This window comes from Mastigoproctus giganteus, chromosome 10 (genome assembly GCF_048544385.1).
Source record: "Mastigoproctus giganteus isolate SK-2022 chromosome 10, ASM4854438v1, whole genome shotgun sequence".
NCBI lineage: Eukaryota > Metazoa > Arthropoda > Arachnida > Uropygi > Thelyphonidae > Mastigoproctus > Mastigoproctus giganteus.
Genome location: NC_143584.1, coordinates 20,732,706 through 20,793,653, shown reverse-complemented (window position 1 = coordinate 20,793,653; position 60,948 = coordinate 20,732,706). Strand labels below are relative to the sequence as shown.

The 60,948-nt window shown below is 37.5% G+C and overlaps 2 protein-coding genes across 2 annotated transcripts; both read left to right on the top strand.

The window, feature by feature from the left end:
- Positions 1-3,887: 3,887 nt before the first annotated feature.
- Positions 3,888-25,151, top strand: LOC150078838 (chromosome transmission fidelity protein 8 homolog). The gene is made up of 3 exons (XM_090383508.1): positions 3,888-3,910; positions 16,946-17,063; positions 24,755-25,151. The coding sequence occupies exons 1-3, from the start codon at positions 3,888-3,890 to the stop codon at positions 25,061-25,063; spliced, it is 450 nt and encodes a 149-aa protein (XP_090239634.1). The 3' UTR covers positions 25,064-25,151.
- Positions 25,152-46,670: 21,519 nt separating this feature from the next.
- On the top strand, positions 46,671-47,317 carry mRpS18B (mitochondrial ribosomal protein S18B). The gene has a single exon (XM_090382791.1). The coding sequence runs from the start codon at positions 46,690-46,692 to the stop codon at positions 47,308-47,310; it is 621 nt and encodes a 206-aa protein (XP_090238917.1). The 5' UTR covers positions 46,671-46,689; the 3' UTR covers positions 47,311-47,317.
- The last annotated feature ends 13,631 nt before the right edge of the window (positions 47,318-60,948 follow it).

Here is a 60,948-nt window from a genome sequence, read left to right as displayed (position 1 = left end):
GTATTGTCCTGAAAGAGTCCATTGCCCTGTGGGTGCGCGATGACCATGCAGGGATGGACGCATAACTTGGACTGTTCAGAGATTCGTCTAGACGTACGAGAGGTCCCAATGTGTGCCAGATGACTAGGCCCCAGACCATTACCGACTGTATATCTGTCAGAACAGTTCCTTGTTGACATGACCGGTGCATAGCTTCGTGCAGTTTCCGCCAGACACGCACCCTCCCGTCCGCTCAAAATTACTGTAAACGGTACTTATCACGCCAGGAGACCAGTCTCCAATCATCCAAGGTCCAGTGCAAATGTTCTTTCGGCCAACTGAGTCTTAGAGTCCTCTGTCGTGGTGCTAGAAATGGGACTCTGGTGGCTCGACCGCTCCCATAAACTATTCAGGCTAATGATCTCCTGATGGTCTTGGTGGAGACGTTTCTGGCTCATCCTTAGTTGGTGGCGATTTGTGCTACTATCGATCCCCGGTTGTCGGAAATAATGCGCGACAGACGTAGACGGCCATGTTCATCCATGACCTTTCTCTACGATGTCCAGCGCTGAGATGTTATTCCGGAAATGGCGTATTCCCGATACACTCTTGATACTGTCGAATGGGGATAGGGCAATTTCTCTACCACCTGCGCGATAGAGTGACCCATGCGTTGGGCACCTGCTATCGTCCCTCTTTCAAAATCAGTTAACTCACGACGTTTATCCATACTAATATTGAATTACCGGCTACATGAATGCAGTGTATCTACTGCCAAGCGGTGAGTTCGTCCACTAGCGAGAGGGGTGGCAGCGTCGCGCTGCCCGCAGACCAGGTACCCCATTTATTCTGTCCTTTCAGTGTACTGCCGTATGATTAATTTAGATTGACTAGATAAACGTGAATAGATATTCTTGCTTAGGCACTTTTACTTTCTCTCAGGTCCCCCATTCTTTTTGAGGGCATCCCACCTACTATAGGTTTTCGTAGCTCCTACTCGCCTCGGGGTTTCTTTGTTGGTGTCCACTTTTGCCTTCACCTTTGATTCCTCCTTCTTCCACCTCCATTTTTCTCTTCATTTGTGGCTTCTGCTGGCTCTTCCAGGGGTCAACCCCATAACACCTCCCTATCTATCTGCTCATGGCCCAGCTCTTTGTGCCGTGGATGGATGCTGGGAGGTACCTTCCTTGGTGATCACACATCACAGCAACAAAGTGGCCAGATGAACAATACACCCCTAGTTACGGTATCGAAAATAACTCACCGTCATCTAGCTTTGCAGTGTTGTACATCTTCACAGTGCCACTAAGTGTGGTAGTGTGTGAAACTACTGTCACCGCCTGATAATCACACTATTCCACTATGTTCTGATTGATGATTGTCATACTACCATTCTGATTACCCTCTGGTCATGTCGAGTGTGATTCTATAAACTTCTGTTTGCTGGATGACAATGGTGTCATCACTTCATATTGGTAACATCACCAATAGTAAATTTTGGATGGAGTAAGGCAGCAATGTAACATCCTGTAATAACAGCTCTCTCGAAATCAGTAAATTGGGATCTACGACGAGAACTTACTTATGTGGCTTATACTGGTCTGAGTCACTTGTTTACTCGAAATGATTCAATGGACTATGAAAACAGGATTGTCTGGATACTTCATTATTAGCAAATGCAAGAAAGCAAGCTTATAAATCATCGGTAAAAAAAAAAAAAAAAAAAAAAAAAATCCCACTCAACCAGTACATCCATTTCAATAATTTGTCTAGTTCCTCCATAAAATTACCCACTTAGCATTAGCATTAGCATTAGTAGAGGCATTTGATGCAAGAAAGCAAGCTTATGCAGCATCAGCCAAAAAAAAAAAAAAAAAAAAAACCCACTTCCACTTCACCCCTCTGTTCGTTCAAAATACCTGTCCAGCTGAGCCTTAAACTTATTTAGGCTATCAACCTCCACCACAAGGGATGGAAGTCTGTTACACCAACCAACCACCCGCTGGCTAAAGGCAAATTTCCGCACGTCTATCCTACATCTGTCTTTCCTCAATTTGAATTTATGCCCTCTCAGGTGATTTTTCTGAGCTAGAGGAAGAATCCCATCAGCATTGAGCATGCTTAAACCATTCAAGGCTTTATACACCTCTATCAGATCACCTCGCTGGTGCCTAGTCTCCAGACACTGTAATTTGCAAAACTTAAGCCTTTCTTCGTAAGAGCACCCCTTTGTTCCATTCACTAATCTTGTTGCCCTTCTCTGTACTCGTTCCAGCAGCTCTACATCCTTCTTGAAATGAGGTCTCCAGACCTGTGTACAGTACTCTAGGTGTGGCCTGACCATCGCCTTATACAATGGAATAATCACCTCCTTATCCCTGCTGGAAAAATTCCTGTATATCATTGACAATACTCCATGAGCTACTCTTGCAGCCCGTCTGCACTGCTCAGAGAACTTCATATCTGCCTGCACAACTACCCCCAAGTCCCTTTCATTCTCTACCACTGTCAGTGTAGTACCACAGAGTTGATACGTTGCTCTGGGGTTGCTGTTTCCCATGTGTAGTACTTTACATTTATCAACGTTAAACTTCATTTGCCTTTCTCAATTTGAATTTATGTCCCTTCATATGTATAGGCTGAGCATCAGCATTGAACTTGCTCAATCCATTCAAGCCGTTAAACATCTCAATCAATTCTTCTTGCAAATGACCAGTCTCCAGACGCTGCAATTTGTAGAAACGGAGCCTGTCTAGGTAAGAGCATCCCTTTGTTCCCCTCACTAATCTTCTTGCCCTTCTCTGTACTTATTCCAGGAGCTCTACATCTTTCCTAAAATGAGGTCTCCAGACCCATGCGCAGTAGTCACTACGTGGTCTAACCATTGCCTTATACAGTGGGGTAATCACCTCTTTATCACTGCTAGAAAACTTCCTGTATATCATTTACAAAACCCCATGAGCTGGGCAGCCTGTCTGCAATTCTCAGCGAACTTCACTGACCGCACAATTACCCCAAGGTCTTTTTTATTTTCCACTATGCTGGGTGTGGTACTACACAGCTGGTACATTAATCTTGGATTCTTTTTTTTTTTTTTTTTTTTTGAAGAGTAGTGTATTTTGAAGAGTAGTGTATTGGAAATACCCGACTCCCAAATTTAGCCATATGGAAAGGAAGCCTGAGGCTTATGTTGCACCAGCCAAAAAAATTTTCTGAGAGAGAGAACAAGAGTCAGAAGTAGAAGGGAATCACCCACAAAGAGAAGAATGGTGATATCCAGCTCAGGACCCCGGGTGTGCCAAGCCGATACTCATCAGATGTGAGCCCCTGGGGTAAATTTTCAACAGTAACTGATTTCAAAAAGAAAGGGAAAAAAAAAATTAAAAATTATTGTATTGATGTTCAATAAACTAGGACTTCTAAAAACAATCTTACGTAGAAATCGCGTAGAGAACTATGCTGAAGCTGTTGCTTTTTATCTTTCATAGTTTCTGTTTTGTGATAGGTATTGCTCCAGTCATTTCTCGATGTGAACACAGTCACATATTACAGAATAGTAAGATATCTTACTATCCTGTGATACCGTGTTCACACGGCGGGACCTGTGGCGTAAGGTTACGTGTTCACCACAGGTCCCGCCGTGTGAGATTACGTGTTCACCACAGATCCCGCCACCGTGTGAACACGGTGTCAAGAGTTGTGGCGGGAAAGTGAAAACTCGGAAGTTACATGGTTAATTAAGCGGATCATTTGTAAAATGTTAGTGTTTAGAACTTTCTGTTAGAAATATAGAGTATAATACTTTAAAGCTACGTAAAAGTGCCTGCTTGCAGTGTTTCGCATTTTTAGCGAAGTATTCATCGTTACCAAGCTTTGTACATAATTTATTTTTTGGACGTACTAGTACAATGGTGCAGTTTTTCATTCAAGTGTATGTAAATTTTATTATTTTTAAATTATCGCTTTCTTTTGATACTAGTATAAACCATTTATAAATGAGTTATACAGTATTGTGTAATGAATAAGTATTTGTGAAAGGTCCGGGCTTATAATGGTTCTAAGCGTTTTTCATTTTTGTGTTGGCCATAGTTTATAATTTCGTTGTTACGACAGTGAGTACCACTTATTATTATTATTATTATTATTACTAGCCACAGTGCGAGAAAGCCTGAGGCTTATGCTGCACCAGCCAAAAAAAAAATTCCAAGTTACCCTGAGAGTTTTTGGACTGTGAATTTTGTGGCAGTGTTACTGATTCAAACTCAGAATGGTACAGTTGTGTCTATTTACAGTGCACTCGATTATCTGGGGGCGGATTAACCGGGGTATTTATGACCCATGGAAGGTTTAGTGCTTTAGGCATATTCGGGACTTGGCCATATTGACACATGGAAGTTTAAGGTGGATAACAAAAATAAATGTAATTCGTTACATACATTGTTTACGTCTTCTAATGTTCATTAAGATTACGATTACAATTAATTTTAATACATTATTCTCAGAGTTTTTTTTTTAATTGCTCTCGAGTTTTTAATTACTTTAAAACGGTAAAGGATTCTTTCAATTGAACAAAAACTTCAGTCCATCAATAAACATGAAAATTGTGGTAAAGTGCCAACGTTCATGAGTTGGCATTTCAGAACCAGAGCGTAGCTAGGTTTTTTGCGCTCTTGGCAAATTCGTGGCTATGCGCCTTTTTTCGATTATTGGTAAAATCATAATAAATAATAATAAGTACAGTCGCGCCTCTGTTTAACGAACGTGGAAATTTAGATTTTGGGTACCACTCCATACTTAGACTAAAAGTCTCAGGAAGAAGGCAGTGATTGGCAAGTGCCACTCACTGTTTTCTCCCGTTCCCTGTACTCCAGGTTGACATGCCTAGGGTGTTTACCCCCCCCCCAAACACTTTCCTCTGTTTTAAAATCGGGAACTCGTTTCCCGATTTTAAAACAGCGAGATGTGGGGATAGGTAGGGATAAACACCCTCCCCCAAAGACATACAACACTCAGAAACAAAAAGCATTCACAATAATCACCAATCACAGAACCCGACCATACAATCACTCCTTTCTACCACGCCCACTGTGCGGAGACAGGTGGTACCCAAATAATAGATTTTAGCCCCGAATTTCTTTATAGAGAATTTTTCTATTTAGCGAATTTTTTGAATTCCCATATTTAAAATAGTTTTGGTAGATGGAAGAAAAATTTCCATATAACAAATGGGAATGGATTGCGTTGGTGGCTCGTCTAAATTTAATTGGGCTTTTGTTGTTTTATTTTATATCACTATATTCACGATTACACGTTTATATAGCAAGCACAAAAACACTATACACACATTATTATTATTAGCCATATGGTGCAAGGAACCATATGGCTAATAATAATACTCACATCTGGTGAGTTAATACCCATAACTCACCAGATGTGAGCCCCTGGGGTTATTTATAACTTCTAACTTATTCAATATCGTTAACATGCATTTAGCATGTGCTAATGAAGCGGTCACCTGATTGGTCCCTTCAAAGTTACATTTTGAACAGCAAATATATCTATGCAGTATGTGTTATTCAGATTTAAGGATGCATGCAGGCTTGGCTTGTCCTCTGAAAACATACCATTTGGAGAAAATTAATTTTTACCCTGCTCTCATCCGATCTAGGGGCACCATTTCATCAGTTAGCCTCAGGTGTCGAAATGGCTTGGCACGGAACTGATTTGGCCTGTCGGTGGAGCCCTTCTGATACGCCGCCTCCATAGCCAGGTGGGCAGGAGCAGCAGTGTGTAGCACATGCTTCTTGGTTAGACCGGGGTTCGAGCCCGTGACCACCAAATACGGAGGATGCGTAAAGGTCAGGGAATGATCACTGCATATCCCCGGAGCAATATGGCCTTAGTTGCTAATGCTCCTAAAAACCAATAACAAACCCTTCTGATACTGGCACCAGCCCCAATGCCAAGCCGTTCCTATGCTACTGTTCAGAACCTCTACTCAGTGTCAGAATGGCTGGCTTCGACCAAGATAATGACAATTGCCGTCGACTACCAGCCCGTCCCTGTCTGTCCTTGTCTCTACTCAACTGCATGGAACAGCAAGGAAACACTGCTCTTGCTGACATGATTGTGTTTTGAAATTTACGTTGTACCCTCTGCGGGATGGTAAATCAAGAGAAAAAGCTAACTTCATTGCTTTTTTTTTTTTTTTTTTTTTTTTTTAAAATTATATAACTACGCCGCAATATAGACCTCCCCCTGGATCTGGAGATAGTTCACTGTGATCTCCTTTACAACCTCTTCAAAGGCAAAACTGCCACTTGCCAAAATTTTACAAAAGACAACCAATGACCCAAAAATAGAGAAGAAGAGACTACCCCTACATCTGCAACAAACCTGGCAGACATGCTGGGAGAATTCATCAAAAGGCCAAATAACACAAATTCGTTCCAAAAGTACAAGCTGTATACCCAGATTATCCACACTGGTTCTCACCTGGACTACTAATTACTTACCTGCTTACTGGTCACTGTGCCATCAGACAAAAACTGCTGAACTTTGGACTCAGCGACACCCCGCTCTGCCATTGTGGAATGGTAGAGAAGTGGGTCCATCTTGTGCATCACTGACTGCCTCTTATATGATGACCTGTGGTGCCACCTAATCACGGAAATCCAATATGTATTACTGAACCAAGAGGACCACGTACTGGAAGAGGAGAACAGTTACAAGGCCCTTGCAAAATATGCACAGGACCACTTTAAAAGAAGATGGACCTTTCCCATGCTACAACTACAGCAACCACAACCAACGTAAGCCTTCGTGGCTTCCTTCCTCCCAAGGAAACCACACAACCCAACACCATCAGGGATCACTGAAATTTACCAAGCCCAATCCTGAACAACCTGACCATGTACATGGATGGATGGACACACTGCTGACCAAACCAAAGATTGGCCCAAGGTTTGTAACCAAACAGCAGACACAGCTACCAAATGACAACCACTGGATCAAATACCTGGATGTGACAGTTTTTGGACTGACCCACTGGCTTGACCCTAGATCCAGACCTAGCAGCAGCCACTTTGCTGCTATGTGACTATCACTGGACCAAACATCTGGATGTGACAACCATGGACTCAACCCAAAAATTAGACCAAATTGAGGTTTTGCTGCAAAACCATATTGGTGATCTGCGCCAGCTCCCTTTTATCTTTGCTCATATTTTTAGCCTTTTCTAATTCAAGTGACATTACCCCCTATGGAATCCATATTAAAACCTTTTTTTTTTTTTTTTAGGTCCTAGCCACTGAAATCTCAGGAAATTAGGTGGCAGGACCTGCCAGATTACAAAACTAAACTATTGGGTACCTGGTCTGCCTCCACAGGGCAGCAGGCAACTCAGCAGAGGTATGGTGGCTAAATGGCCAGAGGAACAACAGTACATGACACCACACACTTTTAAATCTCTGGCCTTTACAGTGTAAATGAGAATGTAAACTACGTGGAGATGGTTGAAACCCCTGGTGCCATTTGACCCCAAATACACTTTATAGCCAATAAAGAACCGTACTACCTATAACTTCAAATTAAATCTTTCCATGTTTATTTTAGTTTTTATAGAATACAGTATTTATGAAAATAAATATGCATTTTTGCCACAAAGGGTTTTTTTTTTATTTTATGGATTATGTGGCTCAATTTATTTATAGTCCAACCCAGATAATCAGGAGCCTACTGTACATAATCCAGAATAGCCATGCTATAAGATGAGTGAAACTTCATTTTCATTGTGCAATGTTTGGAACACTATAGCAGGCATGTCAGAAAAATAAATAAATAAATAATAATAAATAAACAAAAGGTCGTTAATTAATGGAACTTGTATTTTTTGTAATAATACAAGATTATAAGCAAACAATCTGCTTACTTTCAAACAGGTAAGCAGAATTGACCCGTTAAATTTTCAGTTATAAAATTTTTATTAATGCATTTAAATTTTATTCTTGTGTACCCCCAAGAATACTCTTAATTGGGAAGCTTCCCCAGGCTTGGAAACTGAAGGGAGCATGGAATTGGGGTTACTGCCCTCTACTGAGGAACGGCAATATGGCCCATTGAGGTTTTTTCCCCAGAGCCTGTGCTGGCACTTGATGCCCTTGCCTCTTTTACAAGTGTGTGTGTGAACTCTGTAAGTATATATGTGTTTTTTTAAGTATGGACTCCACAAAGGCCCACATGAAAAACAAAATATATATATTATTAGCTATATGGTACAAGGAACTTTAGGCTTATGCTGCACCAGCCAAAAAAAAAAAAAAAATAGGTATTGCAATACACACACACACACACACACACACACACACACACACACACACACACACACACACACACACACACACAGGATGTTTCAGTTAAAATGCACCAGGAATTATCTTGCTTATTTTTAGATTTGGGTGGTATGTTGTCTTTTTTTTTTTTTTCCCCATATTTGGGCTGAAAACTTTGATGTTAAAATTGGACTAAGTATTATTGTTTGGTTTTACAACTTCTAAATTAAAATTTGCTTCAGCTGCATTTTTCTGAGTGGGAAAATTGTTTCTTATCTTTGGTTTAGTTTAAAAACATCAGTTCTCTACTTCAAATGAGCATAAATCAATTTTATTTGAAGAAAAAACTAAAGAAACACATTGGTTGCGATATTGTCTCTTCAGTATGCACATTCAGCTGTGAATTCATGACTATAAGGGCATTTATTATTGCCTTGTAGTAGTAGATGATGCAAGGGAAGCAAGCTTATACAGTAATTGCCAAAAAGAAAATGCTACCTACTTCATCTGTCCAGCCACTCTAATAATATGTCTGATTGTTGCTAAAATTTATTCAAATTACTCACTTCCACAACAGAGGATAGTTTATTTTAACAGCCAATTGCTCTCTGGCTGAGAGCAAATGCTCACACCTAACTTTCAGCCATCCTGTTTAAGTTTGTCCCTTTTTGTATGTGTTGTCCAAGAGAGAGTAAGAATACCATCATTACGTTTACTTAATCCATTTAAAGCTAAACACTTCAATCGGGTCTTCTCAAAACTGCTACAGTTTGCAGAACTGGTCTTTTATGGTAGGAGCACCCCTTTGTTTATTGACTAATCTGGTTGCTTTTCTCTGCACCCATTCCAAGAGATCCACATCATTTTTTAAAATGTCATTTCCAAACATGTAAACGGTACTCAAGATGCCCTAACCATTGATTTATACAATAGGATAATCATCTTGTCCCTGCTGGCAGAATACCTGTATATCATTGACAGAACATGAGCACTTCTAGCAACCTGTCTGCACTGTCAGAGAACTTCATGTTGGACTCTAAATTGCACCAAAGTCTTTTTCATTTGACACCTTTGCATACCTAAATGGTATTTTATTCTAAGATTAGTATTTGCGTTAGTAGTAGGCATATAGAAAGCAAACTTATATAGCGTCAGCCAAAAAAATAAAAATAAATAAAAAAATTCCCGTTTCACCCATCCATTCACTCCAAAACTTTGTCTAGTTCTTTCTTGAATTTATTTAAGCTATCAACTTCCATGACAGGTAGAAGTTCGTTCCAGCAATCAACTACCTGCTGGCTAAAGACAAATTTCTGCACATCTATTCTACAAGTGTCTTTTCTCAATTTCAATTTATGCCCCCTCAGGTGCATAATCTGAGCAAGGAAAGAATCCCATCAGCATTAAGCTTGCTAAAACCATTCAAGCCCGTAAAAACCTCAATTAGATCACCTTGCTAATGCCTAGTCTCCAGATGCTGCAATTTGCACAACTTAAGCTCTCTTTGAAATAGCAACTTGTTCTAGCAGCTCTGCATCCTTCCTAAAATGATGCTTCCAAACCTCTATGCAGTACTCAACGTATGGCCTTACCATAGCCGTATACAATGATATAATCACCTCCTTATTCCTGCTAACAAAGTTCTTGTATATCATTGACATGACCCCATGTGCTGCTCTGGCAGCATGTCTGCACTGCTCTGAAAACTTCACATTGGATGGCACAATTATCCCTAGGTCCTTTTCATTCTCCACTACCCTGAGTGTACCACACAGTTGGTACATTACTCTGTGGTTACTGCTATCCATATGCAGTACTTTGCATTTGTCAATGTGCAGTTGCCACCTCTCAGCCCATCTGCCCAACTTTTCTAGATACTGTTGCAGTAGCGTACTATCATTAACAAACCTGCCAACCTTCGTATTGTATCGTCTGTAAACTTAAACATTAAGCCTGATAAATATAGAAAACAACAATTGGCCCACACCACACCAAACCCTGGGGGCTCCACTAATAACATTAGTCCACAAAGTGAAGTGTCCATTGATTATCACTCTGTCTTCTCCCACTAAACCATCCCTTTTTCCATAGCAGCAACTTGCCTTAAATGCTACACTGCTCCAATTTGTACAGCAGTCTTACATGTGCAACAGTATCAAAAACTTTCAAAAAGTATCAAAAGATTTCCTGAAATCCAAGTATATGATATACAAAAATTATTTTTTGCATCCAATTCCTTTGTGATCACATAGTATTATCCAATCAAATTGGTCAGACAAGACTTCCCCTTAACAAACCATGCTGTATCCAAACTATAACTGCAGTCTTGTCTAGATGATCCTGCAATTGCTTCTTCAACCAGTGACTCCATGTTTTCTCCGGAACAGAAGTTAAACTAGCAGGTCAGTAATTACTCATCTCACCCTTTGATCCTCCTTTCATCTCCAGTCCATGGGACCTCCCATGAATCCATGGATGCTCTCATAAATATTGCTAAGTGTTTGTGTACTTCCTTTGCTGCCACCTTTAATATAACTGGATAGATCCCATCCACCCCAGGTGCCTTTCTTATGTTTAACTTCAAAAATTTCTCTTCCACTTTGCTCTCAGTTAATGCAAAGTCGTTTAGTTCTCTGTTAGAGTTTTGATAAACTTCTGGCATCTACTTTCCTACAGAATTCCTTATGTGAATGTAGATGCAAAATACACATTCAGTTTGTCCGCTACCTGACCAGGATCACCAGCAGCCAGACCATCTATATCAAGTGGACCAATCTGATTCAGCCTCTTCCTTCTAGAGGCTACAAAAGTAAAGAAGTCTTTGCTGTGTTTCTTTGCATCCTTTGCCAAAGATTTCTCGTAACGTGCCTTTGCTTGCTTAATGTGCTTTGCGACTTGATTAAAAACTAGCTTGTATCTACCATAGGCTTCTGTGTCACCTGATAATTTATAAGAATCCCATGCAATTTTCTTCTCTGCCACAAGTCCCATTAGTTCATCTGACGTTGATTTCGGCCTAAACCTTGAACGGTATTTTTTTGTTTGTTTGAAAAGCCTAGTAGCTTCCAAGATTAATTTCTTGAATGCTTCCCATTTAGAATTTGCATTTGGTAACATTATCAGTTTATCCAAATGTATTGAATTTAAAACCTGTCTGAGACCACTGTAGTCACCTTTACAAAAGCAAAAACCCTTTCTTTTACCCCTGATGGTAGTTACATCTTTAAGTAAATCCACATCAGTACACTATGATTACTGCCACCATTATTGCTACTCATATGCAGTACCTTCTATTTACAGTGATAAACCTCAGTTTCCACTCCTCAGCAGATTGGCTTAATTTTTCTAAGTCATGCTACAATAGTGTGCTTTCATTTTTAACATTAAAAAACCCTGAAATCTTTGTATAATCTGCAAACTTATACAATAAATTTAATATGCCTCCATCATTATGATTAATAAAAATTTATTAAATATTAATGTAAGATAATATAATAATATAAACAGCATTTGAATGGTTATTAATTTTCTTTTTTTCATGGTCAGTAATTTTTATAAACACTATGCAATAAGGGGAAAAAATGATACACTCTAGATCTGCTGCCTTGTTATAATTTTCAAAAAAATTGGGTGCATTGATTGCTGAAAGTGACCATTTAGGTTGAAAAAAATTAAATCAAAGTGATTTCTATAAACAAGATACTTATTTTACTGAAGTAGATTGGGAATGATAACAATAAAAACATACTATTTGGAACCATGTTATAATTTTCTAAAAATGGAATGCAGCATTGAACCAAAAACTACAAGTTAAAAAAAATTTTTTAAAAAATTCAAGTAGTTTCTAATAAGATATTTTATTTTTAAGTGCAGCAATTATCAAAATAACCAGTTGAAATTTTTTTTAAGTAAGTAATGTTTTTTAAAAGACATCTTATTTTAGCAGCACATAGAGAAGACTTGAGTGGAAAAAATAAATTTAAAGTAAAAACTGTTTTATTGCTGTTTTTTTTTTTTTAAATGGGCTTCTGCAATTACCATAAGCAACAAATAAAAAGAAATAACTGTTTGTCAATTTTAAATTATGTATTATATTTTTACCTTGCATATAGTGTTCTTAACCAGAGAGAAGAAAGGGAGAAAAAACAGTGCAAGCTTCCATGTAATTGTTACGTTATAAACTACTAAAATTGGACATGTAGAGAAGTGGGTATAATTTAAGGCTTGCTTAAGTTTTTTTTTTTTTTTTTGAAATCTATTATTATTTATTGTTATCATAATTTAGATTAATAGTGTATATAATATATTGAGGAGAAAAATCAATTCATTGATAAATATTTATGTGCACCTGCAGTATAAACTCGGCTACGGAAGCTAACAGGCCTGTAATCACTCGTGTCACCGTTGATCCCCTTTTTGAATTAGGAATACATTTGCACATCTCTAGTCCATGGGGACTTCCCCCAGAATCAAAAGATGCTCTCATAATTATGGCTAAGTGTTTGCTTACCTTCTTTGCTGCCTCTCTTAATATAATTGGATAGATCCCATCCATCCTGGATGCTTCTCTTATGTTTAACTTCAGTTTCTCTTCCACTTTCCTCTCACTTATTACAAAATCATTTAGCTCGCTCCCTGTTATAGAGTTTGATAAACCTCTGACGTCCACATCCCTAATGAATTCCCCATGTGTGAATGTAGATGCAAAATACTTATTCAGTTTGTCAGCAATCTGAGCAGTATCATCAAGAGTCGAACCATCGATATCAAGTGGACCAATTTGATTCATCCTATTTCTTCTAATGCTTACTTAAGTAAAGAAGTTTACTATTTTTGTTTGCATTCTTTACCAAAGATTTCTCTTTGTCTGTTTTGGGTTGCCTACCTCCTCTGTGACCTGATTACGGACCAGTTTATATCTATCATTGGCTTCTGTGTTGCCCAATAATTTATATGCATTTTTCTTCTCTGCCACACGTTCATCTGACATCCATAATTACTGTATTTGATGGCGTATAAGATGCATGTGCACATAGGATGCACCCCCATTTTAGAAAGGAAAATTAAAGAAAAAAAGGTTTTAATGTATTTAGACATTTAATATTTATTCTAATGTGTATAGTAGAAAAAAGCTTATCCTAAACATGTGATCAGAACAGAAAGAAAAATACCAATACTGTATATGATACATTAATAATTATTATTATTAATTTACCAGTACAGCAATTTAAAAGGGAAATAAAAGAATCTTAGCTACATTAGAAAATATTTTATACAAAGCAGACTACCACTAGAATTAAAAATGAACAAAAAGACAGCGAGGGAATGGTAAAAAACATTAGTGTTCCGCAAAAGAAAAGTTCAGTCATTTTGAAAACCAAAAAAATCATCACCTTCAAATCCCAAAAATTCTTCCTCGCTAATGTTGGTATCACTGTCTTCAAATAACACAGTGACTTCTGTGCCATCAAGGACATTACTAATTTCAGTCTTCTTGAAAGACTTTATAATTATTTTACCACCTATATTTCTCCAAGATTCCTCAACCCATTCACACACTTGTTCAATGGTGGGCCTCTTCATTCTTACTGTGGGTGTGAGGTCATGATCGGGTTCTCCCTTCCATTTGTTCCACTGTTCTCTCACATTTTGCTTAAATGGCCTGAATATGGACACATCCAAAGGCTGCAATTGGCTTGTTAGTCCACAAGGAATGACAACTACCTGTGTATTCAATTCCCTCACCCTCTTTTTAATGACTTCAGTTCTGTGGGTGCTGAACTTGTCTGAAATGAGAAGAGATGGTTTCCCTAAGAGACCACCAGGATGCCTTGCCCATATTTTTTGGAGCCATAAATTTATTCCAGATCCATCCATCCATCCTTTTGGATGAACATGGACAAATGCACCTTCTGGAATTTTTTTCTTAGGTGGAGTTTTTCTTTTAAATATTACAAATGGTGGTAGTTTTATGCCATCAGCACAGCAGGCCAAAAGTACTGTGTCATGTGTTTTCTCATGCCCAGCAGTTTTTATTGACACCATTTTAGACTGTCTGATATTCACTGTTGGATAGTGCATCAAAAGTTAGTGGGACCTCGTCCATATTTCCTAGCCCGCACAGAACTAACTGGCCTGCCAATCATGCCACCTTTTAAAGGATCGGTGAACTATTGAGAAACCTGGAAAAGAATCTTGAAACCTAAGACTTTTCCTGTGTTCTCTGGCTTTCAAAACTTCTTGGAACTGATTCCAAACAACTCTGCAAATCTAAAAGTACCTTAAGGTGTCCCTTTATCCTTCAGAAACAAAAATATTGACCAAAAAGCGAAATACAACCTGCCCAACGTTGATGACAGAGGGCTCACTTCTGCATAAAGGATGCAGGGTGATTTTTCAAGCCTTTTTTTGGTAAAAAAGTGTCTTATATGCCATCAAATATGGTGTGTCAAAAATAACTTAGAATTTTAAATACTTAAGTGTAGTGATTTTTGAATATTCTAGAGATTCTTGAAGTTTGGAGCAGCCACCTCCCTATCCTGGAAGCATTTTTTTTTTTTTTTTTTTTTTAAGCACACTTTTAACAAAATATGGACAAATCATCCATATGAAGTATATTTATTTTAATGTTTGAAATTAAATGTTTTGAATTTAGGAAGGCCTGGGCAAATTATTTAATGGAATTAGAAAATTAAGCGGATTTTTTTTCTTTTTTATGGCTGATGCTGTTATAAGCTTTCTTCTTTGCATAATTTTGCCACTGTTAATATTAATAGTAGCATTTTCACTGCTCATAGGTTATTTTCATTGGAATTACTGTGGTAAATGTTACAAAGTGATTTTCATCAACCTCAGAGTTTATAATAATAGGTGGGTATTTTTTCTTAGGTCTCTGATGAGCCTGGTATTTTGATTTGCTCTATATTATAAAAATAGCAAGGAGCAACCTAACCCATTATAAATGGATACTTCCACAGATGATTCATTGAACTCTTGCTTGATTAACACATGAATGATTGCATTGTTTTTTAATTAGATAGTATGAATCAGAGCTGTAATACTCAATATGTTCTACGTTGATAATAATATTAGTAAATTGAGGTAAATAGTAATATTGAGGTAAACTCCTCTTATTAATTTACTAATATTATTATCAACGTAGAACATATTGAGTATTACAGCTCTGATTCATACTATCTAAAGGAAGGAAAATCGTTTTGAATATTTTCGTTAGATTCTTTTAATTGCGTTAATTTGAATTTTAATTGTTTTGAATTGATTTTGAATTGTGTTAAATTGATTATTTAATTATTTATATTTTACTTTAATTATTTAATTATTTATATTTTACTTTAATGTACCGGTAAGTTGTCGATTTTTTCGTTTTTTCCGTTCTAATTTCTGGAGGGTATCATACGGAAGTGTTCCACGTACTATATTGAGGTAAACTCCTCTTATTAATTTACTAATATTGTTTTTTAATATAGTTCGGAGCAATATGGCCTTAGTTGCTAATGCTCTTAAAAAAAAAAAAAAAACCAAATAACTAACTAATAGTAACTTTTAATATAGTTGGTCAAGCTGGCTGTGGTCCTGGTGTATCATGCAAAGATGCAAATTGGACATTTCGAGAGTGTGCCATAAAAAGTGCACAGCCCATTGTTAGCTGTTATATCAGCTGCAGTAAAGCAGTTACAATGAAGTTGTAAACACTTCTCGCTTTTGGCTGTCCAGAGCATAAATGGACATTTTTCTGTGATCAGCATTACTGTATACCAGAAGTTCAGAGCAACCCCTCTTCCCAGGGAGCACTTGGTTTTTTTTTGGGGGGGGGGTGCTTTTTATTTTTTTAGCCACTTTTTTAACAAAATATGGATAATTTATCCATATGAAGTATATTAAAAGATAAAAAAAAATTTAATTTACTTCATATGGATGAATTTTAAGGGTGGTACAAGGCATAAAAGTTTGGGAACCTCTGCTTTATACACTTTAAAAATAAAATGTAATTTTTTGGTTGCAAATAGTTAAAACAACAAAAAAATTGCTAACCCAAGTGATTATGTGGATTATTTTTACATCATATTACCACCACTGTTCTACTGTACAGTAAAAAGTGAATAAATAACACTGATTATATTTTTTGCCCTATTGGTCTTCAACGAAAACAATATGGCAAGTTCTTTTAAACTTCTGCATATGAGAATTATAAAGAAAGCCTTGCTTTAAGATGGAACATTTTATGAAAGTTTTTTGACAGTTTCTTACATGATTAGCTACAATTTAAAAAAAAAATAATGGCTTCTTTAGAAAGCCATAAATGGTGTTATTATGACTTTTTTACAGAGTTTTTCTCAATACTCACTGTAAACTGATTCTGTTGCTGCCAATGAAAATTTTAGAATGTCTTGGAAGAGTAAAGGTTCAGTGAGCTCAGATAGAAAACTCTGCTAGAATAGGTGTTAAAAACCTTTTAATTTTCTAATGTATAAATACCTCACACACCTGTTGAGTTAATGCACAATTTAGCTTCATATTAAACTTACAATCATCTACAATTTAACTTTGGTTAAAGTTCTGGTTAAGCATTCCATTATTCTCGAAATTTTAATGTCTTTTATTTAATATTTTTGAAGTCCTGAAAACTCGGATGTTAAAGAATGGGTCATTGTAGAACTTCAGGGGGAACTGGAATCAAGGAGTGAACAGTCCTTATTAGGTACTTTTATTGGTGACCTTCACTATACAAAAAAAGTAAGTACATTTTTTATACATTACTTTCTTCAATACATTATTATCATAACTTTTTTCACATATGTCCTCCGTGACATTATAATGCTTTCACCACTGGTCACTCATTTGTGGAGAGGTCTGGGAACTTAAATTCAGATTATTTGCACAACAAAATTTCTTCAGGACACCTAATTTACAATCTAAAGCAGAAACTGTAGCATCATCTTGCAAAAAATGCAAACCATTTTCTGATGGTCAATTCATCAAAGATGCATTTTTAGAAATAACAGATTCTTTTTTGAAAATTAAGAACAAAAATGAAAATAAAAGTGCTCTTCAAGATCTGCAATTAACTCAAAATACTGTGATGCAACGCATTGAAAAAAATGAGTAAAAATGCGAGCGAACAATTGTGTGCTCATATTGCTAATTGTATTTCCTTTTCTTTACAGCTGGATGAATCTACAGACATCAGTGATACAGCTCAGTTGGTCTTTTTATTCGTATGGTTTTCAATGATTGTCAATTTTTCTTCATATTATTATTTTATTTTTATTATTATTTTTTCTTATTTATTTTATTTTATTATTTATTTTATTTCATTTTATTTTCTTATTATTTTTTTATTTATTTTATTTAATTATTATTTTTTATTTAATTATTATTTTTTTATTTATTTATTTTATTTATCATTTTTTTTGGCTGGTACAGCATAAGCTATAGGCTTCCTTTCACCATGTGGCCATTGCTAATACTAATAACATAAAACCAGATAGTGTAATACATATCACTGCATTTAGGAATTTGTGGCTTGGGGAGAACCGAAGGTGATTCTCCAATGCATCACAGTCTAGAAAAATGTGCAACTTGTGAAATGTTTGCAGACTTTCTGGAACAGGACATGATCTAGCCAAGGAGAATGTCTTTGTGTGTGCTACATGCAGAGTGTGTAGAGAAATTAGGCACTTAACTCAGCGTTCTGATGGATGTTTATGAGAGTTTGAAGAATATGGTAGATGCCCTCGAAGCAATTAAAATGGGGCCCATCAAGCTCTCAACTGCAAATCTGAATGCCAGAGGTCTTGTGCATCTGGAAACACAGCAGCAATCTTCAAGGCAGAATGTGCTGGTTCCACAGAAGCTAGTTACTGTTGGTGACTTGTTGGGGAAACAAACAGCAGATGTATTGTGCAAAAAGAATACGTGGAATAGGACCATGGTATGTCTGCCAGGGACAAAAGTTGATGATGTTGTAGAGCAGATATCTTTCAAGGGCACACAAAGTGATATGATGAGAGCCTTATCAATCAGTTCAGCTCTGGAGAGATTGTGCAAGACTCGGAGGCAGAATTTTTCTCAATGTGATCTGTGCTCATTAGCAGGAGAGACTGCTTCGACAAGGGATGGGAAACACTTAAATGGTCCAAGAGTATTTGCTAATGCTATCGAGGCAGTGTTAGGTGGGTTAGAAAACTGCTAGCTTGGGGGAATTCACAGACTAATAGATAAACAGTAGCTGCAGGTAGAGGTGAAAGTGATTTTTGCACTCCATCTATTGGAATGAGCAGCAGCCTGGAAAGCAAGATGCTGGAGAGTTCAAGAACTGATGGCAGTCAACAATGAATGAGTCAGTACATCGGCTGTGTTAGGGTAACTAAGAACAGGTGATGTATACTTGCATTTAAACCAATGCTAGGAATATAGTAAATAAATTTGATGAATTTATTAATGAAGACATCAAACATGGACATTGTTGGGCTTTCAGAGATATGGTGTCACTCGAATATAAGGGATACAGAATTTGAATATGGGGAGTATACAGAAAGAACAGACAGGATAGAAGAGGACTTATGTTCTTAGTTAAGAAGCACATAAAATCTAAGGCAGTGCATCCAGTTGATATGGGTGGCCAGTGCAAAGTTGTCAGTTTGGTGTGACATCTGCAGTGGGAAAGCAAAAATAAGCGTAGGAGTGTGTTATAGGCCTATTGACTCTGATGAGTACAAGAAACAGCTGTACAGAGAACTAGATTGTGGCAGTAAATCAGAATGTCTTATAATGGGGAATTTTAACATCCCTGATATAGACCAGAACTTGTGGATTGGCCACTCACATACTAGCAAGATTTTTGTGGATTTATTGGATGATTATTTTCTACAGCAGCATGTTTGAGAAGCAACCAGAGTGTGTAATACTCTTGATCTGATTATCAGCAGAGAATAATCATGCATTAAGAAACTGAGCATAAAGAAAGCACTAGGTGGCAGTGATCACAGTATGCTGATGTGGGATTTACTCAAAGTTGTAACTACCATCAGGAGTAAAGGGAAGAGCTTTTGCAAAGGTGACTACAGTGGTCTCAGACGGTTAGGACCAACTGATGACGTTACCAACAGCAAATTTTAAATGGGAAGCATTCAAGGAATTAATCTTGTAAGCTACTACGCTTTTCATACCAACTAAGAAATATTGTTTAAAGTTTAGGCCTAAATGGATGTCAGATGAACAGAGAAGAAAAATGCATATAAATTATCAGGCAACACAGAAGCCTACGGTAGATATAAGCTGGTCTGTAATCAAATCACACAGGAGGTTAGGCAAGCGAAGCCAGACTACGAGAAATCTTTGTCAAAGGATGCAATGAAAAACAGCAAATACTTCTTTACTTATATGCATTCTAGAAGGAAGGGGATTAATCAGATTGGTTCACTTGATATCGATGGTTCGACTGTGATGATCCTGCCCAGGTAGGATCAGCTGACAAAATGAATGAGTACTTTGCATTTTCATTCACACATGAGGAATTCTGTTGGGAAGTGCAGGCCTGAAGTTTATCAAACTCTAACAGGGTGCTAAATGATTTTGCATAACTCAGAGCAATGTGGAGGAGAAATTGTTGAAGTTAAACATAATAAAGGCACCTGGGGTGGATGTAATCTATCCAGTTATATTAAAGGAGGCAGCAAAGGAAGTAAGCAAACCCTTAGCTGTATCACAGCAATCTTGGATTTAGGGGAGGACCCCATGGACTGGAGATGTGGAGATGTACAAATGTATCCCAAATTCAAAAAGGGAGATTAAAGGGTGACATGAGTAATTACAGACCAGTTAGTTGAACTTCTGTTCCGGGGACAATAATGGAGTCACTGGTTAAACGTGCAATGCAGGATCATCTAGACAAGACTGCAGTAATAATTCAGACATAGCATGGGTTTGTTAAGGGAAAGTCTTGTCTGACAAATTTGATTGGATACTATGATGTGATCACAAAGGAACTGGATGCAAATAATAATTTTGATATCATATACAGTTGATTCCAGTTATTTGGGACAAATAGGGACTAGTGCATTTTGGCCCAATTATGCGAAGTTTCACGTAAATAGTTAAAAAATTCAATGAATTCCCCCCCCCACCCCTTACTATTTATTTTCTGTACAATCAATCACATTAAGATGGACTCACCATAGTAAAGTAACGTTCACTATGCGATAGGTAGTAAGCGCCGGTCATTGTGATCACATTTCTGTATTGAATTTTAATTCTATTAAACAGCAATTCTAATTAGCAAAAATAGGAGGAAAGTTATTAACAGGCTATAAAAGTAAAGATATATCAAGCACAGATTTACACTTTATTACCTTACCAATTAAAAAATTAAATGATACATGAAAATTGGAAGAATATTTTCCGCAGGTTAGCAAAATAAAAATAAATTTATGCTTACGTGCATAGCTTAATTAATATGTGCATTCGAACTAGTTGATATTTCTGTTCACTAACATTTGTGGGTAGGGGTTAAAATTTAAAACAGTAAAAAAGATAAGCAATCAATAACAAAGAACACGTCACACACGCAAATTGCAAGTAACACGATACTTGCAAGTGAGAATGGAATAAGTTACAAAGCTTAAACAATAGGAATGAAGAGAAGATTCTGAAAATTAATTTTTTTTTATATGATTGAAGATTCCGTGGAAGTGTAAATGCATTTCATCATAATAACCCACAGAATTCCAGCTGTTGGTATTATCGCAAATTCAATAAGATCGAATTTATGATAGATTGCACCAACAGAAAAGCCCGATAAACAGGTGACTGCTTATTGTTTTATGGTTGTGACCTCCAGAAATCCGACCAAACCACGTGGTTCAGTCAGAGACAATCGTAGAGTAATCTCGAGTGCTGCAGTCTCCTGCCCCGATTAAACAGCATGTTGTCCTAATTAAGCGATGTAAACCCCTGGCTATTTTCTCAATTTGTTTCTGTTCTTTAAGATTTGTCCCAAATAAACAGCTGCTCCAATTAACCGATGGCCCAAATAACTGGAGTCCACTGTACTTACTTGAATTTCAAGAAAGCTTTCGGTACTGTTGCGCACAGGAAGACTGCTGCATAAATTTGGCTTATGCTGCACCAGTCAAAAAAAAAAAAAAAAAATATATATATATATATATATATACACAGTTGGTCGTCGACTTACGACCTACTTCTGTTCTGACTGACAGGTCATAAGTCGATCTGGTCGTATGTCAGCCATATATTTATTAACAGTATTTTTTAACCTTTCTAATATTTATAATTTATTTTTATAATCTTATAAATTTTTATCATCTTTTATTTTTCATTGTAAATACAGTAATGTTTTTATCTTTTACTTAGCGATACTGTATATACCTTCATTTCTACGCTTAGGCTATTTCTCTCTGTGAGGTTAAATTCAAACATTCTCTACATTTTAATTGTTTTATTATTCATACTGTTTATAAAAAACAAAACTACAAGCTATAATTGTATTGTACATAATGTGAAAAATAATACTGTATATAATATACTTTAAACACAAAAATACAATCTAGAATTAATGTAAAAATTAATACAAATGAAATTGACAAAATCAATTTTTAATCTTTGCTTGTGCTGGGTTGTGCATCGTCTCAGGGTCATGTTCTTGGTTGAGGTAGGAGATGTTTATTTATAGAGACATTATGCAAAGCAAATCTTTTTTTAAAACGCTTAAACCACCCAGTACTAGCCTGAAAATCTTCTGCGTAATCGTCTCTGGCGCACGATTTTAAACTCTGAAACAAACTTCTAGCCTTTGCTTGCACCGTGTGAAGGCTCATGGGTGTATTTTTTTGTATTAAATCTTCCATCCACATAAACAACGATTTCTCCATTTCACGGATGGGTTCCTGTCGTTGTTTGGTTAAAATTGTAGACTTAATAGGTGCAGATAACTTCAAGTCACGTGCTATCGTATTTACTTTCTTTCCGCCTTCATACTGCTGGATAATTTTCATTTTACACTCTAAATCAATAGTTTTCTTTGACTTCTTAGCTGGCGTATATGTAGATGAAGGCATATTTCCCTTTTACTAAACATTTTATGGGTATTTCAGTAGAATTTTAATCAATACACCACACGCAACAGATGCTTGAAAGCGACTGGGTGTATGCGCCTGGTGCTGTCCTCATGCCTCCCATCATCGATGTGCCTCCTCACCTGGATTATGGGTGTCCTCAGTAGTGACCTCCTGATTTATTATTAATTTATTCATTTATTTATTATTATTATTTTTTATTATTTATTTTTTTTTTTGTGGTCGTAAGTCGCATAGGTCATAAGTCGACGACCAAGTGTATATATATAATAAATAACAAATAAATAAATAAAATAAGAAGAAAATAAAATAAAATAATAATAATTAATAAATAAGTGAAAAGGAAATGGACAACCTAATTTCCCTCCTTCCCTAGGTAATTATCCAGCTGACCTTTGAATTTCCTCAAACTGTCAGCCTCTACCACCCATGTTGGCAACTTATTCCAGTAATTTATAACATGCTGGCTAAAATAAAACTTCCTGCAATCCAGTCTAAACATCTCCCCCATAACTTGAAATTATGGACCCTAGTTCTAGAATCATAACAATTTTGGAGCAGTGTGGCATTAAAGACAACTTGCTGCTATGAATAAAGAGATGGTTGAGAGGGAGAAGATAGCAGTAATGAATCGATACTGTTCTTTGGGGATTAATGTTATTAGTGGAGTACCACAGGGTTTGGTGTTGGGCCCATTGTTGTTTTCTATATTTATCAATAATATAGATGGAGATATGTCAGGCTTAATTTTCAAGTTTGCAGACAATACGAAGGTTGGTAGGGGTGTTAATGACAGTAATGACTGCACTGTACTGCAACAGGGTCTAGAAAAGTTGGGCAGATGGGCTGAGAGGTGGTAACTGAAGTTTAACATTGACAAATGCAAAGTACTGCATATGGGTAGCAGTATCCCCAGAGTAATGTACCAACTGTGCAGTACTACACTTAGGGTAGTTGAGAATGAAAAAGACCTTGGGGGAGGGAATGGTGCATTCAGATATGAAGTTTTCTGAGCAGTACAGACAGGCTGCCAGAGCAGCTCATGGGGTCTTATCAATGATATACAGGAATTTTGCTAGCAGAGATAAGGAGGTGATTATCCCTTTGTATAAGGCAATGGTCAGTCCATACTTTGAGTACTGCATACAGGCCTGGGGTCTTCATTTTAGGAAAGATGTAGAGCTGCTGGAATGAGTACAGAGAAGGGCAACGAGATTGGTGAGGGGAACAAAGGGTTGCTGTTACCAAGATAGGCTTAAGTTCTGCAAATTGCAGTGTCTGGAAACTAGGCACCTGCAAGATCTGATTGAGGTGTATAAACCTTGAGTGGTTTGAACAAGCTCCATGCTGATGTGATTCTTCCTGTTGATCACATTACATAATTTCAAATTGAGGAAATACGGTTGTTGAATAGATGTGTGGAAATTTGCCTTTAGCCAGCGGGTGGTTGATTGCTGTAACAAACTTCTATTTGTCGTTGCAGAAGTTGATAGTTTAAATAAATTCAAGGAAGAAGTGGACTATCTTTTGGAGTGAATTGATGGTTGAAATGGGGAGTTTTTGCCTATGCTAACGCTAAGTAATTTTATAATGGTCATGGATATCAGTGGAAATTGTAAATAATATGAGATTTAAAAATAATTCTGACAATCATTTTTAAATCAAAGATATTTTTGGATAAATGCCTAAGAGTATTCATTACCAAGCATAAGTAAACACCTTCATTTTTAAATCTGATATAATTCATTAAAATTTTATAGAATTAATATTATAACCAATGCTCTGTGTAATTTACAAAATTCAGCTCTCATTTCCATTTAATTTCATACAAAAAAAAAATAGTAATAAAGAATTTTAAAAAAAGTAAGAACTAAAAACCTACTTCCCCCATGAAGGTGCATCTTTGCATGGTGAATTAATTGCCATCCTGCTAAAATCCAATTGAAACACTGAAACAAAGTTATGACCTTGAGTGAGGAGTGATGAGATGTCTGTTCTTATGCTTACAAAAGGTGCACATTTATGGGGGCAGTAGGTGTCTAGTTTTTAATTATTTACATTTTTGGAACAATTCAAACAGAATTTGTGGTAGTTTTGTAATGTATGTGAAGCATTGGGTCTAAAATAATTAGATTAATATTGTTACAAAACTGAAAGCTTATTAGTTAAAAATCTTTACATAAGTTTCATAGATTTAACTTAGCATTAAGGGAAAAATATTGTAATAGCTATTAATCTCGTGGATATAACCAATAAACTTTTTTAAAGAACTTGTAGTTTCAGGAACAGTTTTTATAAGTAAAATTAATCTTGTATTGTGCTTCTGCTTAGAAAGTTCCTGTTCTTATTATTGGTCATCATATCTTATATGGAAAAATTGTGGAAATGGAAAAACCCTTGGTTGTTCTTAAGAGGATAAGGAAAGTTAAAGAACAGGTAGTAGACAGCATTCCCATGGAAACAGAACCAGTCTCCAACCTAGAAATCAATAAGTCAGCTGTTAAAAATAATGGTGTTTTGGTTGGTGAAAGCTCATCACATAGTGTTACAGAATATAATGTATCTGCTGTAGTAAGGAAAAAACTGCTCTTTAAGACTAGGCCAAAACCAATAATAGCAAATGTTCCAAAAAAATTATAAAGCTGTGTGTATGTGAGCAGGCATGCTTAAAAACCAAACGAAATGTTCTAAGTAAGGACAACATTCCCTCCGATTCATTTAAGTTTTCTTTCAGAGATTTTAATTTCTGTTATCAGTGCTTTGTTTTAGCATTTTGCAGCAGTAAATATTATGTAATTTTAGGTTAGCAGTGTTTCTGTGTACAATTAAAAATGGTTGATCTGAGAAACCTGGTATTACTTATTTTTGTTTCTGAGGATTTTTTTAACCCTTGATCATCCTAGTTCAGTTCATTCTTTATAAGAAAGCTTAAAACATGGAACGTGAGCAGACCTTGAAATTGAAAAAATAAAAAACAGTCGATGAAACTTAGGTAAAAACATTTGATACAAATATTTCACCAAACATACACTGAATAACTTACTTTATGTCAACAGTGCTTTTTTGGAAAAAAAATAGGTGCTGGTACTCATTCTTTGCTATCAGGAAAAATTGAAAATTAAAAGGATATGAAAAGTGCTCTTAAACATTTTTTTTTTCTTGATAATGTTATTTTAATAGTAATGTTTTTGGAATAAGAACAACAAATTTAGTATATTAACACAGTTTTTTAAGCATAAATTTATTATTCGAGTATATAAAAAAAATAAGTAAATAAATCGGTCAACTACTGAATGCCGGGCACTCAGGATGAAGGGTTTGTAGTCACGAATGGTCATTGGTGTAGTATCTCAAATAGAGAGCTTTATGGTAAATGAAAGAAAAGTTTTAGACCAAGCTAGTACCCCAGCTTGGTCTAAAACTGAGAAACTAATAAAAATGTCTATTTGAAATTTTCCAGTTGTGAATGACAAGGGTGGGAGAAGCAACCCCTGACTTTTTGCCTGGAAAAACAAAGTCTTGGGGAAAAGCGAATGGCAGATGAGTGCCATGCAAGACTCTGCACAGGTACCTCTCCCCACTGCCGCCTCAACACTGGCTCTCTGAGTACCTGCTTGCCGGGACAACTCCAGCTTTGAAAATTGTTAAAAAATACTTCTTGTCGCAAAATTTATAAATGACCTTTATAGAATTATTAACTAACTATTTAGCAACCTTTTTGTCACCAAAAGAAGAGTTACTTAGTACAAAGAATTGAAGTGCAATAAAAAATTTGTTTTTTAATTTTAACACAAAAAGTAAATGATATAATATTTCAATCGGAATAGTTTTCCCTTGATAAGCATCGAATAGTGCAAAGCTAATGTGATTTTTAAATTTTTAGCTCCATTAGCGACGGAAATAGAGGGGTGGACAAATTACTCGATTTTTTTCTGACTGGCGCCACCATTTTTAATTTTAAAAATATTTTAAAGTTGAGCTCTTTCCAACAGCGTATAATAAGTTATAGGTTGTCGAAATTATATGTCCCCCCCCCCCACATTTTATCCTCATTTCTCAGACAAATTTTTGTCAACAACAATCAGTATGGCATTATGATGGCCTGCATGATGTTCAAACCCGTGCAAAATTTCAAGTCAGTAGGTTGAGTGGTTCCAGAGATAGAATGCTGTGACAGACAGACACAAACAGAACATAGGGTCCTTTGTTCAACTACAGACCCTAAAAATAAGTAAAAATAATTTCATAATAAAGCTTTTGGAGAATATTTCAAATTTTTATTAAGTTTTCATCCGACACCCTATGCTAACTTTTCTTCCTCTTTGTGTGTCTCTTGCTGAATGACGTGTCTGAAGCAGCCACGAATCGACATATTTTGCTTGATCGAAGTGCGTACAGTTTTAGGAATTATCAGTGAAGAAATTGTTTTTGTCATCAATGAAGTTCTGGTTGGGCTGACAATCAGATTCATTTGTGAAAATCCTCATTCACATTCACTCGATGAAATTGGTATTGTACTTAGAGCATCCATCAAATGCTTCAATTCTTCCGAAACCATCTTTTCAATTAGGTATTCCCGAAATCCACCAATTGTATCTATTTCATTTTCTAATTGAATTTTCTAACTTTATTTTCGCCAAATGCCAACAATTCATATTTAGAAGGTTTAATACCTTCATTGTCCTCATTTTCCTTCTCTCGTCATCAGTATTGTCACTAGTTCTTAAATTTGATTTTTTTTTTTTTTTTTTTTTTTTGAACTCTAAAATGACTGTATCATCCGGATATTCAGGTACTGTGACCATGTAAACAGAGATAGGGAAAATTTATGGAAAAATGTGGATAATGCACTTCCGTGAAACAACAGATGATTATTTGTGATGGTAAAAGAAAATCACTTTTCTAATTCTCGAACAGGTCCCTTATAGTTGATTCACAGTGGTGTTTCACCCATGGCCTGCCCAGAAAGTGAACTAAAACAGCATTTTAAATTTTGTTAATCAAAAAAATTCTCATTAAATGTTTATTGTACTTAATAAAATTTTCAAATATTTTCAATTTTACTTTTACATGCAACAAAATATGGAAAATGCAACTAAAGAAATCTAACTTTGAATTTTTTTTTAATATGGCCCCTGTACAGGAAAAGTTTGGACACCACCGCAGTAGAAGGTGGACCAGAGCCCATTGGGAATAACCCCTTGACTTCTCCGTATGTGGGACAGGTGGTCGATAGGTTTTACCAGGTGCCACAAAGTTTCGAATGGTAATCCTTTTACCTTGCTTAATTTGTGTAGCAGCACTAATTGCCTGAAGGCCACAAATGTGAACAGTGCATAACCAGTTGATTCTCTCCTAGTTCATTCACTATATGAAAATTTTCTTCACTCAATGGAAACTACAGTATTTTAAATGTAACTTCCAAGGGGAATTCAAAATAATTCGCTATAAAATGACTTCGTTAAACAGAGGTCCGACAGTAATTTAGAATTATAAAAATGGTTATACAGTTTTATAAAGAAAATATCTTAACAATAGGCAGTGAAAAATTTAAATTTAGTTAAATAATTTTAAACTTATTTGAATAGTAGGTAAACATGACAGAAATTTACGAAATATTACAAATTTCGAAGTGCACTGCATCCAAATGTCACTGTTAATAATGGTGCCGGTATGCCATACCATTGCGTACTGTCTCAAAAAAAGCACTGATCATCAATATAAGAAACCAAGGTGCTATGCTACACTGCTTGACAAAATTAATAGGACATAATATTTTTCATGAATATTTTCTTGCGAACAGTGTCTTAAAAGGCAACCAAAGGCGAATATTTGATTTAATAGGCATCCTGACATGCAAATTCCTAGAATCTAATTGAAAGTGATCTACCACCTCACAGAGCCATACATGCAAATTATTCGTGCCTATAAAAATGGGTAGCAGCCACGTCACTTCATTCCTGTTTCTTTGCTTGTTCAGTGGAATAGCTACATTTTCAGTACTCGGAATAGCAAGTCATCACCATTTACATAATTTGTTGAGGTAGTGGGCCGATGGATGGCAAGCCGTGCAGGAAAGATGGCATATTGACTTAATGTGTCACGCATTGTCATTTCGGCACAATGGACGCAGTTTCAGGAGAAGGAGACGAACCATTGCAGGAAGAGGTTGCCTGAGGGCTACATCAACCAGAACAGGCTGCTGTCTAGCTCTAACCACAAGATAGAATTCTATGATGACCCGTCTTCAACTGTCTCTTGAGGTTGCTGCGGCCATAGGTGAAAACATTTCCAACTGGGCTGTGAAGAAAGCTCAATTCAAGTGGACTACACAAGGAAGCCAGTGGTTTGTATCCCATTAAGGCATCACACATATACAAAGTCCATACACTTTTAAATTTCTGGCATTTTCAGTCAACTGGTTCACCCACAAGATAAACTATGCGGAGATGGGGGGAACCCCTGGTGCCGCTTGACCCTAAACACACTTTACACTTGAACCCCAAAGCACCACAGAGTTTGTTGAAACTGGTGCTGTCAACATGTGACTTGAAGCCCTGACAAATGTCAGACCTTCAAGAAATGACAAATTTCAGTTCTCTGATGAGTCCTGTTTTAGTCTACAAACAGATTCTAGACTTTATCTGGTGATGAGGAATGTGGTACCATCCCTCCAACAGAGAAAGGAACGCTTAGGATGGAGGTAGTGTTCTTACGTGCAGTGGAATAATGATCAGTAACACTCCTTTTCATGTTCTTGATGGGTATCGAGTACAGATCCTCAAATCCTGTGTGTGACTGTACGGGTGCATTTGGCCCTGATTCTTTTCATAAATGCCAATGCACAAAACCTAAGTGGTGGAGTAATATCTTAAAACTGAAGATATCCAATGACCGCTGTGGCCAGCATGATCAAACAAAATCTAATCAAACATGTCTGGGATTAGCATTAACAGAGGCATTTGATGCAAGAAAGCAAGCTTGTGCAGCATCAGCCAAAAAAAAAAAAAAAACCCACTTCCACTTCACCCCTCTGTTTGTTCGAAATACCTGTCCGGCTGAGCCTTAAACTTATTTAGGCTATCAATTTCCACGACAAGGGGTGGAGGTCTGTTCCACCAACCAACCACCCACTGGCTAAAGGCCAATTTCTGCACATCTATCCTACATCTGTCCTTCCTCAATTTGAATTTATGCCCTCTCAGGTGATTATTCTGAGCAAGAGGAAGAATTCCATCAGCATTGAGCATGCTCAAACCATTCAAGGCTTTGTACACCGCTATCAGATCACCTTGCTGGTGCCTAGTCTCCAGACACTGTAATTCACAAAACTTAAGCCTTTCTTCGTAAGAGCACCCCTTTGTTCCATTCACTAATCTTGTTGCCCTTCTCAGTACTCGTTCCAGCAGCTCTACATCCTTCTTGAAATGAGGCCTTCAGAGCTGTATACAGTACTCTAGGTGTGGCCTGACCATTGCCTTATACAAGGGAATAATCACCTTATCCCTTCTAGAAAAATTCCTATATATCATTGACAATACACCATGAGCTGCTCCTGCAGCCCATCTGCACTGCTCAGAGAACTTCATATCTGCCTGCACAACAATCCCACGTCCCTTTCATTCTCTACCACTGTTAGCGTAGTAACACAGAGTTGATATGTTGCTCTGGGGTTACTGTTTCCCATATGTAGTACATTTGTCAACGTTAAATTTCATTTGCCACCTCTCAGCCCATCTGCTCAACCTTTCCAGATCCTGTTGCAGCAGCATAGTGTCAGTAGTGTCCTTGACAACCCTGCCAACCTTCGTATCGTCTGCAAACTTGGACATTAAGCTTGGTATACCATCATCAATATCATTTATAAATACAGAAAACAATTATGGACCCAACACTGAACCCTGAGGGACTCCACTAATAACATTAGTTCACAATGAGCAGTGTCCATTGATTACCACTCTCTGTCTTCTCCCCCTCAACCACCCCTTTATCCATAGCAGTAATTTCCCTCCAATGTCACACTGCTCTAATTTGTGCAGCAGTCTTCCATGTGCAACAGAATCAAAAGCCTTTCTAAGATCCAAATATATAATATCAAAGTTATTTGATATTATATATTTGGATCTTAGATCCAGTTCTTTTGCGACTGCATCATAGTATCCAATCAAATTGGTCAGGCAAGACTTCCCCTTAACAAAACCATGCTGTGTCTGAGCTATAACTGAAGTCTTGTCTAGATGATCCTGCAGTGCTTCTTTAACTAGTGCCTCCATTAATTTTCCTGGAACAGAAGTTAAACTCACAGGTCTATAATTACTTGTGTCAGCCTTTGATCCTCCTTTGTGAATTGGGGTCACATTTGCACAACTCCAGTCTGTGGGTACCTCCCCTGAGTCCAAGGAAGCTCTCATAATTATGGCTAAGGATTTGCTTACTTCCTTTGCTGCCTCCTTTAATATAACTGGATAGATCCCATCCACCCCAGGTGCTTTTCTTGTGTTTATCTTCAACAATTTCTCCTCCACTTTACTCTCAGTTATTACAGTTATTATCTCTAGCTTACTGCCAGAGTTGAATACACCTCTGGCATTCCCCTTGCTGAATAACTCATCATGTGTGAATGTCGATGCAAAATATTCATTTAGTTTGTTAGCTACCTGAGCAGGATCATCAACAGTTGACCCATCGATATCAAGTGGGCCAATTTGATTCATCCCCTTCCTTCTAGAGTTTACATAAGTAAAGAACTCTTTGCTGTTTTTCTTTGCATCCCTTGCCAAAGATTTCTTGTAATCTGCCTTCGCCTGCCTAACCTCCTTTGTAACTTGATTACAGCCCTTGAGCGTCCCATTGCACACCAACAGCCAACTCCTTAGTCATTTAGTGAGCTAAGTAAGATCTGTGCTGATGGCAGAATGGGGTTTGTTGCAACAGAATTTTATAGATACCCTTATATCAAGCATGGTTCACAGTTGTCAGGCCTGTTAGCCATTGTGGGAATCACTTGTACTGATGTTATGACCATATTTTCGAGCATCTTGCATAGACTTCTATAATGTAACCTTTTTGGTAATTCTTGCCAACCACTATAAATGTCCCTTATACCTGGCCGAAGTTTCTTGCTGTCTCCTCATTTCATAGTTATGGTTTTGGTATACCGCCATACCAAATTTTGTCCACTTTATCGCAAGATGCGTGATTTTCACCATGTTTTCTATATTTTCTGTTAATTTTGTTGAGCCATGTTCCAACAAAAAATATTGTGTGGAATTAAATCTGCTGTTTATGGAAGAGGTTAAATACATATATAATATAGAGGTGACTTGGGAATTTTTTTTTAGCTGCTGCTTTATAAGCTTTCATTTTTGCATCATATGCCCTTACTACTAATAATATTAACCTCGGTGACAATGGTGTAACACTGGAGGCCATCCACACAGCCATATAAACTGCATGGACAGAAATCATGGGATACCTACCTAGTAATGGGTAGGTCCACCTTTCCCTCTGATAAGGGCAGTCACATGATAAAGCATAGAGTCCACTAGTCATGAAAGCATTTCACAGGTATTTCCATCCATTCTTGCTGCACTGCTGTTGATAATTCTGTTGCATTCCTGGGTGGAGGAATCAAAGCCCAAACAAGCCTTTCACACCATCCCAAAGATGCTCCACAGGGTTAGTGTCCGATGAATGGGGAGGCCATTCAATGATGGTAAAATCTGTGGAATGTTCTAGACACCACAGCTCTGTGGTGAAGTGCATTGACCTGCTGGAATAGTCCATTACCCTGTGGGTGCATGATGGTCTGGAAGAATGGACACGTAACCTGAACCATTCAGAAATGCATCTAGACGTACCGGAGGTCCCAACATGTGCCAGTTGAACATGCCCCACACCATTACCGACCGTCCACCTACCTGAACAGTTCCTTGTTGACATGATGGGTGCATAGCTTCATGTGGTTTCCACCGGATATACACCCTCCTATCTGCTAGAAATAACTGTAAATGGGAATCAGGAGACCAGTGTCAGTATTCTTTTGCCCAGTTCAGACATAGTCCTGTGTCGTGTTAGTGGTGCGTTGGTGGCTCCCATAACCTATTGCGGCTAACGATCGCTTGGTGGAGATGTTCCTGGCACCCGCCTCGTTGAAGTCTGGTGATTTGTGCCATTGTCTGTCGCTCTCTGGTTGACTGAAACAATCAAAAAAAAGATATCGATGGCCATGTTCACCTTTCTCTGCCCACAGCACTGTCTATGAGATGGCACTCTTGATGCTGTCAAACGGAGACAGTGCAATTTCTGTACCATCTCTGTGATAGAGTGACCCATGCATTGAGCGCCCACTATCATCCCTCTTTCAAAGATGGTTAACTCCCAACTTTTATCCATACTGACATTGAATTACCATCTACATGAATGCAGTGTACCTATATACCTGCCAAGTGGTGGTTCATCCATTAGCCAGAGGGATGACAGCGTTGCGTTGCCCAGGAACCAGGTATCCCATGAATTCTGTCCTTTCAGTGTACAGTCTGTATAGCACGATAGTTGTGTTCCTAGAAACCCTCGTGCAATATAAACAACAGGCCCTATGGGAAAAGTGGGGTTAGGTGCCGACCACCCAAGATTGAACACACATTTGGAACCAAAACATTACCAAACACAATAAATAATCCGGTTAATCGTTATAAAATACGTAAGTATTTTATAACGATATAAAAATACGTAATAAAAATATAATATATATTTTTTTATTATATTTATATTTTTTACGAATAAAATACGTATTTTATTCGTAAAAAATTTATTATATTAAATAAAATAGTCGTAATAAAATACATATTTTATAATACGTAAGTATAAATTATAATACGTAAGTCGTAATAAAATGCTTACGTATTTTATTACGACTATTACGTAATAAAATATTGCTAATGCTTTTGCTTCTATCGTAAGCAAACTTGTTTTTTGTTTGATTTTCTATCCAAACAGATGGACACAAGAATTGGAAGAGATGGAACTCTTCCAATTCTTGTGTCTTAATCTAATGGATTTTAATTACACTTTGAGTTGTTCCTGCTATGAAAGTTGTTTTTATTTTCTCCGCATTCTTTGTAATTCTCGGTGTTGCCTCATTTAGGTCTGTAGCACGTACAATATCACATGGTCTTTCATTTCGCTCAAAGCGTTTCACAATTTCATATTTTTTTCTCAATCGACAGAGGCGGACTGGCCATAAGCCTTACCGGGGAGAGGCCGGTGTGATTTTGGCCATAAACCGTAGTATGAGGCCACTATAAATTTTCCCGGGTAAGAAATTTTGACTCAGTCCGCCTCTGTTTATCAATATTGCGTTTTTTTTTTTCTCTCTCTGAATCTGCAGTGTCTTCACCAGGACGCTTCCTTTTCACACCTTTTAAGTATTTTACTAATTTTTAGGGAATAAAGCACAATTACAAAACGAGGAGGCACGGTTAATACACATAAACAAAGCTGCGCGCGTATAGCAACTGAATAAACAACACCGTAAAGGCCGAGATACACTATTAATACCCCACATTTTACTAAAGCACATTTCTGGGGGTTACTACCATAAAACAAAAACAATTTCCAGTTGCGTTTCTGCTAGTGGAATCTGTTATAAACTGGTAGTAAACTCGATCTAATTGCATATGCGATTATACCGAATAGCTGGAATTGTGTTGGTTTTTACGTTATTATGGTGAAATGTGTTTCCCCTTCACTGATATAAAACACATAAATACATTTTCAGAATCTTCTTCATTCCTATCGTGTTGCGTTCGGTTGGTGATTTCGCGTTCGACTGCCATTTCTTGTAAACACAAAGGCGAATCGTGCATAAGCGAATTCGGTTCGTGTTATATAAGATAACGTTCCCCTATTTATAAACAATTTCCAGTTGCGTTTCTGCTAGTGGAATCTGTTATAAACTGGTAGTAAACTCGATCTAATTGCATATGCGATTATACCGAATAGCTGGAATTGTGTTGGTTTTTACGTTATTATGGTGAAATGTGTTTCCCCTTCACTGATATAAAACACATAAATACATTTTCAGAATCTTCTTCATTCCTATCGTGTTGCGTTCGGTTGGTGATTTCGCGTTCGACTGCCATTTCTTGTAAACACAAAGGCGAATCGTGCATAAGCGAATTCGGTTCGTGTTATATAAGATAACGTTCCCCTATTTATAAATCGTGTATGATCGAATTCGTGTAATGTAAACACGTGTTATACGAGGACCGACTGTACTGTGCTGCCATAGCAGCCACTAGGATTAATAGAAGAGAAATGAGACCAGCAGCAGAAGAAACAGGGGGGAAAAAACTGCCAGCTTAAGAAAGAAGACCAGTAGAATTCAAGATAGGCCAATTGACCCAGTACCAATGGGGTAATAAGAGTAAGAAATTGATTGGAAAAGTGAAGAGTATCCTCAACAGAGAATGTCCATACCAAACGACAAAAATCAGAATACTTAGAACCGAAGCAGAACCTCCTTGCAGTCAGAAAGAGAACACTGATACAAAAATTCTCCCAGAAGAAAACAACCAAATCTACGTTGGAAATGGAAATCAAAGAGCCTATTGGAGTGTCAGACAACACCGAGAAAGTTGGAAAATGCCCCACCCAAGCAGAAGACGATTGAATTCTGAGCGAACATATGGAGCAGTGAAGTAAGACAACAGCCTAAGGACATACAAGACAAGAGAATGGGTGATTCCAGATGAAGTACAATCAGGAAGTTCCACAACTACTGGTATAAGAAGCTGACACACATACAAGCACCTAGAAGAGCAGTTCATCCAAATGATAAGGCACACAGAGTTTTTGTACTCAAGGAATCATATCTGTGAAGACCAAAAGACGGGCAAAATAGAACCTTGTCACCTGTCTCCCAATGATGTGCGAATTCCTGACCAGCTGCATAGCCAAGAAGATATCAGACCACTTGGAGAGTCAGAATGAAATGGCCAAACAGTAGAAAGGATGCAACGAGCGATTAACCATCGATGCTGCAGTTATAGAGCAAGTCTACAAGAAGCGGTGCAACCTGTTACAGCTTACTGCAAGGTCTTTGACTCTGTGTCTCATAGCTGGCTAATAGAGATGCTTACAATCTATGTAGTCAATCTAACAGTGACAAGCTTCCAAGAAGCAACTATGGCAAAATTGAGGACCACCGAGGTCGAGACATCATAACCGGACCAATTCCCATCAGGGGAGGAATCTCAGGCAGATGACCTGAACCCACTGTGGTTCAGTCTAGCACTCAAACTGCTGTCCACCATGCTTAATAGATCAAGTATGGATATAACCTCAAAGAAGGAAGGGAAAACCTGTACAGACTCCTGCCTGGTGTATACAAACCCCTAGCCATAATTATGAGAGCTTCCTTGGACTCAGGGGAGGTACCCATAGACTGGAGATGTGCAAATGTAACCCCAATTCACAAAGGAGGATCAAAGGCTGACACAAGTAATTATAGACCTGTTAGTTTAACTTCTGTTCCAGGTAAATTAATGGAGGCACTGGTTAAAGAAGCACTGCAGGATCATCTAGACATGAATTCCGTTATAGCTCAGACGCAGCATGGTTTTGTTAAGGGCAGGTCTTGCCTGACCAATTTGATTGGATACTATGATGTAGTCACAAAAGAACTGGATGCAGGGAATAACTTTGATATTATATATTTGGATCTTAGAAAGGCTTTCGATACTGTTGCACATGGAAGACTGCTGCACAAATTGGAGCAGTGTGGCATTGGAGGCAAATTGCTGCTATGGATAAGGGGATGGTTGAGTGGCAGAAGACAGAGAGCGGTAATCAATGGACACTGCTCAACGTGGACTAATGTTATTAGTGGAGTTCCTCAAGGTTCAGTGTTGGGTCCGTTGTTGTTTTCGGTGTTTATGAATGATATTGATGATGGGATATCAAGTTTAATGTCCAAGTTTGCAGATGATACAAAGGTTGGCAGGGTCGTTAAGGACACTACTGACGCTATGCTGCTGCAACAGGATCTGGAAAGGTTGAACAGATGGGCTGAGAGGTGGCAAATGAAGTTTAACATTGACAAATGTAAAGTACTACATATGGGAAACAGTAACCCCAGAGCAACGTATCAACTCTGCGGTACTACACTGACAGTGGTGGAGAATGAAAAGGACCTGGGGGTAATTGTGCAGGCAGATATGAAGTTCTCTGAGCAGTGCAGACGAGCTGCAAGAGTAGCTCATGGTGTCTTGTCAATGATACACAGGAATTTTTCTAGCAGGGATAAGGAGGTGATTATTCCCTTGTATAAGGCAATGGTTAGGCCACATCTTGAGTACTGTATACAGGTCTGGAGGCCTCATTTCAAGAAGGATGTAGAGCTGCTGGAACGGGTACAGAGAAGGGCAACAAGATTAGTAAATGGAACAAAGGGTTGTTCTTACGAAGAAAGGCTTAAGTTTTGCAAATTGCAGAGTCTGGAGACTAGGCACCGGCGAGGTGATCTGATAGAGGTGTATAAGGCTTTGAATGGTTTGAGCATGCTCAATGCCAATGGGATTCTTCATCTTGCTCAGAATAATCACCTCAGAGGGCATAAATTCAAATTGAGGAAGGACGGATGTCGGATAGATGTGCGGAAATTTGCCTTTGGCCAGCGGGTGGCTGGTTGGTGGAACCGACTTCCATCACTTGTTGTTGAAGTTGATAGCCTAAACAAATTTAAAGCTCAACTGGACAGGTATTTCGAACGAACGGAGGGGTGAAATGGGAGTGGGTGTTTTTTTTTTTTTTTTTTTCGGCTGATGCTGAATAAGCTTGCTTTCTTGCATCATATGCCTCTACTAATGCTAATGCTATATGGATGACATCAAAGTCTTGCAAAAACCGTGCAGCAACTACTCTGCATCCTGAAGAATATAGTGATGATATCAGGATGGAATTTGGTCAAGAGTCCCAGTGGTTCCCTACCTTTTTTGCCTTGCAAACCCCTTTCAATGTAATATTTTTATTGTGAACCACAGCCTGTATTCTCTGAAATCGTATAATAATTCTGAATTTTTATTAGAAAATAATTCCAGTTCTACGTTTTTATAAGCGATATTGTGTAATATTAAAAATTATTATTAAGTACCTATATATAACAATGGTCTTTGAGAATGAAAAAAAAAATTGTGGAAAACATTTAACACGATATACTGTGAGATAGTTAACTAATTGTAAGCAGTTATGGGAGATGTGGTTTCTTTCGTTTGCAGTTCTTTACTTTATAATTATTATATTTTGTAATTTACAAAAATATACCTATATAAATGTATGCAGGCGCCATTACAGAATTGTTAGTGCAAAACCCCTGGTACACTATCGCGAACCAGCAGTTGGAACCGCTGGTCTAGACCAGACAAATGCCAATCCATGGATTGCATCAGTCTGTTGAAACTACCAACTATAGACTGGTAAAGAGATCAAAGCTATGACAGGGAGAGAGGCTTAGAAATACCTTGGGATGATGTGTGCTCAGCAGTTAGAACATAGGGATATCGAGGCTTGCCTGATCAAAAAATACTCTCAGGGCCTCGGAATCCTGCTCAAAGCAAAGTTGAAAGGAGGGAACACAGTTAAAGCCATAAACACCTATGCAGTCCCAGTTCTAACGTTCGGGATCATAGATTGGACTAACACAGAGTTGGATGATATCATGAGTAAGACAAGGGCAACGATGGCCAAGAGCCACTAGCACCACCCGAAGGCAAACAATAGCTCGGAAAGAGGGAGGAAGGCACCTGATAGACCTCATCGAGCAAAAGAAGACAGTGATAGCTAATCCAAAGGATCACTTTCAAAAAAGCAGCAGCACTACCAGGCCATAAGCAGATGGATAAGTGGATTACCCCACTCAACCTAAGCGAGGAGTCCCTCTCCTGCTCAAACGGAACAAACAAAGCTAAGAAGATGAGCAAAGAAGACATTCCACGGTAGACACTACAATTACCACACAAATAAAATAGAGTCCAATGCATGGCTCACGAGTGGGACGCTCTTCCCTGAAACTGAGGATTCATGCTTGCCATCCAAAATCAGGAACTAAAGAAAATACATCGCCAAGGAGCCCAGTATGGCAGATGACACGTGTCGATAATGCCACCCAGTTTCATAAATGACCCAATACATCACTGCAGAATGCAAGGTTGCAAGGTGATCACCCAGACGGAACATACTTGTAGACAAGACCAGATCGCCAGGATAATACATCAGAAGCTAGCGAGGAAATGCCATTTGATCAAAGGAAATGTACAGTATTGCATGCAGGAACACCCCAGCCCACGACCTGTACTGGCAACAAGAAGGAAAGGGCTACCTATATGATTGACATAGTGGTGCCCAACACTGGCAACCAACAGATAACTCACGAGGAAAAGGTTTGGAAGTACATGCATGTAAGAAAGGAGATCAAAGAGATGTGACAAGTAACGACTATCTCGATCGTCGTGTCAACCACTGGTATGCTGCCAAAGCATACCAGTGGTTGACACGCCCATATAACAGCCCGGCAGCAATGAGTCTCTCAGAACACCTATAAGGAACTCCAGAAAGTCGCAGTCCTGAACACCTGTAGGACAGTTCCTTGACTGACAGTAATACCAGTCATGAAAACCACCCTGTGCACTTAGTAGCGACACCCATCAGGGAGAAATAATATAACAATAATAATAGGTTGCAATAAAGGGAGATTATTATTATTAGCCATAGGGGGCAAGGAAGCCTGGGGCTTATTCTGCACCAGCCAAAAAAAAAAAAAAAAAATTCTGAATTACCTTGAGAGAGAGAATAAGAGTCAGAAATAGAAGTGAATCACCAAGAAAGAGAAGAATGATGATATCCAGCTTAGGACCCTGGATGTGCCAAGCCGTACTCACCAGATGTGAGCCCCTGGAGATGTGAAATTCGGAGTTATAATACTGCTAAAACAATATGGCCTCAGAGAAATTATGAAGTGTTTGCAGAGGAATACCTTTTTCTTTCATCTGATCTTGCTACCAGCAGTATTTAAACCACAGAGATTATGCAATGGTCTTAATTCTTAGAACAAAACAAGCTTGTCTTTATAACGAGTTGCCCTTGTATTGAACTTCAAACGGATGTTCATATGAAAAGTTTGACTAGTTGTTTAAAATAGACTACTATGAGAGGACAAACCAGTACCTCATCACATAGAGGTGGTTTCTAGTGACAACACTCAGACAAAACATAGCTTAATTATATTGCAACTTTGCAAACTAATTTTATATGCCACATAGCAGTTCACATTAAACTTATTTAGAACTTTTGTGTCGCTGTTAACAAGTACAATCTGATGAGGGCAAGTTGGCTTTCCAACAGGCTATCACAGCGATCTCATCTTTTAAAAAATGGCCAATTAACGTCTTGGTAAAGCCATCTGCTTGAAAGTAGTGCAATACCAAGTCAACCCGTTCCAGTCGTTTTTTTTTTTCTTTTTTTTCTTTCCTATTGTGAAGGTTAAAATCATTGCATTGTCTGAGCTCCAGGTAGTATAATTTCTTGTATGCAGAACTATCCAGATAACTATTTGCTGGGTATTTTTATTGACTTTATAGGGGCGTTTGATCGAATGTGGTGGCAAAGATTCCCAGCCAGAATAAGATCAAAGAAATGCTCTGAGCAACTCTTTGATCTTATCTTGGCTGTTAACTTTGCTACCACATTTTTAAAAGATTCTTTTAAGAATACAAAAGTTACAATTACAACAGATTCTGAAAAGTAACACAAGAAGTAAGTAGAGGAGCTCCACAAAGCTTGATAATGGGCCCATACAGCTCTAAGATCGTAATGGATGAGCTATTGCAGAAGGATTGGAAAGGAAGTTATTTTATGTTGTGGAGAAGGATTGGAAAGGAAGTTATTTGAAATAACATATACATGTTATTTCAAAGTGAATACAATTAAGCAAATGTATATATCTATTTAATAGTTATTATTATACAATAATTATATTGTAAAGATCTGAAATTTTGTACAAAAGGGTATACTGAATATTTTAAAATTTCTCTACACCCTCCTAGCCCACTTGCTGTACAGGGGGTGAACCATGTGTTAATCAACTGATAGTAAGTAAGTAAAAAGACGTTGTTATTGTTATTTGGTTTTTAGGAGCATTAGCAACTAAGGCCATATTGCTCCCGGATATGCGGTGATCATTCCCTGACCTTTCCGCATCCTCCGTATTGGGTGGTGACGGGCTCGAACCCCGGTCTAATCAAGAACCGTGTGCTACACACTGCTGCTCCTTCCCACATGACTACGGAGGCGCCTGTAAAAAGAAATGAACCGATGATAACTAACCCGACGATCTGTTGATCAGGGTGTACGGAAGATCGAGAAAGGAGCTAGAAGTAAGAATTCGACGAGCGTTGGGCCATATTGAGGAGTGGGCAGAAACACGTAAAATGGAAGACATTGAATCAACCATAGCCACAGAAGGAATCTTGTTGAATCAGAGGTTTTGTCCTTCTGGTGGGGATGCGGGCTTGCAGGCCCTCGTGGGTAGTTGGTAGAATCGCCGTCACCCGAAGGAGAAGACTGTTGTTACTTATTCTCAGTGGATACCACCATCCAGACGGCACCGTTTCAGGGCTATAAGGCCCTTCTTCTGTGGGTGGTGAATACCTTCAACTCGTCGTGAAGGTATTCACAATATCAGATGTAACTTAAACGATGCCGCTATTGCAAATTTGCTAATCTATATTTAGCTGTGTATAAATGATGCAATTGCACTAAAATACACATAGTCTAATATCTTTCGCAGCTTGAGGCTTTAAGCCCTAATGCATTAGAGCGTATACATTGAGCCATATGGCCTTAGTTGCCAATGCTACTAAAACCCTATTACAGCAATAACAGCGGGGTTGCAGAACTGTTTCGAAGGAAGCTTCCCAAGTGGTACCGGGTCGAGAACCTGCAAATCTGCTTGTTGCAAGAGAACTCTAGAATGTGCTGTAAACAACAATATAAGAATAGAAATGTTTAGGATGAGATTTTACACAAGTGAAGGAAGGGGTTTAGAGCAGACAAGATCTTAAAGAAAAGGATGCAAAATGAAACTATAGAGAGGCGCAAGAGCGATGGAACTGTTCTGCATTGGGTTATGTCACCTATGCCTGAGGTGAGTACCACTCAAGAAAACAGGAGTTGGCCAATACTTGGAGTATTAGCCGTTATGCTGGTAACAGGGCATAGTATGAAAAAATGTTTGGGCACATTGGGAACAGAAGAAAATCCCATGTCTATGTGGACTAGTAGAAGGCGTGGATAATGTTCTTAGGCATTGCTTTCCATATTTGGATTTGAGAAATGAAATGATAAGCAAAATTGGCACCGATTCATACACCCGAAGCGAGTTGTTTCGTAATACGGAATGGTATAGTGCATTTTTGGAATTTGCTAATGCAGCATATAAGAGCAGGAGGAGGTGAATGCATATATTGTAAATCGTGTTTTACCGGTTGTTTTATACGTTGTAAATAGTTTTTTTTTTAGAAAATTTATACTTTTATTCTATTTTGAATTTATGAGTTTAGAAAGTTTATATTCTTATTGCTTGATTCTTGTTGGCGCCTCTGTGGGCAGGAGCAGCAGTGAGTAACACACGCTTCTCGATTAGACCGAGGTTCGAGCCCGTGACCACCGGATGCGGAAAGGTCAGGGAATAAGAATATCGCCTTAGTTGCTAATGCTCCTAAAAACCAAATAACAAACAAGTTTGATTCTTGTGTTTAGTTTGATATTGGTATTATTTGTATAAAAAGAGTTATAGTTTGAATTTTAAAATGTTTATTGTTGTGACTAACAAGAACCATAATGAAGAGTTATAAATGCTTTGAGTTTAGGAGTTGAATTAATAATTATGTTAGATAGTAGAGATCCGCCTCCATAGGGCAGTGGCGATAACGCGTCTCCAAGACCCGATTAATCGACGCGGCTAAGGATCGATCTAGGTTTCATTTTTTGTGTATAAAGTCGTGAAGCGTCACTCTCCAGACTTTGGCTGGAGAGTTGAGTTTCGCGATGAGGATAATGATGAATTGTCTGAGCAATTTAAGCTGTATAAAGAACAAAATGGTACTTAAATAACTTACAAAGCGAGAAATGTCACTATATTTTGCAGAAATTCTTAGTCAAAAGCGGTCGTTGATACGAGTGCCCGATTGCTTTCCTAAATATCCGAATTTTATTTATTTATTTATTATTATTATTATTTATTATTTATTTATTTATTTATTTTTTTTTTTGTAAAATATGCCAGATTTTAAAGATTTCTGGATTGTGAAATACCGGGTTTTAAAGATTTCTGGAGTGTAAAGTGCGTGCCGGATTTTACAGACTTTACTGTAATTTCCGGAATTCTGTTTGTCTAATTTATTGAAATTTGGGATGGCCTGAGAAATCTTTCTAAAAGACTAAACATAAAATTTCATGGAAACCCACCCACTGGGAGTCGAATTTAACATGCAAATGGATGGACATGGAAAAGACTATTTAGTCGCTTATGCATATACATCTGTGAAACGTGCCTAAAAATACAATCGCGCACACACACACACATATATGTATATAAAATAATTATAAACTAAGGTGATTATTTTGCATAAAGCATGAAACTACACGTAAGATTCACTAGTAAATTGGGTTAGCGCCATTGCACCATGTTTTGTTTACACTGAACTCGCGAATCTAGTGAATCTTACGCAGAGTCTCATGCATTATACAAAATAATCACTATTATATGCACTATTAACAAGCTTCCACCTCTCCATAAATGATGACATAAGCATCTTACATAAATCAAATGAGCAGTTTACTCCAGTTTTAATATAAAAATGGCTTCTTGACTCTAATTTATTCTATTACAGTTGTTCTCTTAGCTGTTAATTACAATTATAACAACAGAAAGATTAGAATACCTGATATTATGCAGTTCCATCTTTTGTGTAATATATATTTTCCCCTAAAAACATATAGCAATCACAGTTACAATTTTTTGCAATACTGCTTTTCTGTGGAGATCCGGCCAATACTGAAGCAGATAATTCTTTTCTTAGTGTAATGTTCCTTATACTCAGCAGACAAATCGCAAATTACTTACAAGAATAGGAAAGTGTATACATTAAAACCTGTTGAAATCAGTTGTCTACTTCGTTTCTGCTATCTACTTTCTAATGCAGCAATTTTTTTTATATCTCCCCACATAATTACAAGGTATTTAATATAATTATTAGGCCCCATTAACGATTGCGATACACCGTCCACGCCAACTTAAACACCTTAAAAATTCCCTCTCTTCTCTTTGATTATCCCCATGACAATCACAAAATTGCCAGCAGGCGGCGATATTACATATTTATTTGCTAGCGTTATTATTAGTATTATTAGCCCTATGGTGCAAGGAAGCCTGAGGCTTATGCTGCACCAGCCAAAAAAAAAAAAAAAAAAAAAAAAATTCTGAATTACCCTGACAGAGAGAGAGAGAGAGAGAGAGAGAGAGAGAGAGAGAACAGAATCACCAAGAAAGAGAAGAATGATGATATCTAGCTCAGGACCCTGGGTGTGTCAAGCCCATGCTCACCAGATGTGAGCCCCTGTTTGTAACCATTGCTTTATATTACAGAAGGTTCATCCCACTCCAAGCTTTGGTGTGTGCGTGTGTGTGTGCGTGTGTGTGTGCGCGCGCGGCTCGTTGACCAACTACACTTCATAACATGAAATTTTTACAAATGCTCATTTTAACGAATTTCCTGTATCAGTAAGTATAGATTCTGATAATCTGCTTTTATCAAAAAAAACTTTCTTTGTTAATAATATTAAATCTTATTCTAATTAATACTAATGCAAACAATGTTAAACATACCTCCTAGACTAGAATTTTCAGTGTAAAATATATTTGAAAAAGCAATATTCGTTGACTACCAGCAAAAGTTTTATGAGGCATAATGTCCTTCCCTAACAAAGAAACTTTAGAACGATTTTGGAGTTCTAGAGACAAATACTGGGAATGTCTTGACCAAAACAGTGATGAAACTTCAAAATGTAAAGATCAGAGAAACAAATATGAGCATGAGTATCCAAGCCAGTGGGTTAAGAATTTTGACAGGAAGAGGGAATACATAAAGTTTAAAGATAAGATTGAGAATGATGGATATGAACCAATTGATGATTATAAGCCTAAAAAGTCTTGACATTAGAGGACTATTTTAATTCACTGTATATTAGTATCATTTACCATTTTGAGTTATCTGAGTGTGTGTTGACTATGCAGTTATCTGTGTAGATTTCTTTAGTTAAGAACAGAAATATTAAACAGTTTGTTCTCATATTGCTCTAAACTCTTGAATCTGTACCTCTAGGATTCCCTGCTTTCTTGAAACTGCCTATAAGCCAGTCTATAATCAAGTCACAAAGGAGGATAGGCAAGCGAAGGCAGATTACGAGAAATCTTTGGCAAAGGATGCTAAGAAAAACAGCAAGAATTTCTTTAATTATATAGATTCTAAAAGGAAGGGGATGAATCGGATTGGTCCATTGTTGGATAGTTGGATCGGTCCGCTGATCGATGGTTCGACTATTGATGATCCTGCTCACATAGTAAACAAACTGAATGAGTATTTCACATCTACATTCACACATGAGGAGTTATTAAGGAAGAAAAATGCCAGTTATTAAATTGTAATAGGGTGCTTAATGATTTTGTAATAATTAAGAGCAAAGTGGAGGAGAAACTGTTGAAGTTAAACATAAGAAAGGCACCTGGGGTGGATGGGATGTATCCAGTTATATTAAAGGAGGCGGCAGAGGAACTAAGCAAACTCTTAGCCATAATTATGAGAGCATCCTTGAATTGTGCAGTCAGATATGAAGTTTTTTGAACAATGCAGACAGGTTGCAAGAGCAGGTCATGAGGTTTTGTCAATGATATACAGGAAATTAAGGTTTATACAGGAATTTATGACTCAGCTGGACAGATATTTGGAACAACCGGGGGGGGGGAAATGGGAGCGGGTTTTTTTTTTTTTTTTGGCTGATGCTGCATAAGCTTGCTTTCTTGCATCGTATGCCTCTACTAATGCTAATTATTTGAGGCATATGATGCAAGAAAGCAAGTTATACAGCATCAGCCAAAAAAAAAAAAAAAAAAAACACCTTTTCCCATTTCACCCATCCAATCACTCCAAATGTTTGTATAGTTCGGCCTAAATTTATTTAAGTGATCAACTTCCACAGTAGCAGATGGAAGTCTGTTCCAACAATCAACTACCCGTTGGCTAAAGGAAACCTTCCACACATCTATTCTACAACTATCCTCAATGAATCTATGCCCCCCTCAGGTTCTTAGTCTGAGCAAGCAGAAGTATCCTGTTAGCATTGAGCCTGCTCAAACCATCCAAGGCCTTATACTCAGGTCAATCAGGTCACCTCGCAGGTGCCTAGTCTCTAGCAACTTACAGAACTTAAGCCTTTTACTTGGACAGTTTCTTCATAAGCATCCTTTTGTTCCTCTCACCAATCTCGTTGCCCTTCCTGTACTCGTTCCAGAAGCTGTACATCCTTCCTAAAAGAGGCTGTCCGACCTTTATGCAGTACTCAAGCTGTGGCCTGACCATTCTTATACAAAGGGACAATCACCTCTTTATCGCTGATAGCAAAATTCCTGTATATCATTGACAAGACACGATGAGCTACACTTGCAGCCTGTCTGCACTGTTCAGTGAACTTCATATCTGACTGAACAATTACCCCCAGGTCTTTTTCATTTTCTATCACCCTAAGCGTAGTACCACAGAGTTGGTACGTTTGTGGTTATTCCCCGGGAGTCGGGCAATCGCCTTTTGCACCACCTTAACTTTTAAATTTCTTTGCGTAAGCATCCCTATTTCAAAAATTCATCATTGGCGCTGGAAATCTCAAATAAAAGTAAACCAGAACGTCAGTTCCTACACCAGAGTGAACTTGTCGTGCAGAGAGGACATTAAAATAAATGTTTTAATAAATAAAATAAAGTATTTATAAAAATATAGGAGGCGCTTGAAAATTCCGGCATATGTTACTACTCCGTCGTTCTTTCGATGTTTCTGTTGGTGTTTGGGTGATCTTAGTTATTAGTGAGAATTTTTTTCGAAGTTGACTAGGTGTAATCATAATTTATACTCATATTTTTGATTATTATTATTTAAAAAATGTATTTACGTAGGATTTTGAGAAATTCCGTGCGTTGTGTGGAATCTTATTCACTTTTTCCCATCTTTCGAAATCCATTGCTTAATGAAGCAATATTTCATTATTTGAGGAGGGGATATGTTCGCTCTTCTGTATTGTACGGTGTAGAAGGAAAAGTGGAAAAAGAAAGTGAAAGTAAGAATAAAAGAAAAACGGTAAAAGGTCAGCCATATATTATTATTCCTCCCGAAGTAAGTCTGCAATATATGGAAAGTACAGCATACAGAGAAACCTACGGTGATGATCCTGTTTGGAAAAGTTATCGAATGAATGCTAGAGGACATAAAGTTCTACAGACACGATTAAAATGCGTTATGGGTAATTTCATAATTTCAGGAAATCCATGCCCTATTTGTCGTGACGAATATCTTGTTCTACATTATACAAATGTTAAATTATTAAAGCAGTTCATATCACCTTATACCGGGGAGGTTTATGCAGCTATTAAGACTGGTATTTGTCGTCAGAAGCATTTTGAACTTTTAGTCGCAGTTGAAAAGGCGAAAGATTATGGTTTGATCACGTATGATATACCATTCCGACATTATGATTATTCACATTATTATCCCCAGATCAAATAATTTGATATCACGTGTGTCATTATATTCTTGTAGTAAATGTTGAAATTAAAGTTTCATTACTTCAGTCATTCATTTAACAGAATGGATTTATTAATTGTAGTATCATATCAGTAGTGGGATAAGAAATAGATATGCCATCCTTGGAAAGTAATGGTTAATTCTTCAGGTCACACGATAGCTATGTGGATAGCAGTACCAGTTAAAAGGAGGATATGAGGAGCATGCATACCCAGCATTAGGTAATAATTATTATTAATTTGTTAATAGCTCAGCATAACTTATAGCCATATAAGTATATTATGTTTGTAGGAGGGTGTAGTCATGGGCTGATGTACATGTTGCGTGGGCTGAAAAACCGGGGGGGGGGGGGGTCCTACTCCCTCCACCAGAAATCAGATAACTGCAGCCTTGATTGAGGACTTTAGAAAGTACTCCAGTTGTTGACAGGAATCAAACCTGGGCCTCTCCAAACAAGTAACAAGCAGTGAAACAACTATACTGTCATGGAGGATACTCAAACCATGTTAAATCAAAAATCAGCTGTTGTAAACATGCAACAGTCAAAGAAAGAAGGTAAATTTTCATCCCAAGCCAGGTAGACCACTGTTAATCACCCCAAGAGCATGTCAGCAATTGATTTTTGGTCATTGTCATCCAATGACCACAAAAAAAAAAACTGTAGAATGGGTTACATAGGTGTACAATCACTGTTAAAGTTGTCATGCATGTCACTGTCTGTCCTATTTCAGAGAACAAAAGCACTGGTTATTACAGAAATGGTGGAATGTGATATGGAGAAATAAATTATGCTTTACAGTCTAAGCATCACATGCACACCAAAGTTAAATGTATGCTCAAGGAATGGCTAAAATTTTATTGCACTAATGAGGACGTTAGATGTCAGCAGGGTGATGGATGAGCCTATTTTAGGAGATTTGGATGGGGTACACCAGTTTTTCACTGAAACAATGGTTGCAGTTGTCTGTTGTGAGATTCTGTGTGACAGTTCTCAGAGAGTAGCTTTATTTTTGGCCAACACAAACATCAGCATGATAATGCTCTATATCACAAATCACTGTCAGTACAACAGTGGTTTGATTAGAATAATATAGTGAATGAGCCATTTACGCTCTGGAGCCGAAATCTGAATTCAGTTAAATACCTTTGGGATTTTCTGGAATAACAATTGAGAGCTGCAGCAAGATATAGTTCAAGAAGAGAAAGCTGCAGTCTTATAGGAGGAGTGCAGCAAGATTCCAATCTTTCCATACCAAAAACTTGTAAAAAATTCTCCCTGGAGAGTTATTGATATCGGTATAGCCCATTGCGATTACATTCACTTCTAAAAATTTATTGTTTCTAATCAAAATTTAGTGTTCCAGTACATTAGTAGGGGCATATAATGCAAGAAAGCAAGCTTATACAGCATCAGCCAAAAAAAAAAAAAAAATAATAATCCATTTCACCCATCCAATCACTCCAAAAGTTTGTCCATTTCTTCCTTGAATTTATTTAAGCTATCAACTTCCACAATGGCAGATGGAAGTTTGTTCCGGCAATCAACCACCAGCTGGCTAAAAGCAAATCCTACCCTCATTTTTGCTTTCCCAGTGCTTATGTCACAACAAACTGACTCAACATTGCACTGCCCATCTATATCAACTGGATGCATGTCCTTAGATTTTGTTTCTTAACTAACAGCATAACCCCTCCTCCCTTCTTGTCCTGTCTATTCTTTCTGTACACATTGTACTCCCTAAATTCCAATTCTGCATTCGGTAAAATCCAGAACACGGTGCCCCTTTGAAAATCACGTGCGTAACCTGCTATGGTTAGCGTTAGTTAGGGTGTTTATCCCACCCTTGCTGCTGTTTTAAAATCGGGAACTCGTTTTCCTATTTTAAAACAGCTGGAAGAGGGGGAATAAACACCCCAAGACCATGGCAGGCTGAAGGTGCACCATGTTCTGGAGCATAGCGCTGCATTCCTTATATTCCTTATATTATATTTGTGACACCATGTCTCTGATATCCCAACAATATCTGCCTTTGATGTCTTGACCAGCACTTCAAATTCATCAAATTTATTTACTATACTTCTAGCATTGGTGTACATGCACCTGTTCTTACTCTTAGTTACTCTAACACAGCCCATGTATTTACTTGTTTCATAACTCCCAACAGTTTCTGAAATCTCTGGCAACTGGCTTTCCAGGCTGTTGCTCATTCCAACAGAAGCAGCCAAGAATCACTTTCTCTACCTACGGCTACTGTTATTCTATTAGTCTGTGAATTCCCCCAAGCTAGCAGTTTTCCTACACACCTAGTATTGCTTCAATAGCATCAGCAAATATTCTTGCAACCTTTCTATTTAAGTGTATCCTATCCCTGTAGACATAATCTCTCCTGTTAACAAGCACAGACCACGCTGAAAAAAATTCTACCACATGAGCCTTGCACAATGTCTCCAGGGCCAAATTGATTGACAAGGCTCTTATCATATACTCCCTCCTATCATGTCCGGACAGGATTGCAGACACTTTCAAATTTAACCCTAACTCGCGACTTTTTTCAACATTGACCTATACTTGTTAAGTAAATCTGCAGGTCTCCTACACTTAATATCATTAATGCCAACGTGTACAACGATATCACCTTTTGTGCCCTTAAAAGATGATAGTTGCTCTACAACGTCATAAACTTTTGCTCCTGGCAGACACACCCTGGTCCTATTCCAAATGGTAGAGCATCGGTTCCCCTTCAAAAGTCAAAACAAGTTTGCAGACCACTTCAAAAAGTTTGCAGACTCGTGTGTGTACACTGGAGTTTCTGAAAAGAAAATTCAAAGTTTGTGCGAAATAACCCAACTTTATTCTTATTTTTATACAGATATATAATAATAATAAATTTATTTATCATCAATTCGCTATACATAGAATGAATAATTTGAAATATATATACAATTATATATAATAATTGTATCGAAAATAAGTAATGTTCTATAACAAAATTTGTTGTGATTCTATTGGTATATATTTTAAGAAAATAAACACATATTACTTGATACCTTCTGAATGTTTTGCAGACCCCCTGGAACTGGTCTACAGACCTGAGTTTGGGAAACACTGTGGTAAAGGATAATGTAGTTATGTGTTAAAATATAATTTTTTTTATTAACTCAATGTTAAGGTATAGCGTCTTCACACAGCTCTAGGGTTTTTGGAGCTGAGTGCAAAGTAGGCATAGGGCCAAAATTTTGGATACAAGAGGTTTTTTTTTTTTAATAAAATGAATGTTTTATCATTACAGGAATAAGAATTTTAAGTATAGTTGGAAACTTAAACTTTCGGTTTCAGAACTTAAAAATAATTACTATAGCATAATCTTGACTTTTAGCTGTGAAGCTCTTAGCTGAAAGTATGACTTCTTAGCATGTGAAATGGACAAGACTATCTTGTATGTTTTATGCAAACTTTAAGTTCAGCTGGACACTGGTGCTGGGCATAATCCAATGATTAATAATCATTTATTTCAATAATTGAAATAATTGATTATATGCAGATTAGTTGAGTACAAAATCAACAACAATAGTGACCGAATGTAACTATTGCCCAGAACTACACACACAGTGGATGCTGCTTATTGTGATCCCTTCAGCTTAATTGATAACTATAACCCATGAAACAAGAATGCAGCTGTTAAGTGTTGTTTATTGATGCAGAGTGCAATTGTGTACATAAAGCAGTGGAAGTGGACAAAGTAAACATTAAAATCAAACACTATAAATAGTTTAATTTGATTGTCCACTATTTATTCAAGAAAGTTATCAATAAAAATGAAACTGATAATGTTTCTGGAAATCGATACAAACCATTAAAAACAAAGAAAATGTTAAAATCAAAAATTAGAAAAGAGGATTTATGCTCTTATAAAACAGTCAGATTGGTAATAGTGCAGGTACAGTACTTCCTTTCACAGAGTAACAACATTGACAACCATACAAACTGTATGAAGTAACAGCAGTAACTAGACATGCAACATGTTGGAGTCAAGTACAAATCAGGACGTTACATAATCACTTACAGGTCTGGAGGCCTCATTTTACGAAGGATGTAGATTTGCTTGAGCGTGTACAGAGAAGGGCAACAAGAGTGGTGGGGGGAATGAAGGGATCCTCTTACCAATAGAAGCTTAAGTTCTGCAAATTGCAGTGGCTGGAGACTAGGCACCTGCGCGGTGATCTGATTGAGACGTATAAGGCCTTGAATGGGTTGAGCACGCTGAATTCTGATGGGATCCTTCCACTTGTTCAGATTACGAACCTAAGGGGGCATAAATTGAAATTAAGAAAAGACAGATGTAGAATAGATGTGCAGAAATTTGCCTTTGGCCAGCGGGTGGTTAATTGCTGGAACAAACTTCTATCTGTTGTTGTGGAAGTTGATAGGTTAAATAAATTTAAGGAAGAACTGGACAGACATTTGGAGGGAATGGTGGTTTTTTTTTTTTTTTTTTTTTTTTTTTTGGCTGATGCTGCATAAGCTCATACACTTGCTTTCTTGCATCACATGCCACTACTACTACTTCCACTGCACGTGCATAAACTTTGATAAGACAAAAAAGTGATAACATAAATTGAAGTGCTGATTACAATAAACATTTTTTTTTTCTGTGTATCAGTATACATCTGCTCAGGATCTTAAAAATATTAATATAATATGAGTGACAACATTATCTTTGATCAGACAAGCTGCAGACACTGATATATAATCACCTAATTTGCATATAATCGATTATGCCTATCACTGTTGGATGCTGTTCATTCATTACAGGTGCGAGGCCAGGTGTGGTGCATCACTCACGTCCACTCAGAGCTGATCAAACCTATCAGTTTAAAATTTGTAAAAGAATAAGAGAAGTTTACCTCAGTATGATAAGTAGAACACTTCCGTATGATACACTCCAGAAATTAATTCAGAGCTATAATGCTCAATGTAGAATGTATTGAACCTTATAGTTCTGGTTCATACTATCAGATAAAATACACAAACCTTAATTTTTCTTAACATTCAAAAAATGAAACTAAGTTCTGGTTGATTCAGTTTAGAATGAAATATAGGATACATTATATTATGTAACAAAAAAAATTTCAGAATTCTGTTCATCTGTATTTCTTGCTGTTTTCTTATGAATTTGAATATGCTGATTCTAAATATGATCTTAGTTTTTGTGTAGCATCAGTGGTTGGCCCATAAATTAAAGTAGATATGTCATATTTATTGACAGTTTTATTTCTGTGCAAATTTCTGCATTAATCTTTGCTAAGATAAACAGCAAGCTAAAAAAATTATAAATCAAAAAATAGAAACCCTCCTGGAGTTTCTATTTTTTGTCTTTCTTTTGTGGACAGTGTGATCATCCCAAATCAAGAACCAGATGTTGTCCTAGTTAAACTTCATCCTAATGTCCTTGGCACAGCTTCAGTGACTGTATGCCCTGGAATCTTCGCTCCACTTCACTAATATTTCCCAGATTTCAATCAACTTATCAATTAGTTCTTTATAAATTTTTACTCTTAACGTTACCAAGAAGTCCATTTGTTATAAGACAAAAAAATTACCAGGCATTTCACTCAGCATCAATAAATTTGTGTTCCAGTAGTTAAGCCAGAGAGAACTAGGATCTGCTTAACTTGTAAACAAATAAATATTCCACCTTTCACCAGAAAATTTTACAAACATAGATTGTATAAGCCTGAAAGTATTGCCATGAGGATCCAGTGCTTAAAATTTAACCAGTTTCAGCTTGACATAGAGTGGTGAAAACAAGAGTTAATTCAATGATCTTTTTAATATTGTGGAAAACTTTCCTGAGAAATTGGTACTTGGTCACTTAGCTCCCAATCTAACTCCATGATGCTTCTCTTTTTAGCTCTCATTGGTTTCCACTAATGATTATGTATATGTGATATATTTCAACATATTTCAGTGTTCGTATGTTACTTGTTTGCTTATGGTTAAATCAGCGAATATTTAGAAAGCATTAGTGTTTTGGTCACTTTCAGTATCTTTATCAGCATCCATTTCTAGATTATGGTCTTTTACTTTAGAAAATTTATTTAACCCAACCTTAATACAGTAACACTATTGGATATGGTCACCCCAGGGGCTCACATCTGGTGAATATGGGTTTGGCACACCCAGGGTCCTGAGCTGGATATCATCATTTTTCTCTTTCTTGGTGATTCTTTACTTTAATTATATAAACTCTAAAAGGAAGGGGATGAATCTGATTGGTCCACTTGATATCGATGGTTAAACTGTTGATGATCCTGCTCAGATATCAAACTGAATGAGTATTTTGCATCTACATTCACACATGAGTTATTAAGGAAGGAAAATGCCAGAAGGTTATCAAATTGTAGCAGGGTGCTTAATGATTTTGTAATAACTGAGAACAAAGTGGAGGAGAAATTGCTGAAGTTAAAAATAAGAAAGGCACCTGGGGTGGATGGGATCTGTCTAGTTATATTAAAGGTGGCGGCAAAGGAATTAAGCAAACCCTTAGCCATAATCATTAGGGCATCCTTGGACTCAGGGGAGGTCCCCACGGACTGGAGATGTGCAAATGTATCCCAATTCACAAAGGGGATCGAAGGGTGATAAGAGTAATTACTGGTCTGTAATTAATTTCCCGGGGAAAATAATGGAGTCACTAGTTAAAGGTGCATTGCAGGATCATCTAGACAAGACTGCAGCAATAATTCAGACACAGCATGGGTTTGTTAAGGCAAAGTCTTGTCTGACAAATTTGATTGGTTATTATGATGTGGTTAAAAAGGAACTGGATGCAAAAAATAATTTTGATATCATATACTTGGATTTCAGGAAAGCTTTTGACGCTGTTGCGCATAGAAGACTACTGTAAAAATTGGAGCAGAATGGTATTAAGGGTAAGTTGCTACAATGGATAAAAGGATGGTTGAGTGGGAGAAGACAGGGTGGTAATCAGTGGGTGCTGCTCTTCGTGGACTAATGTTATTAGTGGAGTCCCACAGTGTTCATTCCACTGTTTTGTATATTTATCAATGATATTGATGAAGGTATATCAGGTTTAGTTTCAAAGTTTGCAGATGATACAAAGTTGGCAGGGTAGTTAATGACAGTAATGGCAGTGTGCTACTGCAACAGGATCTAGAAAATTTGGGCAGATGGGCTGAGAAGTGGCAAATGAAATTTAACATTGACAAATGCAAAGTACTACATATGGGTAGAAGTAACCCAGAGAAACATACCAACTGTGTGGTACAGTACTACACTTAAGGTGGTAGAAAATGAAAAAGACCTAGGAGTAATTGTGCAGTTAAGATATGAAGTTTTCTGAGCAATGCAGACAGGCTGCCAGGGCAGGTCATGGGGTTTTGTCAATGATATACAGGAATTTTGCTATCAGGGAAAAGGAGGCAATTGTCCCTCTGTATAAGGCAATGGTCAGGCCACACCTTGAGTACTGGGTACAGGTCTGGAGGCCTCATTTTAGGAAGGTTGTAGATTTGCTTGAGCGTGTACAGCGAAGGGCAACAAGATTGGTGAGGGGAATGAAGGAATCCTCTTACCAAGAGAGAGGCTTAAGTTCTACAAATTGCAGTGGCTGGAGACTAGGCACCTGCGAGGTGATCTGATTGAGGTGTATAAGGCCTTGAATGGGTTGAGCAGGCTGAATTCTGATGGGATTCTTCCACTTGTTCAGATTACGAACCTAAGGTGGCATAAATTGAAATTGAGGAAAGGCAGATGTAGAATAGATATGTGGAAATTTGCCTTTAGCCAGCGGGTGGTTAATTGCTGGAACAAACTTCCATCTGTTGTTGTGGAAGTTGATAGGTTAAATAAATTTAAGGAGGAACTGGACAAACATTTAGAGGGAATTGTTTTGTAAATTTTTTTTTTTTTTTTTAGTTTTTTTATTGATGCTGCAAAAGCTCATACACGTGCTTTCTTGCATCACATGCTACTACTATTCCTTTCTACTTTCTCTCTCTCAGGGTGACTCGGGAATTTTTTTTTGGCTGATGCAGCATGGTCTTTGGGCTTCCTTGCATCATGTGGCTAGTGATAATAATATTACATAAATTGACCATAGTAATAAAGAGTAAAATATCATGCTCTTTCTTTGGACTGCTCAGGCACAACTTTTCTGCTATCCCACCCTTATTTAATTAGGTTAGGTTAACTAAAGCATCTGATGTAGTATTGATTGCTAAGTGGCTAACCTGTTATTCATAAGAACAATTCTTTAGAAGATTTCTGTAACTTCTAACGGACTGCTTATTTTACTGCCTAAGTGCTTAAACAGTAACAAAATAACATGCTCTGCACCCAAGAAAGCAGAGAATGTTATTTTGTTACTGTTTAAGCCAGTGCTTCTCAACCTTTTCGTTGCTGCAACACACTTTTAAAGATGCTAAAATTTTGTGACACACTACAATCACTATTATATTCATGTGTTCACAAATGGGAAGTTATTTCTGTTGGGTATATTTAATAATACGCTTATTTGTATAGAATAGGTGAACAGTTCGAGCACTAGGAATCAAAACATGACGTCACATTGACCACTGGAAGGTGCTTGGACCGGCGCAACATGAATAAACATTTTTTGTTTGAATTAAATTTTATTATAAAACTTGGATTTATTATTTTTTTTTAATTTGCATTTTCCATTGCATACTTGAAGCATACTCATCACACACAAGTTGAGAAACACTGGTTAGCATTAGTAGACATATGATGCAAGAAAGCAAGCTTATATAGCATCAGCCAAAAAAAATTTCCCATTTCACCCGTCCACTCTCCAAATGTTTGTCTAGTTCTGCCTTGAACTTATTTAAGTTGTTGTCCTCCAATACAACAGATGGAAGTTTGTTCCAAATATCAACCACCCGCTGGCTAAAGGCAAATCTCCACACATCTACTCTACAATTGTCTTTTCTTTCTCAATTTGAATTCATGTCCCCTCAGGTGAGTAATCTGAGCAAGAGGAAAAATCCCATCAGCATTGAGATTGCTCAAACCATTCAAAACCTTATATACTTTAATTAAATCATGTTGCAGGTGCCTAGTCTCCAGAAGCTGCAATATGCAGAACTTAAGCCTTTCTTGGTAACAGCAACACTTTGTTCCACTCACCAGCCTTGTTGCACTTCTCTGTACTTGTTCCATGTCCGTAGCCGGGTGGACAGGAGCAGCAGTGCATAGGACACGCTTCTTTATTAGACCAGGGTTCGAGCCCATGACCACCAAATACGGAGGATGCGGAAAGGTCAGGGAATAACCACCCATATCCTGGAGCAATATGGCCTTAGTTGCTAATGCTCCTAAAAAAAATAAAAAAACCAAATAATTTGTTCCATCAGCTCTACATCCTTCCTGAAATGAGGCTTCCAGACCTGTACGCAATACTCAAGGTGTGGCCTGACCATTGCCTTAATACAAGGGGATAATCACCTACTTATCCCTGCTAGCAAAATTCCTGTATATCATTAAGACCCTATGACCTACTCTGGCAGCCTACCTGCACTGCTTAGAAAACTTCAAATCTGACTGCACAATTACTCCCAGGTCTTTTTCATTTTCTACCACCTTAAGTTTAGTACCACACAGTTGGTACGTTTCTCTGGGGTTACTGCTACCAATATGCAGTACTTTGCATTTTTCAATGTTAAACTTCAGCTGCCACCTCTCAGCCCATCTGGTCAACTTTTCCAGATCCTGTTGTAGTAGCATACTGTCATTACTGTCATTAACAACCCTGCCAACCTTCATATCGTCTGCAAACTTAGACTTTGACAAAGACAATTATGGAATGTTGTGTGTTGACTGGAGTGATAGAACATTTACAAAGACAACTATAGAATGTTTTGTGAAAACAGCAAGGATTTCTTTACTTATATAAATTTTAAAAGAAAGGGGATGAATCAGATTGGTCCACTTGATATCGATGGTTCTACTGTTGATCCTGCTCAGATATCAAACAAACTGAATGAGTATTTTGCATCTACATTCACACATGAGTTATTAAGGAAGGAAAATGCCAGAAGGTTATCAAATTGTAGCAGGGTGCTTAATGATTTTGTAATAACTGAGAGCAAAGTGGAGGAGAAATTGTTGAAGTTTAACATAAGAAAGGCACCTGGGGTGGATGAGATCTATCCAGTTATATTAAAGGAGGTGGCGAAGGAACTAAGCAAACCCTTAGCCATAATTATGAGAGCATCCTTGGACTCAGGGGAGGTCCCCACGGACTGGAGATGTGCAAATGTATACCCAATTACAAAGGGGGATCGAAGGGTGACAAGTAATTACAGACCAGTTAGTTTAGCTTCTGTTCCGGGTAAAATAGGCCCCTCTTACCAAGAGAGGCTTAAGTTCTGCAAATTGCAGCAGCTAAAGACTAGGCACCTGCGAGGTGGTCTGATTGAGGTATATAAGGCCTTGAATGGGTTGAGCACGCTCAATTCTGATGGGATTCTTCCACCTTCTCAGATTACGAACCTAAGGGGGCATAAATTCAAACTGAGGAAAGACAGTTGTAGAATTGATGTGTGGAAATTTGCCTTTAACCAGCAGGTGGTTAATTGCTGGAACAAACTTCCATCTGTCGTTGTGGAAGTTGATAGCTGAAATAAATTCAAGGATGAACTGGACAAACATTTAGAGGGAATGGTTGTGTGAATTTTTTTTTTTTTTTTTTTTGGCCAATGCTACATAAGCTCATCATATGCTTGCTTTCTTGCATCACATGCCTATATTACTATATTGTTTTGATGCATCACCTAAGTTAGGTGATGCATCAAATACTCTGTGGAAATACTCTGTGGTGCCTCATAGTCTGCTAAAGATTGAGGAACTGCTGCACTAGAAGAACATCAGTGCCATCCCAAGTATTTCTATTTAATGTTACCTCTGGTATTTCTATTATTTTGTGTTTGATTTGTTGTGCTGGTTGTGTTTAAAGAGTAGAGGTACAGGAAAAGTTATCAGATAAAACTGCTACCATTCATAAAAATATAAAGGGTAATTCAGAAAGAATAATAGACTCATGTTTATTGTGAAGTAACCAGTGAGCCTCCAATCACGTAATATACATCAATGGTTAGAAAAACTCAAAGTTTCATACTTTCGACGTAAGCACCCTGTGTCGCATGGTACAAATCAAGTCAATATTCAGATTTCTGCTGTACTTTCTCCACCACGTCCTCCCTATTTATGGCTGCCACTGCTGTGATGAGATGTTATCTTAATTCCTGAAGATCATGTGTCAGAGGTGGTCTGTAGATGGTATCCTATGCATATCTGTATTCTTCAGAAAAAGGAGTTGCATGGAGTGAGGTCTTAGACTGGTGGCCAGTTGTGGAAGGATCTGGTGAGTATGGGTTTGGCACACCCAGGGTCCTGAGCTGGATATCATCATTCTTAGTGATTCCCTTCTACTTCTCTCTCTCTCTCAGGATAATTCAGTTTTTTTTTTTTTTTTTTGCCTGGTGCAGCATAAGCCTCAGACTTCCCTACACCATATGGCTAATAGTAATAATAATAAATCAGTAGCATGCCCAATCTACTGGTGTGGAAGAGTTTCACTGAGGTAATAGTAGCCTTCACAATGAAAATGAGGCAGAGCACCATCCTGATGGAAAACGTCAGCCAAGTCTTCTTGTAAATGAGGAATTAAAGAACATATCAAGATGTATGCCCTAGTTTCTTGGCAATGTACCAGAATTCATATATCCTTGGGACCAGCAGATTTGGATACCAGTTGCATGTTTTACCTAGGGTGCCAGTTAGTTTTGTATTCAATCAATGAAACATTCCATTTGATGCAAAAAAAGCCTGTGGTGAGGAAACTTAGGCATAAACTACTCATTCAACACCCAAAAAATGGAGTCTAGGAAAGTTTATCGCCAGCAATTTTCCGCCGCGTCAGTTTATCGCATAAACAATTTACCGCCAGCAATTTACCGTCTAGAAGCAATTGAGATGTGTTTGGTCAAATCATAAAAAGTTGATTTTTATTTAAGTTTCTGCCTTACGCTATGATTAGCTTATTTGTGGAATTCTATGTACAGAAATAAAAAAAAAAAAAAAACCAAAAAAAAAACCACATGTATGGAAATATGTTATTTAATAGGTAGATTATGTATTTTAATAGTTACATGTAATAGTAAAAAAATTCATTATTTGAACAATATTACAATTGGTTAATTTTAAACTAAACTAATTATAACATTATGTATGTCATAGTACACTGCAAAAATTCAAAATGAATGTTTATGCAATCTTCAAAATCAGTCACATTGGGATAATTAATTACTAAGAAACTGTGATATTTACAACACAGTATGTAAATTATTAATAAATTATTAATAAGAAATATTATACGCTATACCTCTTAGATAATCAACAATATCACTCCGTTCATCGTATGCACTAACAAGCCTTTTAATTCGTTCATCACAATCGCGATACTTCTTTTTTTTTTTTTTTGTTGCCCAGATCACTTCCACTTAAATATTGTTCAATGCACATTTCGTTAATATGTTGTTCTTTTTTAATGCAATCAATAAATTTCCAAATTTTGGGATGATAAGCGGCGACTTGTTCTTCAAATCCTCTATGCCACCCTTCAACAGAATTATTCGTTCTTGGTAATCCTTCAAGAACAAGCTGGCATACATTCCACATTTCATGGGAATACTTTGGTGGTCGACGAAGATGTCGTCTGGTTTGGCGTCCAATCCATGTATCCTCAAAGTAATCAACTTCTTGCAATTCTGGAGGAAAAATACCATTTTCACACAAATGTTCAAAAACGACCATCACATTTGGAGTGGGCACAAATACAATTGCTGCCAAAATTCGCATATTTAAAGCAAAATTAGTGTCAGTTTCATAATGTTTCAAACCATTATTCTGAATGGAACAAAAAATACATTGTGAAAAGTGGAAAAAACAACCCCTTGCGAAGCGTCAGGAAAAACTCTTCTGCAAGCATTCATCATCACTGTCTCAAAATCTATAGTTATTGATTGCGGGGACATAGCCGGTTCCAATACTTTCAGCCGCTGTAGTAGAGATACATAAGTTTCCTCAGACTTGTTAGGCAATAATGCATAAACTAATGGAAGCGATATTTTGTCCTCGAATTCATGTATCGTATACAACTGATAAAAAAGTAGGGGAACAGTTTTGAAAGTCCCATCGGCATACAAGTATTCACTTCTATCAAGTATTCAGATTACAATTTGGGATGATAAGCGGCGACTTGTTCTTCAAATCCTCTATGCCACCCTTCAACAGAATTATTCGTTCTTGGTTGTTATTTTATTATTTATTTGGTTTTTTTTTTTAGGAGCATTAGCAACTAAGGCCATATTGCTCCGGGATATGCGGTGGTCATTCCCTGAATGACCTTTCCGCATCCTCCGTATTTGGTGGTGACGGGCTCGAACCCCGGTCTAATCAAGAAGCGTGTGCTACGCACTGCTGCTCCTTCCCACCTGGCTACGGAGGCGCCTCGTTCTTGGTAATCCTTCAAGAACAAGCTGGCATACATTCCACATTTCATGGGAATACTTTGGTGG

What these genes read in the sequence shown, in the direction of transcription:
- LOC150078838 (XM_090383508.1), top strand. Translation starts at nt 3,888, where the DNA reads ATGGTGCAGTTTTTCATTCAAGT. An exon ending in GTGCAGTTTTTCATTCAAGT is followed by an intron (nt 3,911 to 16,945) that starts GTATGTAAATTT and finishes ATATTTTTGAAG; the next exon opens with TCCTGAAAACTCGGATGTTA. An exon ending in ACCTTCACTATACAAAAAAA is followed by an intron (nt 17,064 to 24,754) that starts GTAAGTACATTT and finishes GCTTCTGCTTAG; the next exon opens with AAAGTTCCTGTTCTTATTAT.
- mRpS18B (XM_090382791.1), top strand. Translation starts at nt 46,690, where the DNA reads ATGTATTTACGTAGGATTTTGAGAAATTCCGTGCGTTGTGTGGAATCT.